The sequence below is a fragment of the Eschscholzia californica genome, unplaced genomic scaffold (assembly GCF_041429995.1).
Source record: "Eschscholzia californica isolate CP2 unplaced genomic scaffold, dmEscCali1.0.p SCAF_4, whole genome shotgun sequence".
NCBI classification, from domain to species: Eukaryota; Viridiplantae; Streptophyta; class Magnoliopsida; order Ranunculales; family Papaveraceae; genus Eschscholzia; species Eschscholzia californica.
Window position 1 is genome coordinate 47,899,051 of NW_028238461.1, and position 58,538 is coordinate 47,957,588.

General features: G+C 35.6%; 5 protein-coding genes across 9 annotated transcripts; 2 read left to right on the forward strand and 3 right to left on the reverse strand.

Annotated features, from left to right (window-relative positions):
• The first annotated feature begins 9,944 nt into the window (after positions 1-9,944).
• Positions 9,945-14,421, forward strand: LOC147545458 (Zinc finger (CCCH-type) family protein / RNA recognition motif (RRM)-containing protein). The gene is made up of 9 exons (XM_086673793.1): positions 9,945-11,412; positions 11,501-11,692; positions 11,818-11,997; positions 12,082-12,170; positions 12,256-12,525; positions 12,613-12,772; positions 12,961-13,173; positions 13,286-13,361; positions 13,442-14,421. Exons 1-8 carry the CDS (start codon positions 10,340-10,342, stop codon positions 13,317-13,319), a joined length of 2,211 nt encoding a protein of 736 aa, XP_086529919.1. The 5' UTR covers positions 9,945-10,339; the 3' UTR covers positions 13,320-13,361; positions 13,442-14,421.
• A 1,388-nt stretch (positions 14,422-15,809) lies between these two features.
• LOC147545459 (purple acid phosphatase-like) lies at positions 15,810-18,468 on the reverse strand. Its single transcript, XM_086673794.1, has 8 exons — positions 18,090-18,468; positions 17,576-17,782; positions 17,373-17,484; positions 17,077-17,303; positions 16,869-17,007; positions 16,544-16,764; positions 16,326-16,447; positions 15,810-16,154 (listed from the first exon to the last, which is right to left on the reverse strand). Exons 1-8 carry the CDS (start codon positions 18,261-18,263, stop codon positions 15,968-15,970), a joined length of 1,389 nt encoding a protein of 462 aa, XP_086529920.1. The 5' UTR covers positions 18,264-18,468; the 3' UTR covers positions 15,810-15,967.
• A 13,970-nt stretch (positions 18,469-32,438) lies between these two features.
• LOC147545460 (ETHYLENE INSENSITIVE 3-like 1 protein) lies at positions 32,439-36,386 on the forward strand. 2 transcript variants are annotated; one of them, XM_086638566.1, is made up of 2 exons: positions 32,439-33,247; positions 34,136-36,386. In XM_086638566.1, exon 2 carries the CDS (start codon positions 34,216-34,218, stop codon positions 36,043-36,045), a length of 1,830 nt encoding a protein of 609 aa, XP_086494692.1. In that variant the 5' UTR covers positions 32,439-33,247; positions 34,136-34,215; the 3' UTR covers positions 36,046-36,386. The 2 variants fall into 2 exon arrangements, with proteins under 2 accessions (XP_086494692.1, XP_086494693.1); XM_086638567.1 differs by having other exon boundaries at positions 32,680-33,247; positions 34,158-36,386.
• A 3,505-nt stretch (positions 36,387-39,891) lies between these two features.
• Positions 39,892-45,487, reverse strand: LOC147545461 (type I inositol polyphosphate 5-phosphatase 10-like). Of its 4 annotated transcripts, XM_086638572.1 has the most exons (14): positions 44,750-45,010; positions 44,382-44,474; positions 44,093-44,168; positions 43,485-43,784; positions 43,137-43,199; positions 42,942-43,023; positions 42,733-42,837; positions 41,951-42,551; positions 41,499-41,692; positions 41,289-41,397; positions 41,050-41,198; positions 40,623-40,841; positions 40,414-40,518; positions 39,892-40,320 (listed from the first exon to the last, which is right to left on the reverse strand). In XM_086638572.1, the coding sequence occupies exons 6-13, from the start codon at positions 42,998-43,000 to the stop codon at positions 40,512-40,514; spliced, it is 1,443 nt and encodes a 480-aa protein (XP_086494698.1). In that variant the 5' UTR covers positions 43,001-43,023; positions 43,137-43,199; positions 43,485-43,784; positions 44,093-44,168; positions 44,382-44,474; positions 44,750-45,010; the 3' UTR covers positions 39,892-40,320; positions 40,414-40,511. The 4 variants fall into 4 exon arrangements, with proteins under 4 accessions (XP_086494698.1, XP_086494697.1, XP_086494694.1 ...); XM_086638571.1 differs by lacking the exon at positions 43,485-43,784 and having other exon boundaries at positions 44,750-45,487; XM_086638568.1 differs by lacking the exon at positions 43,485-43,784 and having other exon boundaries at positions 43,137-43,202; positions 44,750-45,332.
• A 1,598-nt stretch (positions 45,488-47,085) lies between these two features.
• Positions 47,086-49,292, reverse strand: PKS4 (phytochrome kinase substrate 4). The gene has a single exon (XM_086637856.1). The coding sequence runs from the start codon at positions 49,074-49,076 to the stop codon at positions 47,247-47,249; it is 1,830 nt and encodes a 609-aa protein (XP_086493982.1). The 5' UTR covers positions 49,077-49,292; the 3' UTR covers positions 47,086-47,246.
• Positions 49,293-58,538: the final 9,246 nt, after the last annotated feature.

Below are 58,538 nucleotides of genomic sequence, written 5' to 3' on the forward strand. Positions count from 1 at the left end.
AGAAATAGATGATAGGTCTTCTTTTAATGAGAAATAATTCTCTCTTTTTCCTTCTTTCTACTGAGAAAGCAAATATTAAATTACTAAAATATTTTGAGTTATTTCTCAAATGACTCCCAACTTTGTGACCAGATTCCTGCCTGGCCCCTTAAATTAGCAAAAAATACTCATATGACCCTCTTTTTCCGTTATCTTTAACTGTCCGTTACTCTCACTCCTCCACCTCATTTCCTCTCTTTGTCAAGTCACCTAAAACGCCACATCATCATCTTCTTCGGCAGGGGTCGCCAGCCGGCCAATTTTTCGGCCGACGACCTTTAAACATAAAAAAAAAATTAAAATTAAAATTTTTTTCTCTCCTCTCACTCTCTAAATTTTTTTTTCTTTCCTCTCTCTCTCTCGGATAGAGAGAGGTTTCACGAACAGATCTGGTCTGTTCTCCTCTCTCTAGATCTGTTCTAGAGAGAGAGAGAGGAAAGAAAAAAAATTAGAGAGAGGAGAGAGAAAAAGAAAATTAATTAATTTTTTTTTTTTTATGTTTGAAGGTGCCGGAGAAGATGATGATGTGACGTTTTAGGTGACTAGGCAGAGAGAGGAAATGAGGTGGAGGAGTGAGAGTAACGGAGAGTTAAAGATAACGGAAAAAGGGGGACCATGTGGATATTTTTGCTAATCTAGGGGGCCAGGCAGGAAGCTGGTCACAAAATTTGGGGCCATTTGAGAAATAACCCATATTTTAAATTTGTTTGACAGTAGGGTTTAATGTTGTGTTATAATTCAAATTTATTTCAAAATTCGGCCTTAAGGTTTTGTATAGATGATTTAAGCCAACGAAGATTCACAAGAATCAAACTGAAAACAAGTTCTCATGTTGAGATAAAAATTTCTAGTTGCAAATACACTTTATAAAAACCAATATGGTAAAAAACGTCTTTGTGTGCAACTTTTTACATCAGAGTTTGCCATGGACTAGAGCCTGGGGCAACTTATAATTTTCTCATGGGAGAGGGTTATATTTGTGGTCATATACACATAGGTTTCATAGCGAGTGCGTATAAGGTAAAATGACTATTGTCGTCAAACCTTCAGTTAATCTTTGGTGGGAGTGATTACCAAGTTAGTTTCTAACCGGTGTGGACCAATTGGAAACACAGTCATACCTTTTGAAGTATGTTGAACTTTAAAACAAATAACCATTGTATCCTCTCCTTTTAATCAATTTTTGTGTGGGGGACTATGAAGTGTGGAGTGCAGAGGAGACAGAGAAGGGCAGGACAATCAGGGAATAGAGTTAGGCACATGGTGTTTGAGTGGAACTCATCATAAATGACAACAACACTTTTGTCATATTGTGAGGACATCATTCACTTTATGGTTTGAAAATTAACTCCTTTTCTCAAAAAAAAAAATATATACAATAAAATTATTTGAGAGGATGGGTCCTAATAATCAAATTCATTTTGGCCTTCTCCTTCCCTCCATGATTATTTGCTTCTCTCTCAATTTCTATGATAACAGTTTTCAATGTATAATAGATGACCTTAATATTCATATTTTACTTATTTCTTCTTTATATGATATTTGTATAAACTTGAGTGCTTGATTCAAAACTACTTTTATGTAGCCAATTTTAATGATCTTCTTGTTCCCTTCATTATACTCCCATATAGTAATGAAACTCAATATATGGTGGCAAAGAGTATGTGTTGAATGAATATTTGATTTTATGAAATAATAAATAGATACTTTGTTATATGACAACATTATTAGTTTATAAGTTATTATTTCGTCAAGAAGAGTTTGTTGATTTTTATTATTTTCTTATGTAATCCTTTCGGATCACCATCCTTTGTTAGCAGGTTTACTTCAATTTGGCGTTTCTTTGTTTTTCTTTGGTCTTGATTTTGCTTCGCTAGTTTGTCTTTCTGAACTATACATGTTGTACTAGCATCATGAAACTTTCGTTTAGTTTATTTCTTTTGAGATATTTTTACTTGTGATAAAACTTTATGCCAAGAATATATAATTTTTCGCTATTACACCCTTTAGATTTTTTATGCACCACATGTGTTTCATCGAACAGTACATTCATGTTCAGCAGGGTCGGCCCCATGCCTATTTCTTTAGGAAGAATGTTAAAGACTTTTTGCTATATTTTTGTTTGCAATCATCCCCCAAGGAATATACCATTTGTTTGATTCACTATTGTGTTTTCTTCAAGTCTAAGAGGAATGTTAACATCTCATATGTGGATTGAGTAATAGCTTACATTATTTTGTTATTTAAATAAAATTAACACTGTTTTCGGTTACTAGCTATGATTAGATAACCTAAGAGCTAATATTCCAATTTATATTTTTCTCCCACCTACTAGATTATACAAATTGATAATTATTTTTATCGAAAATCTAACCTTACCAGCCGACCATGAAAATTAAGTAACATTAAACAAATCAATGTTTACTTTTATTAACAACAAATTGATGGTAAAGCTAAAAACACATTTTGCCTAAAATAAAGATTGTTAATGTCATATAGGTCTCATAGAATAGTAAAATAGAATAATATAGAGAAAAACAGTGTATTTGATCTTTGGGCCATAATAAACTACATGAACTTGAACTTTAGTTTGTCATTTAAAGAGAATCGAGTAGGAACCAAAAATTTGCCATTTCTATCAAAAGATATGCATAAAATTCTAAAGTATAATATCTCCAATTAGGGTTTGGGAACATAATTTCATGTGAGTTGTAGTTGGGTTGTCTATTCCCCCAATTTCAGACTAGCTAATGGATCATAAATTTCTTTCTTTAAATGAAATTTAATCAAGAGAAATAGATGTAGCTGTCAATTTCTTTTCTCCTTTATGTACTATTTTTAGTTTAGATTGGTGGGTAGATCCATATCCTCTCAATCAATAATCATAAATGAAATATGATGTGACCCAATTAAGAAGAGCTGTTTGGGCTAATAAAAAAAAGGCATGAAATAGTCCACACACCCAAATGATGTATACCTTTTTTTAATTAAGGTGTTGAGATGGTGGTTGATTCTTTTAAAATGGCAAGCACATTCTTGAAAAACACAACCCTAGAAACTATAGAGTGAATGAATACCTTTTAATCATTAACTTACTAATGGATTCATCTTTTAAGATGTACAATTAGTATTTTATAATATAGGACTGCAAGTCTTTGTTAAGATTCCTTTATATTAATTTTCATAAATATGATTATAATTCTAGATCAAAGAAGCGAAGTACGATTTCACTCAGTTTCCTACCGTAAAGTACGGGAGCACAAATCCTTCGGTTATATGTTCAAGCGCATGAAAGCTCGGGGCACACCAAACTAGGACTATGTTTTTATAAGCACATGAAGGATCAAATAATTAGAATAGTGTTTTTAACCGAATTTAGCGCCTGTAAATATATTTTTTCAACCTTCTCATTATTTTATAATCTCCCTATATTGTGATTGCATCACAATTTGAATGAACCTTACTTTTCATATATATCTTGTACTAAGAAGAAACAAGATTGTCATTCATATGAATGAATCCCTAGAAGCAACTCCAAATGTGTAATTAATTAGTAGCTAAAGATACATTTGTACTAATTGAGTAATTGTATTGACAATGTTCCAAAAAGTGATGATAATATATACTACTAATTAAGGTTAACAAAACTATGTCACTATTTATATTTTAATATAGGTGAGACCACCCAAAACCAACATGAGAGGGGAAAGAGCTATATATCCTTGTTCCTGTCCTAGTGTGTGTCCATATATATATTTATAGATGTGTGTGTGGGGGATATATACTGATATAAAGGTAAAGTTGTGTCCTTTGGTTTTGGTGAGAGATCATAGTGGGAAAGGAAAGTAAAGGAAAAGATAAAAGGAAAGAGAAGGAAAGCTGAGTCTATCCCAGGGGCGGACCCAGAGAGGGACCCGTGGGGGCACGTGCCCCCACGCGTCCTGTGTCTAAAGTTATATAGTTTTCCCGAATAGAACCATTATAAATACAAATAAACCCTAGAAATTACAATAAGTATGGAATGGTGTAGTGGTAATAGAGTAAGGTGATGGTTTTGGAGACCCGAGTTCGAGTCTAGGAGCCTTTCATTTATTGATTTTTTGGTGGGTAAATTCTTGTATGCCCCCTAGTTTTCAATTAGCTGTCATATTAACCCAATGTTATTCCATTTTGACCCCTTTATTTATAAATCATTTCATCTTTTTGCCTTTATTCTTTGTAAATTCACTATTGACTCCCGTAATGTTGTTAGAGCTAGTTTTCTTCGCACTACCATTTTATGCCTTCTTTTTAATTCATTTTATATATATAATTTTTTTCTCGACTATTTTTCTAAATTGCATGTGTGTTAGTTTCTAACTATTTTCTAAAATGAGTTTACACTCTATGTTTCATTAACTTCTTTATATATTTCAAATTATAAGACTACTTATTTATATTGGTTATAGTCACATAACTCGCAAGTAAATAGTAGTTGAGTTGGCTTAGAACTAACAGTAATGTATAAAATCACTAGTTCGGACACACATCAAGATTTCTAGACAATTTACAACATATTATAACTAAAAGCAAGGTCGACCTAAACATTCCGGAGGCCCCAAGCAAAGTTAAAATTTGTGTCTCTAATATAGTGCAAATTTAAAAAAATAAATAAAATTTCTAACAGTGCTTAGAATAAGAGGAATCGAACCACTGACCTCTTACACAAAACACATGCTCTTATCCATTAAGCTACATGTTAACTCTAGTTTTAAATATATTTGAAATATAAAATCATTTTGAAAATATTATACGAAATTCAAATTTTGAGGCCTTTAACTACGTTGGGGCCCAAAGCGACCGTTTTGGTGGCTTTGGGTCTGTGCCGTCTCTGACTAAAAGTGCCCCCACAAAGAAGATTTTCTGGGTCCGCCACTGGTCTATCCATGTGAGGAAGTTCTGAATCCTACTGACCTCTCTCAATCACCCTATCCACACTTTGATTTGTTTCTCTCTCTCCATCTATATCTTCATTTTAAACTTGGATATAAAGTTCACCCCAAATATATTTCCTAGCTCCCATGAGTTGCCAAGGCCGAACTAGTGGTGGACTGGCTAGGGCTGTTGCTGGGGCCAGCCTATGTGAAATGTGCATGTTTATGAAGGTTCTCAAACTCTACAAATTTCATTGTGGTGGTCTGGATCGAGGTGCGTGTGTTTTGGGTGTTTGCAGAACAGTTTATGTATAGTTTAGAGCTTTATTGACAAATTTATATTCTCGAGCTTTTGCTTTTAGAGCTAAGATTCGTATAGACTTCATTCTCGGTGAATAAAAAGATGGGGCATTTAGGAAGTTGGTCGGGTTAGTGGCACATCAATGGACATGTCAAAGTAATCAACGTGAGTGACATAGTTTTTTTTTTTTGATGAAATGTGAATGACATAGTTGAGTTGAGTGTTTTTGAGCTGAAATTCAAGCCACCAATGAGTATATAAGTAATTTGTATTCTTTGTTATTTGTTTTGAAAGAATTTGTGCTCTATTACTTAAGTATTTAAGTGGCGATCCAACACTGCATATATATACTTCGGAGGGCTTAGAAGATGAGGCATTTAGAAGGTTAGTTGGTTTAGTGGCACATCGATGAACATGTCCTGATCTTTCTTGGCACATGCCTTCTCTCTCGTTCACCTTACATCAAATTTTAACTAATGAGCCTCAACCCATTTTTCTTTCTCGCTTGATCCTGCGAAGGACCACATTAAAATTTGGCATGGACTACCAAATTCTTAACTACGCCTTTGGATTGGCATGGACCACATCAAAATTATGTGTTAAGACATATTTTCTTACTTTCTAAATATAAAACCAGTGTTGGAATTGTTCCTCGCATAATTTATATCAAGGGCTAGCTAGCTCTTCAAATTGGTATGCCATCTGAAATCTATCTCAAGAAGAACTTACATGTTCCCCCAACTTTTAGCTTTCTTTTGAAGATGATAGGTATGAGATTTACTACATGATATATAGCTTTCCTCACTCGATATTCAAGCAATATCACATTATATCTAATTTTATCTTGACTTCAAGCAACAATTTCCTCGATTGTAGTTTTCGTTTGGTGTTACTGGTTGCTAAATCTAGAAAAATTTCACTTATGAATATGTTGTTTAGATGTGGCAGACCCAAATATTGTGTAGATAATTCGAGGGTTTTGCCTTCCTTAGAAAGCGATATGGATGTAAGAAAATTATTTAGCAACTAAAAAGTCAAAACCGATTTCAGAGAGATCCCCAAATGAACGGTCTATATTGATCGGTCAACTTCTCTTGATTTGTCTCTCCAAACACCAGAGAAATCTGGTCGTTGATTTAGGTTTTCCTCTCAAATCCGTCTGGATTTCGGTGGTTGTATCATTTCTCAAATTTCTCTTGGTCTTGCGTCTTGGTTAACAAGACATTACACCCGTTTTTTTTCGAGGCCTTATTGACTCTTTTTTGTATATGTTTCATTAAGATATACTCCTTAATCTTTTTGGAAGTGATCTATGAATGTTTCATCCAAACATATCATTATTGAGGAGGTTGGTTTAGATTTATGGTCAAGGAATCTAAAGATGACAATATGAATAAAATGGTCCAATTTGTATAATCCAATGAAGTATAGTGATGTAAATGATAAATGTCAAGTGGGGCACTCATAATACATCTTATACTAATAATGTATATGTGACCTAGAGTTGTAGTAAGTAGAGAAAATGACTAGTGAGTGAAACAACAATTATCATATTGTACGTACCACCAACTATAAAAAAAGGACTGGAAAGAGAAAGTAAGGAATACTTTACAGGAGAGAATTATAGTGGAGAAGATTAGTATGATCTCACTTAATTTTGACTATTGGTGCTTTGACTCCCAATTAGAGAGAGAGAGAAAGAGAGAGAGAGAGGGAGAGAGGGGTATTTGTTGGCCAGCAAAAATCACAAGATAGAAAACTAAAGCTCATATAGCAACATGAAAATCATGATACCTTAAACTTGTATGATATATTGGTGCAAGATTCATATGCAATATGACAGCTTGAAAAAATAGTTTGGTCCCCGACTCGTAGAACCCGAACAATTTTGATATTAACAAAGATGCTATTTGACTTGAAATATGTGATTGCCCGCAGATCAAAGATTGATGCGGCCGACTACCATTAGGTGGGCCACTTAGAGAGTGGAGTTGTTTGACCAATGAAAGTCAGCTATATCAAGCATTTGGAATATGTCGCTCCCCAGACTTTGGGCGAAATAGTATTTCTCTTGATACACATAATAAAAATCTCACAAGTTTCATATTTTTTTTGCAAGGACAGTATATATTGGTCAATTTTTGTCACCGATCTAATTTATTTTTACAAGTTCTTCAACTGTACATCATGTCTAGTATCGCAGTTGATCGAACACTTGCGTTTTTATAGGGTAGCCCAATCTACTCCACGAGGCGAAGAGAAAGTTTGTGTTAAATATTGTACATATGCCGTCGATTTATTATTGTCTTTTTACTATTTTGATAGATGTCTAACTCGGTTGTTGGGTTGATCTAGAAATTGGCCAAAAGTTATTCCACTCGACTTCTATCTTTATTTTCGTCCGGTTTCTATTAGAGAAAATAAAGCTTAAAGGTGGCGACATCCTGAAGTCCCTATAGCTTATTGCCTTACTAATCGCAAACCCAAAATAAGATGCTCTTGACTCATTTTTCGACCTATCTAGCGAGCAAGTCTATGTTACTATAAATAGTAATTTTTACCGTTAACAAGTTAAAATTCAACCCTCTTGAGTAGTGATTTAAGTGTCGAATTCAAATTAAAAGTAGAAAAGATTGATGTCTTAAGGTGTATCCTATGACAAAGTTAGTAAATCCCTTATTTATATGTAACATTTTAACAACACTTATTAAGTCATAAATTTTCTACTCACTAAAGTCAAATTTGATTCTTTTCCACTTAACTTTTTTTTTGATGAGAAGTGATGTCTTTAACTTACATGTAAGAATAACTTCTTCAAAACCTGTATTTATAACAATATGCGAAAAAAATACTTGTATTTATAACAATATGCAACATGGCATATTGGCATCCTGGGTGTGGGGCTCTATGGTTAATTATATTATTGGAACTCAGCATTGTTAATTTATGAGACAAAACATGTAAGAATAACTTCTTCAAAACCAAGATATATATGAAGATAACTAGAAATAACAAGATTAGATTATTAACATATATCTATTATATATATAGAGAGAGAGGATTTGTGTCAGGTTTTAAGGGTAAGAGTTTGAGAGAACGTGCACTGTTTCAAGGGCAAGAGGAGCAATAGATCTGGATCCATATGCACACTACCCACACTCACCTCTGTTCAATTGGCTAATTAAAAAACACACCATTACAATTGTAAAATATACTGTAGTAGAGATTAATTAAACAAGAGAGAGAGAGTGAAGACCCATGCAAGACCCAAGAAGGTAGGTTAGGTTTGCAGCAGTACTAATAACAACAGATCACAGAAGAGTCATATCTATCTATCTTGTTTATTTTTAACTACCCAAATAAAGATTTGAATATGGAAAAATATACTCCTTATATCAGAAAAAAGCAATTGATGCTGCTGGTTCTTCTGCCTCTGTTACTGGTTTCCACAGTTTGCCTAGAATTCTGTTTTGTGATTGTTTTCTGTGTAGTTCTTGTTATTTTTCTACCTAACTTTTTTTACCCCATATACTAACTTACAATTAATGGACCTCTCTCTCTCTCTCCATTGACTAGTAATTTTTTGTGTTACAGTTGAGTTTATATATACTCCATCTTGGAGAAAAATGGTGGAAACTGTATTAGACCCGCATCGCATGTAAGAGTGTCTGAAAGACTATAGGTGCTCGCTCAAGCTTAATAAGTTGCAAAACTTTATGAGTGGGCTCGTATAACCTTCGTCGACAACGAAACTTCGTACCTGTGGACTTGAAGCATCACAATCCAATTTCATATCTTATTTATCAAAATTAGGAAAAATGGAAAGATTAATTTAGCTTTTGTTTCATTATATTTCTCATTCTAACTTTATCCCACACTTGCTATTTATAAGTACTTGGACACAGAGAAATTTGTAGATTCTTTGGGTCTAGAAAAAATATGTCACTTTTCTTATCATCTTTTTTAATTATAACTTATAATAAATGAGTATGTGTCCCATTTGATAAATCATTAATTATTTCCAATTTTAATAAATCAAAATTTCATTTCATTTTTTACTATATTCCCAATTCTAAAAAGTTTAATTAAAAATAAAATTTTAGTTTTGATCAGGACTCTTAAGACATAGACCTTGAGGTATGTATGAAAATCATTTATGTTATTTTAGGAGCATGAAATCTCATTCGGCCTCTTCGAGAATCGACCATATACACAACCAATTGATCAAATTAGTTGGAGTGGACACATATACTAATACTGTAGGGACGTAGATTGGGCCTCGAGTGCAAAGGCAGAAGGGAGCTTGACTGCAAGACCTACCCGTCGAGCAGGGACGAAAGTCAACCTTAGTGATCCGACACTGCCGAGTGGAAAGGTCATCGCTCAACGGATAAAAGTTACTCTAGGGATAACAAACTTATCTTCCTCGAGTTCACATCGACGGGAAGCTTTGGTACTTCGATGTCGGCTCTTCGCCACCTAGGGTTGTATTATGTTCCAAGGGTTGGGTTGTTCGCCCATTAAAGCGGTACCTGAGCTGGGTTCAGAACATCGAGAGACATTTACCTTTTTTACCCTTAGTATCTCTCACTAGCTCTAGTCTCTACCCTTCTTTTTTTTACTTTGACTATTTCTTGCCCTTTCTACCCTTTTTAAACTTTTTTTTTTTGTTGAAACCCTTTTTAAACTCCCACACGGGATTCTTTCTCACAATTTCTTTTTTCATTTCTCCCCCCTTTTATTTTTCTTGCAGCAGTGGGAAGTAGCAATAGCCACTGAAGTAGTACTACTATTAAGAAGGAGGAGATGGTCAGTGTAACAAGTTCTCATCTTTAGAGTTTAGAGAGAGAAAGTGAAGAAGATGAAGAAGAAATATTAGTATACAGATAGACTACAGATAGATACAATATATAAAGATATATATATATATAGTTACTACTACTACTACTTACTTGACTTATTAGTAGTATTTTCATCTTTCTCTCTCCTCACACACCTTGAGTAGGTGTGTGTGTGGGTTGTGGGGTTCCATTAAAGAGTTGGGTTGAGAAAAGGTGGAAGAAAGAAAGAGAAAGAAAAAAACACCATGGATGCTTATGAAGCAACAAGAATAGTGTTTTCAAGGATTCAAAGTTTAGATCCAGAAAATGCTTCAAAAATTATGGGTTTATTATTAATACAAGATCATGGTGAGAAAGAAATGATCCGTTTAGCTTTTGGTCCTGAAACACTTCTTCAATCTCTTGTTATCAAAGCAAGAAATGATTTAGGACTTTCATCAAACACTCCATCTACACCTTCAACTCCATCTTCACCTTCTCCTTTTTCAAACCCTATTTCTATCTCTAGACAAAATTCTTCATCTTCTTTTCCTCTTCCTCCTTCAAGAATGAATAATAATAATCTTACTTCATCTTCTCTCTCTATCAATTCTTCATCTTGGGCTCCTTCTACTTTCTCTGATGAGTTAATTAGTCCCAATTCAAACTCTTATTCAACAATTAATGGGTTTAGTAACGGCATGATTGTTGGTGGTGGTGCTGGTGGTGGTGGGTCGGTTTCCGATGGCCTTATCGATGAATTTCAACTTCAAGATCAGTTATCTTTTCTCAACGATGGACCTAAAAATAACTCTGACTTCTTCTACCAACCACAACCTGAATCAGTTACAAGTCCAAACAATGGGACCAATCAAGATATGCTTTTTCCATCTTACTCTGCTAATTGGGGGATGAACAACAACAACAACGGTAGCCATCGAAGAAGCATCTCCGTTACGGACGCTTGCTTTAACGGAGGAGGATTATCAGATCCATGGAAACCATGTCTATATTATGCTAGAGGTTACTGTAAGAACGGAACAGCTTGTAGATTCCTTCATGATTTTTCCGGTGTCGATACAGCCGCTTCCGGTGGTCTGGTTATCGGGTCGCCGAATAATAATAACAAACTTGAATCCATGGAACAACAGTGTCAAGAATTTTTACTTAGAACATCAAAGACCCAACAACAACAACAACAGCAAAATCAGTTGAGATTAAGCACAGCTTCACAGCTCATGGCTTCAGCTGCTGCTTTTCCTTATACTGCTTCTGCTTCTACAGCTAGTAAATGCATGAACTTCTTACTTCAACAACAACAACAAAATGAAAATCAGAGGTACCCATGTCATAAAATTAGCTTATTTTTTAATAATTTTGATTTGTTTGTTGATTAGAGTTCATTTTGATGTGGGTTATGATTACAGAGCTGCAGCAGCTGCTGCTGCTTTGATGTTAGGAGAAGATGTTCAAAGCAAGCTAGGTCGAGTTCGAATGGAAAGGAATGATTTTTCTAGTTCATGTGGTGGAGGTATTGTGAATCCAGGATCAAGGCAAATCTACTTGACTTTCCCAGCTGATAGTACTTTTAGAGAAGAAGATGTCTCTAATTACTTCAGGTTTGTGTTATAAGAACATGAATTCAAGTCTTGGGTTTCAATTAACTTTTTGTTTATCTTATTTATAGAATTGATTTGAACAGTGAGTTTGAAGATTTTATGTTGTTTTTGTTGTTTGGGTGAAGTATTTATGGACCAGTTCAAGATGTGAGAATTCCATATCAACAAAAGAGAATGTTTGGGTTTGTGACTTTCGTCTACCCGGAGACCGTTAAGCTAATCTTAGCTAAGGGTAATCCTCATTTCGTTTGTGATGCTCGAGTTCTCGTCAAGCCATACAAGGAGAAGGGCAAGATCACAGACAAGTACTTGTTTTTTCTCTCTTGTCTCTCCTTCTGTAACTTTGATAGCATGTCAAGTTCTAATTTTTCATATCTATATTCATACAGGAAGCAACAACAACTTGAGAGAGGAGAGTTTTCAGCTTGTTCTACTCCAACTGGTCTTGATTCTAGAGACCACTATAACCTCCAACTTGGTATGCTCTAATTACAAGTTCTTTAACTTGAACTTTGAGTTTTCATCTCTCTTACTAATTATTTCTCTCTCTGAACTTTTTTTAGGAGCAAGGATGTTCAACAACACCCAAGATGTGTTGTTAAGAAGGAAACTAGAAGAACAAGCTGATTTGCAGCAAGCTATTGAGCTTCAAGGTAGAAGGTTCATGGGTCTTCAACTTCTTGATGTTAAGAAACATCACCATAGGAATTTATCAGCAGGAGCTGCTCTTAATATCCCTTCACCAACTCAACTTCATTCCCCTTACATGTTCAACCATTCTCTCATTCCTCCATCACCTTTCTCGGATCGGAGTAGTCCCGAGTTTCCCGAAGGTTAATCATCAAATCCCCTTGTTAATTATCAACTTAGGTTTTAATCTTTATTCAAGTTGGTCATGTGTGTTCTTGATCTTATTGCAGAATTCAACTGTGGGAGTCCAGCAACTACTAATGAACAGCAATTCCAGAGACAAGTGAATGCTGCAAATAATAAAGAAGAATATTATGGTGATGATAGTAATGGTAGTGGAAGTGATAGCAAAGAAAGCCCAAAACTTGAGGACTCCAACTTCCATGATAGGTACTAGTTCAAGGGTTTAGTAAAGATCTATATAGGGCTTGAATTCTATATTTGATTTCTTTCATGAATTTGCTGTTTTTGTGTAGTTTTTAGGGTTTAGTGAAGATTAGTTCCAGTCCCTTAAAATAGTTAAGTTTCATTCTACTATAGAATCTAACTTCTATTACTCTTTTGAATGGATTCAATAGTTTGGAGCACAATCTTCCAGATAGTCCTTTTGCATCACCAATAAAATCTGGTGGAAACCCATCTTCCTTCTTCACCACCTCTTCGGCCGAGGCCGCTCTGCCAGTTGGTTCTTCATCATCATCTTCTTCTATAATCGCTTCATCGACGATCTTGCCAGCAACTTCTACCCTAGATATGGCTTCTCTAAAATCATGTTTCTTCCAAATCCCAAGGTACTAACTAAAATTTGATTTACTCATTGTGTTCAAAATTAGATCCCATATTAATCAAAAAGTTTTATAGTTGATTGATAAATTCAACTTGGGTTTAACTTTTTTTTTTTAGGTTTTCTTCTGGTCCTGGAGCAATTGGAATGTAAAAGAAGCTAATGCGGGGAACTAGACCTTCTTAGTTTTCACAGGTAATGAAGTTTGCAGTTAATTGAGATCCTTGTTAAAAAGCCATTTTACTTTGGATTCTCAAGTACTTTTTTTTTTGCAGATTAAAGCTTCATTTGGGAGTAAATTATTACATGCAAAGGATATATAATATTTATATATATAAGATACATATATTAACAGTAGAAGGAAGAAGAAATCATCATCAATATCATCACCTACATTACTATCTACTTAACCACAATACAAAGGCATACAAATAGAGACAACCCATGGACTGGTTTTGGAATCAACATAATGTCATCATCCATTGTTGGACATCTCTCTTTCTCTCTCTATCTCTTAAAAACTTCACAGAGAGAAACAACAACAACCATGCAGACATTGAAGGTGATGGATGGACCACAGGAAGCACAGAAAGAGTGGTAAATTTTCTTGTAACTATTCAAGTCTCTCACTCTCTCCTTTCACTTTCAAAACAGCTATTTTAGCTTTATTAGTTGGAAGAGTAATGTAGTAGACAAAAATAACAAAGACCCAAATTTAGCTAAGTAATCATGAGAGTTTAGTAGCAAAATACTATTAGTAGTATTACTAGTAGTAATAATAATAAAAATAATAATAGTAATAGTTTTAAGTAATATTCATAAGTGAAAAAAAAAGGAAGAATCTTTATCAATCCAAATGAAGTGTTAATACAAGCATCAACATCACAAGAGTGAATGAATGAATTGAAGAAAGAGTAGTGAAAACAAAAAGGCAAAGCAAAAGAAGTTTGAAGCTGGAACGGTGGTGATCAGAGTTCGAATCTTACTGTATCAGAAAATCAGAATGAACGATGATGGATTCGACTCAAGCTTTTTCAGACCATGTACAATGATCATGATGATAAAAAAATCTCCGCACCCACTTTTACTTGTTGTATTTTGTTGTTATTGTAATAGAGAGAGAAAGAAAGAGTAGTACCATTATGAAGATGAGATGATAAAAGAAAGAAGAAAGAAAAGAGAAACAGTGAAAATTTTATAAAAGTAAAAATGCCAAAGATAATTTATAAAAAGTAGAGTTTCTTTTCTTTTTAAATTTATTATCAACATAGATATGTGATTGATTCCTTTTCTCTCTCTCTCTCTCTATTCTATACTACTACTTTGTTGTGTTGTTGGTTCTTTTAAGAGAGGACTTTGTTGTCTTTATAATAGTTATAGTTTCTCTCTCTAGTCTAGTGTACATACAATATTTTAAGTTGGGTTTGTGGGGAGAAAGGGTGTCTTTTAGAAGGGAGTCACATGGGTGCTGACACAGAGTGGTCCCTATATCTTTCAATTTGGGTTGCATCACAAGACAATTTAATAACTTGGTTTTTATCTTCTTTTTCTTTCTTGAGACCTTCCAACACTAAATTTTAATTTTCTCTCTAAAACTCTCTCTCATCTGTCATGGGTGGGTCTGGTCTGTCCATTCTGACTTTGTCTCCCTATGGATTCTCTCTCTCTCTTAGATCTATATAGATAGATGCCATTCACGTTCCTAACTTCCTATCTGTTATTAGATAATAGAGCCTCATCTTTGTCTCTTTCTTTCTTTCTTGGATCATGGGTACTTCACATGACATACAACTACAACTCTTAATCATGTTTCAAAATGATACCCTCTATGATTATTATCTATTATAAACTAACTTTGTTGGAATTAGTAATGATGTTTCAAATTGGAATTTCACATATTTGGTAAAATTGGAATTTCACATAAACATTATGGTCACAAAATAAACCAATACATTTTCATATTACACCTTTTGGGTATATTAGATTACTACTCTAAATTGAATAACAAATAAAAAATGAGTCATATAATACAAAGAGGAGGATATCTTGTGATGTTTCAAAGTAACCACAAAACTAAGTACAGAGAGTAGGAAGTTCCCATGGGTGCTCTAGTTTAACAACACCTTTTATGCTTCTCTCTAAGTTGTACACGCGAGATGTTTTTTTTTACAGTATTTTTATGAACTACCGGCACGAATAGATAAATTAGGTGGTGAGAACTACACCTACGGGCACATATATGTTGTGCACTTAAAAATGAGATAAGGATCCGGATATGGCCGACCAAGCTGTGAATACCTAGGCTGATGACACATGATATTTTAGATAAAGAACCGGCTAAATCATTTGCAAACACGCTTGTTAAAAGAAAGATTTGCCCTTTCTCTAGCATGAGTTTGTAATTTAGAAGTACTTCATAAGCTTGAAGACTTGGTATTAGTGAAAGAATTTCACTTGGTAGGCCTATTGCAAGTCCCAACTTAGAAAGGCCACCATATATGGGCCTAACTTTGGTACCATATGAAATTTGTGAGGTACTAAATTAAACCAATGCTTTCATTTAGTAGCCTCTCATCGTTTTGTATTTGGTTTCGATACGAAGGCAGTGTCGTATTTCAAACAGAAATGAAATAGAATCTAACATAATAGAAGAACTTAGTTAACGAAGCATTTGTTGACCTTGACGGAGTGATTTCTACCTATGGAAAAATGAAACATACGGAAATACATTGCTCTTGTCTTAAATCTTGTCAAAAGAGAAAAATAGATGATTATTTCGTATCGAACCATATATTTGTAGCTCAACTACTATCCTCATATGGATGCCAATATCTGTTGTAAATCCAAAGAGAATCTGCCTCGACAGCTTCACCATCTTGGTTCCGGTGCCACGAATAATGAGCATGGGTCCTATTCTTAATATCAAAAAGAGCATGCCCGAAGCTTGCTTCCCTGAAAGCCGAGTAACTCGGCTGTGGTTCCTTGTAACTGCACACAGTATACAACATTCTATTTAGTCGTCCATGAGAACTATTTATACCATTAGGTGTTGTAAAAATATCAAAACTAGAAGTTGTAAAGGCGCCCTTTTTTTGCTAAAGGCTTAGGGGTGCTATAGCAATTAGTGGGGTTTTAAAGCATTTCCCTATAAAAGTTTACCTATTAGCAACGCCTTCTATGTTGCCTCCATCGCCGATAGTGATGTAGATTGGAGCAGATGGGTCTAGAACGGGTGAACAACGCCCTTCCGTTATATTGTATGCTATGTTCGATACTCGTTTCTGTGACATGTATCAGACATTTCATATGTATATCTTTATAACCACAAAGACAGAGTATTCTTTAAGTTTTTTTTCTTTTCTTTAAAGAAGACTTACCGATCGCTCATAAGAATGAACATGACCAGCCAAAACTAGGTCAACTTTATGTTCGACGAACCATGATTCAAACATCACTCTCATACTTTCTCCTTCCATAAAATGGTAGTTCAAACTATGGTACCAAGGACTGTGAACAAGAACTATCAACCATGGAGTTTCTTTTCTATTCACTTTTGGAAACTCTGCTTCAAGCCATTGATATTGTGGGGTATATTTTCCTAAACAAGTACAAGGAAAAGAAGAAAACATTAACATACAAGTTCATGGTAAGATACTAATCTTTCAATAAATAGCAATTCATGAAGGGTGTAACAATAGTTACCATATGCTGAATACGACGAAAGTACTATAATGTATGCCGAAGCTCGCTTAATAGAATACCAAAGTGGAGATGTACTCTTCGATGCTTCGTATGGAACATGATATCGATTCATATAAGGCTTGAATGGAATTGGTTCACCCTATATAAAACTATATTAGAGAACAAGCAAAATTACCTATTCATACATATCATTCTCGAGTCGACTTACATGTTCGGGAAGGAAGTCGATTTCATGATTTCCTGCTGTCCAAATCCAAGGTTGATAAGCGACGTTCTTCTCTACTAATCTGCCCCAAGTATCCCATCTCCTATTATCATTAAAATCATAATCATCTGCATAAGAAAGATCACCAACATACAAAACTGCCTGTCCTTTCTTGTTCGAATTGTAATGCTCCAAAGTCGTATTCGAATCAGCAGTTTGTCCTAAATCTCCTGCATTTATAGTATAAAAATAAAACACAACCATAACAAACTCTAGTTTGAAGATGATCAAGAACTTACCTATTATTCCAAAGGTGTATGGAACATCTGGTCCTACTTGAGGAGGAGTTATAAAGGAGAACCGACGAACCACCCGACCACTACTAACCTCGTAAAAGTACTTAGTGTCATACTGAAAAAGAAATCGTATTAATCAAATCTAAGTTAACACATGAAATGTTTTCATATAAATGTATAACGAATCAATGATGGTTAGTTTCTACCTCTAAGTTTGGAATAGTAGCGTGGTGAATGTAACCAGAAGTATAATTACAGAACTTATAAGTATTGATAGTGGCTTGAGCTCGATTCCTATTCTTCGTTTCGCCTTTAGCTTTCCAATATGTTACAAAATTAGATCCTGGCTTTAAAGGGGTAACCCATGATACAATTATAGCCTTCCCACCATGATCTCCTTGAGTTATATGAACCTGAAACCAAACAAACATGTTAAAAGGAAGAACTTCTATTGACATTGAACACTAAGGCGGAGGGAGGGTTCATAACAACCCAAGCCTTAGCAGTCTTCGATATTTTCTCGGCCATTGACACCAAGGCCCAACCCAACGGGTAGAGGTCTTATTTTTGGTGAAGACTCTAGGAGCTCACCTAAAGACCTAGACACGTTTAAGCTTGTCCGAGAGCTCACACATATAGCCCAGACTCCAGACGCTCTTCCGCAAATGTAGGACCAGTACAAGATAAAAGAGTAGAAAGAGATAGAGTAAGAGAGATTACTTGTTCAGGTGCATTATAACCAGGTGGTGAATGAAAAACATCCAAGGGAAGATCATAAGAGTAACCAGGCTCTCTATAATAAGAACTAGTAACACTTCCTTCGCATAAACAAGCAAAAATGCTCCAAATTGAAATAACACCACTCACTATCACATAGTACTTACTAGAAGCCATAATGTAATTTGTTTGCTTGTTTTGGTTTTCTTGGTTAAGGAGAGTTATGTATTTATAAGCTCAAAAAGTATGAATACTTGATTTGGTTAGTTCACTAAATCAATGAATCTGTTTTTTCAAAATACCAAAAGTCATCTACTTGAGTAGTAAAGCTAGGATTTTTCTTTAGAACATATTTTCTAATATCATAATGATCAACTTAAACTAAGAGATGGTAGAAGTGGGAGCTAAAAGACTTTTAAATACACTAGTACTCCATTAGCAATGAGGGGTTGAATGAGATATTGCAGATTTCCAGGACTGAATTTGAAGAAAAAAAAATTACTTATTAAGTAGTATATGTTTCTATTAGCATTATCTCGCCGTCGCCTAGGCATTAGAATTTGTTAAGTAGACAGGTCCCATACAATGATTTCCTTTAATTAGTTTTCAAGGAGTTTTAGGGTCTAAAGAACTTTGATATGATATCATAACTAGAGTTTCAGAAATAAATCGGGCTTTCAAAATATTTCCCTTGTGTGTGGGATCAGTGTCGAGTTCCTTCGACTTTGGTGGCATTGGGGGTGGTATTAGTATTGCATATTTCTTTTCACTCGAAATATATATATTTTTTGGATTGGAATCCCTCTAGCACAATGGCAAATTCATAATGCACATTTATAGTCAAATCAAATTTATAATGCACATTGCTTCTGCCTAAATCAAGAGAAAATTTTACTTTCAATTTGCAATAATAGATCTCAACCCCCACTTTCTTCCTTTTTGATGTTCTTGAGACAGAATCCAAAAAGATTTGGAGAAAAAGAAAGAGAATGTGAGTAAGTGTATGTGGAAATTAAATTGTGTGGAAGAGAGAAGAGTCAACTTTCTTTTGTGTTAAGTGAAGGCCTCTACTTTTTAAGATTTTGCTTTTTACCCTTTTGGCATATGTAAAAATCTAGTTTTCTTGTGAGCCAACAAAAATGGTGGTCCTCTTTACATAAAAAGAAACACAATAAAGAAGTAAAGGTACGATTATTCGAACATACAATCAAAGGAAGACCTAAGTAAATTATAAATTAGTAAGGTTGTCATGAGAATTGTAGTCTTGGTCCCATGACCCCGGGCATCTGAAGCGGCTCCTTTTCGTGTTTGGTAGGATGAATTTTGTAAGCGGAAAAAGCAGTATTACCCCTACACCCATTTATAAATGGGTACTGGCGGAATCGTTTCTTATTTTGTAAGCGGAAAAAGCAGTATTACCCCTACACCCATTTATAAATGGGTACTGGCGGAAACATTTCGTTGGAGCTGATGGAAATAGAAACGATTCAAAAGTGTCTTACATAGGCCAAGAGTTTGGCCCAACACGTTCACACAATGTTGTTGTATTGTCTTGTTCTTCATACCTAGCGAACTCTTGTTGTCATTGTTTGTTGTTTACACCAGTGCGGATAAAGCACGCGATATCAACATGTTCACTTGGCCCATTGTGCCCCACGAGCACTCTACGCCTAAAGACGTATAAGGTCGGTAAACGGTAGCTTATCATATCGGATATAGGCATATTCGTATCCGATAATTATCCGACGCATATTATAAATCAATATCCGAATCCGATAATATTAACGAATATTGAATAATAACTGATATTCAAAACGAATACAAATTTTTTTTAAGTTTAAATTTTTAACCATTAGATCTAAATAACAAAATCTCAACCATACATTTTATATATTTTTATTATTATTAATAAAAAATAATAATTTTTTTACTGTACTTATCGGATACGGATATTTATCGGATCAGATATTGGTGCATCCGTATCCGATATCCGATAAGGAATATCCAAATCTGTATTCGATATCCGTAATTTCGGATATTTTCTTTAAATTCGAATACGGATACGACGGGACGTCGAATATTCAAATATCCATTGACAGGCTTACTTCACACGTATTGTGTTCGCCCGCCAGATGAACTCGGTTTTTCAGTTTGGGTGGGCCCATCCAGGCCCCAATCAGAGGAGTTAAGAGCCTGTTAAAATGCACCCCTTAAGCCTGGATATTTTGAGTGAGTAGTCCTTGCCTGCTGGACCTGCCCTCAAATTAGTGCTGCGCTAGGGTTTTTAAGGCTACTCAAGGTACTTCCAAATACAAGCCCAAGGTGTTTACAGCCTCTTTGCCCGCACAGCTAAAGTAGGCCGTCAAATCAGGGGTACTCTATCTAGATCCAACTCACATGTAGCTGAAACTATCTACAACTTGATACTACCAGAAAGAAAGTTCTTCATCGATCGCTTAATACATTTCTAGTAGAACGGCCGGATGGATATGCCCTTCTGGGGGGTTCGCGTAGCTGAGGGCCTTACCAGATTCAGAGTTCTTGGACTGGCCTTCAGTATCGAGTCGTATCTGAACCTATTAAAGTCCCCTAAAACCATGCGGGTACAATACGCCTGTGAGGCAAAAATTGCGTCGCTCCTGATTAGGCTAACCAAGAGATTGGGGTTAGGTAGAGTGAATTTGGTAAAGTAGAGGGCTTTAGCAAGTTAGAGATGGATTTCATATCTGTTTTTTTAGCTGGATAAATGGTTTGCATCTTTGCTTGCTTTGCTTATACCATATCAGTATATAATCAAGAGTAAATATCAGATGACTATAGGTTCCCTGGATGATTGAATTGCGAGAAACACATCCTATAATGTGGTATACAATTTTCTTACATTTGCTTCAACTACGAAGACGAAGAGACACCTGATCAAAATATTGTGGAATCCTTGTGTTTTATTATGAAATTTAGTCAACATAACATCATGGTATAACTTAATAGCATTATTGCCTGACAGTACAGTACGAAATTAAGTCAATAAAGCAGAAGACCAATTCGGATTGTGCCATTTGGCTCTCGCATTCATTTTCGATAAAGAATGAAGAATTTACTCACTAACAATATCGTAAAGCTATTCCAAGAGTATGAAAACATATCCCATTTATTCAAATTTTTATCTTATAAGAACCAAGTTGCATGAGAAGGAATGCAAACATAAGTTAAAAAGAAAGCAAATAAAGTACCAAGTTACATGAAAAGAAATGCAAAAATAATTTAAAAAGGAAGACATAAAGTTTCTAGATAGAGTGAAGTTGATTCGTCTGTTAGGTGGCGTCAAAGAGCACTGTGATTGTTAAGAGACAAAAGACTTTTGGAGATGGTAGTAGAAAAGCTACTAGGGCATAGTTGTGGAATTGAGGATGCGATTCCACTTGCATCAACCTCTGTCCAAGTATCCTTCTTCCAATTGTAACAATAAATAGATAGACATTTCTTGTTCTCCTGCATATCCAGTCTCCTCAGATCCCAATAAGATGGTGTTATTTCCAGATTCCAAATAGACGATGTTACGAGAATCTTGTCGCTAGACCCTATGAAAGTATGAAACTTGACCCAATGACTGTTCCTCAAATAAAAAGGCAAGGTGATACAAGTTACTTTTGTCCATCTTCCGTTCTGAAGAGAAGAAGTAGTAGAATTTCCATTGATCTTCTCATCCTTGTCCTTGTAATCACCATCTTCGTATGTATACATGTTGAACATACAATTGTTCAGTTTAACTATCATAGCTAAATTCCCATCCACTTCAAATAACTGGGCAATGTCTTTGAAAAGTAAATGGTCAACGACGAGAACCCGAGGATGATCAGGGATGAAATCAGGAATTATGATTGTTCTAAACTTTTCATTTCCTACATCAAATGCCACCAAGTACACAGGACGGAGAACACTTATATTTGCCCAAAGATCGAGAGAATTATTGGACCAGTAAATAACCCCATTCACATAAACATAATCATCATTCAACGAATCTGGTGGGACCTCTTCGATCCTTCTCCATCTATAATTATTACATTGGTGTCCAATAGTCAAAACCCACAGAAAAAATATTTGAAGTTGCAATTATCTGACAGTATGGTCAAGACACATACCAATTTGTGTTCATTAGTGGCAGGATCAAAACCAAATGCATAACGGTTTGGGATACCGACACGTTCTTCTCCCACGACTATCGAGGATGTTTGAAACCAAGGGGATACTTGTCCGGTACAAATACTGCATATACCAGCAACATCTTCCCTATACGAGTCAATGTGGCAGATTAAGCCGTTTACAGGTTTTGAAATGAGATTGTAAGATGACGAATCTACCTCCCTTACTGTGTCGACAACTAGTTTCAGCTTTGTATTGTCTTCTTCAAACAAGAAGTCAGCTGTAATGTGAAACTCCTTATGTGGCCAACCGGAGAAGTATTCGACCTCATGTGCAGGTGGGTGAGGAACAACCATAAATAGACGAGAGGGGAGGCGTGTTTTAAACATGGAGGAAGCATTCTTCTGGTTTGGCCGGCTCTGTTAATTTTAATGTTATTTTATTTAAACTCAAAATTGATTTAATAATTAAGTTATTAGTGAGTTAAGTTAGTGGGTAGTTATTTTCTTTAGTTGATTAAGTTAGTGGGTTAATGGATGAATTAGTGGAATCATGTTACTAGTGGTCTTAGTTAGTGGGTAGAATTTGGGTCTATAAATAGACCAGTCTTTGTAGTTTATTTTCATAAAATCAAATCAAATCAAGTCAAGTATTCAATTCAAGTTAATATCTTCTTTATTCTTCTTTGTTTGTGCAAGTATTTTTAATTTCCAACATTTGGTATCCGAGCTAGAATTATTTTGTGATTACTAACCGAATTACAAAATGAATGGATCAATCCAACCTCAGCTTCCGCGATTTTGTGGGAAAAATTTTGATCAATGGTGTATCCAAATGAAAGCATTGTTTGGCTTCCAGGAAATTTGGGAGGTTGTCGAATTTGGGTATGTAGAACCAGTTGATCAGGTAGCACATGAAGCTCTCTCTCAGGTCCAAAAGGATAGTTTGAGAGAGAACAGAAAGAAGGATAAGAAGGCATTGTTCTTTCTCTATCAAGCTGTTGATGAGATTGTCTTCGAGAAAATCTCAAGAGCTGAAACAGCTAAAGAAGTGTGGGATTTGTTGCAAAGATCCTACAAGGGTGATGAGAAGGTAAAAAATGTAAGGTTGCAGACTTTACGAGGTGAATTCGAATCTCTTAATATGATTAACTCTGAAAATATTTCTGATTATTTTTCTAGAGTTCAGTCTATTGTTAATCAATTGCGGGTTAATGGTGAAAAGTTAACTGATCTACGTGTTATTGAGAAAATCATGAGATCATTGACAGGTCGTTTTGACTATGTTGTCGCTGCAATTGAGGAAGGAAAAGACCTCTCAACTATGTCAGTTGAAGGTTTGATGAGTTCATTATGTTCTCATGAACATAGGATGAACCAGAGAGCTGCTGCAGGGTCTATTGAACAAGCTTTTCAAAGCAAAGTGACTCTGCTTGAAAAAGGTGGTTTTAATGGTGAAGAGAGTCATGGTAAAGGACCAAAAAAATTTGGAAGGTATGACAAATCTAAAGTTAGATGTTTTCGTTGCAAAAAATTAGGTCATTATAAGTCAGAATGTAGAGTTTCCAAGAAATATTCAGAGCATGCTAACTTTGTTGAAGATGATGTAGAAGAGGGAGAAATTCTTTTATTGGCTTGCAGAATGGATGACGATTCGGATGAAGATTCTGATGAAATTTTAGACGAAGATTTAGATGATTATTCGGTAGAAAGTGATGAAGATGGAGTTTGGGACGGTCCGGTTAAAGAAGATCATCAAATAAAAATTGATACGGATGATGAGACAGTAGCTTCAGAATCTCAAGTAATTGAGATTACACCTATTTCTCTGAATATTGATGATAATTCAAATTTAGAATTATGTCCCAGTTCAACTTACATTCAAGTTTTGTCAAGGTTTGATGACTACGTTGTAAGCAATGATAATAATGGGTCTAACGAATATTTTTCAAGTGTTATATCTTTTGCAGATTGTAATCACACCAAACCTATCACTGTTAAAGAAGCAGTAAAAAATGTGGGGTGTATTTCTGCTATGGACGACGAAATTTATCCAATTGAGAAAAGTGATACTTGGGAGCTAAATTCTTTTCCTGCAGAAAAGAAGTCAATTGGATTGAAATGGTCATTCAAAACCAAGTACAAACCAGATGATGAAGTAGACAAATTAGTTGTTAAAGGGTATGATGAAAAGCCAGATTGATATGAAGTTTTTAAGTTGATGATTAAATGACTAATATTTTTTATTAAGTCATTGAAGGTCCATTGATTTTTCAAGTCGAAGATCATGATGGGTGTTATAATGTTTGAGTTTAAGGGAGGGTGTTAATTTTAATGTTATTTTATTTAAACTCAAAATTGATTTAATAATTAAGTTATTAGTGAGTTAAGTTAGTGGGTAGTTATTTTCTTTAGTTGATTAAGTTAGTGGGTTAATGGATGAATTAGTGGAATCATGTTACTAGTGGTCTTAGTTAGTGGGTAGAATTTGGGTCTATAAATAGACCAGTCTTTGTAGTTTATTTTCATAAAATCAAATCAAATCAAGTCAAGTATTCAATTCAAGTTAATATCTTCTTTATTCTTCTTTGTTTGTGCAAGTATTTTTAATTTCCAACAGGCTCCTCCCATGTTTAGATTTTTTTTTTTTAACATGGAGGTGTCCGTATTTTCCTTTTCCTACTTGGCACCCCAAGTACATCTGAATTTTTTCTTCTTCCATTTTCATTTCGATTTTTTTGTTTCAAAACTTTCATCAAAGCTATTAGGTTTTTATGGGTATCACCTATAGTTTGTTCGTTCGTTGGAGAAAGAGATTACAAATAGGTTTTAAAAAGATCTCTATTTTTATTAGAAAACGGTATTTAAAATCATATATTTTTTTTGATGATTTTATACTCAATCCATTGTTTCAATTGATTTTGAGTAATTTACAAATTGTAATTGCCTCCCTCAAATCTGAAAAATTCGAGAGCTCTCAGATTCAAACCAATCCGAGACCTTATGCATGTTCTTGATTTGTCAAGTCAGAGAACCAAATGCAGCTCTCAGACTCTCCACTAGGCAAAAAGTGTGTCTATAGATGTTTTCAGTTAAACTTAAATCAGTGACTCTAGCATATTGCCAATAGCTAAAAGGCTGGGCGCCTATAGAGGCTCCCAAGTGTTTGTACTAGTGGGAAGCTGCAACTACCTTCATCAAAGGCGGGTGATCTGGATAAAAAATTAAAGGAAATGCTAAAATGGCAAAGAATTTTGACAAAAGAAGTCACCCAACTGATGTAGCTGTTGTGGTTTGAAAGTCTGACTAAATCTAGGCCGTTAAAAGATGAATATCACAACCGTCACATCAGCCGGGTAACTTCTTTTGTCAAAATCTTTTGTGATTATAGCACTTCCGAAAAATTAAACATTGTCTTCAGTTTTCATGTTTCTCTTATCCACATTATACAGCAAATTTTAGGTGTCTTTGACTTTGTTTGGTGGTTATGGAAACTATGCCTCTGCTTTGTACATCTCGACAACTGAGGCCACTCTACTCTTAATGTTTTTGTGAAGGAAACTCCATATTTCTATATAAGTTTTTATACAATTCAGAGTCGAACTATTATGTAAAATTTAATAACGAAGAACTCATACATTCGTTAACATCACAACTGACATAGATAGGTTATTGTAATGATATGCAAAGTGAAATCCACTTAGGAGTACATTTTTTTCACAGTTCCTGTGGTTTTTCTTACTTCAAGTAGATAGAGTGCACATACCTAACATAATAAAAATTCACAAGTAAAGCCATATGCTAGAGAAGAAAAGCAATATAGTAAATAAAACTTCAAAGCAAATAATAACCTTCTCATGCACATTCACTGATAGCTCAGTTGATTGGGTACCCCTCTAAAAGGCCAAAACATCATGGGTTTCATCCTCGGGGGCGGTAGTTTACCCTCTTGAATTATCCACGCGATTTAACGTGTAAACAATGTAAAGTAAAGGTAGTGCTAGGTGGTCCTTAGGGTCTGTTATGTAGTAGCTGGATGACCTTTCTATGGCCTTTACGAGCCCTAGTGTCAAGATATGACAAATCAAGGGCGACAAAATTATTCCATCTCGAAAAACAGTATAATTCATTCATGGTTTGCTTTAAGCAACTCATTGAACAAGAAAACAAATAGCGAGAACAAGAAAAAGAAAAACCGATGAGTACTTTTTTTTAAATTATTAACACTGAACTCATTCTCACATCCTATATTAGTTATCTTTGAATATCTACTATCTTCACCTATTAAGGTACATTGAGTTCGTCTAGGCCAAAGTAGTTTATCCTTAAGGGAATATGGAAGTACAATTGTAAAGGTAATGGACGACCTAATAACAAATACAATTAAACACCTCCGTTGTCCTAGTTTCTATCAATGCCCATGCATCATAGAATACTATGACATTGTGACGATTTCTTATTGTTAAAGGCGCCTCCATTTCCCCACCTGCAGAAATATAGCCTCTAGACCCAATAGTTGGCCCGTGCATTCCAGTCCGTTAGAGCCTAGTGACTTGAGAGGACTACTTTAATGAGTTGGACGCGGGGGTACTGAAGCCTATTCATGGACAGTCCTGAGCTCGAAAAAGAGACCAGTAAAACCGTTGGGCGAGTTTGACATATGTAACCTATGAAATTATTGGCAAATAACATAAAAGAAATGATGTAGAAACGCAGCGGAATTAAAGATATGAAATAACTAAATAAGAACAATGAAATTAAAGATCAAATAACTCTAAATAATAAACTTTATTAAAACTTCAATGAGGTTTTTTCTCAAATCTGAAAATAATAGACAAACTAGATATCCCTCTTATAGGGTTTTGGACTTTCCTAGATAGACTTGAATTAGAATTCCTAAATAATTAAATACTGCAACTTGCCTAAATAACTGGACTAACTCTGGACCTTTCCAATTATTGGAAATATTAAAATAGCATAATTCCTAAACCAAAATTAATTAATAAACATACTAAAATAAGAACTTTCTAAGTCCTCTCTCCTTGGCCGGTTGGACCATGACCGGGTCCGGTCATGGAATTAGTCTCCATGCCGGGTGCCCCTGCATCAAGAAAGTATCGTTACAAGCAACGGGATAACTGTAATTGACATACTTCACGCACAAGATAGTTCCTAATTAGTTAGGGAACAAAATAAAGTATGTAATTTGTTTAGAATAGATTATCTTTTCTTCATTCTATATATTCTTTTAGATACTTCATTCAGAAATCTTTCGCCTAGCAAATAAAAATAAAAAAATAGTTTGAGTGACTATTTTCATTGTATAGCCAATTAAGTTTATTTATTGCCTTTTCATTATCATTCAACTGACTATTAATAGTCTTTTTATTTCTTTTTGTTGCAGAAATCAGTATTAACAGTCAGCAATTAATAGTCAATTCTTTTTCATTTTTTTATTGCCTCTTTAAAATATGACTAATTTCTCAATTGGCCTCGTAAGCTCATCTCCAGTGCATAACTCAAAAAAGTCTCTATTCATCTTATGTGTCAAGTTCCAATTGAGATTCTCACTCATAGGTGGCGATAATAGAGATCCTCAATTTTTTGTGTCTCCAATGCAAAACTCTAAACTAGTCTTATTTACATATGTGGCATAATTATTTTTGTAAATAAATAATTAGTTATTTAGAAAATATAGAAGACTCGATTTCTATTGGTTGAAAATCAAATATTGATGAGTTGGACAATTAAAGATATCTCAAGAGGGCACTCTATTTCTAAAGTGTCCTCTTGAGATATCTCTATTTCACCCTCGACACATCATCTTAGAGATCCAAATAGAGTGTTGCGTTGGAGAGAGTTTTTAAGAAAAAACTCTAAAAATCATATGTGGCACTCAGAGTTTCTAAGATTGAGTGTTGCATTGGAGATGCTCTAAAGCTGGAGAAATACTCAGATGGTGTCATTTTGATGTTTTCTGGCTAATTGACTGTTATTTCAAAGAGTAAGATTTGACCTTCTTTTCTTTTTCTTATTTCTCCCACGTTTCTCCCAACAATTTCTCTATTTTGTTCTTCATCTTCATCCCCTTCTTCCTCTTCCTCCTCCACCAGCACCATCACTTGATAAGGGTATATTAAAATATCAATTTATCAATTAGTGTTGAGGGGTGAAGTTAAAATCATAATCTTCAGTCATATTGGTGTGTAAAAGAATGTCTTGATCATGCTCATAGATTTAAGCCTACTGTTAATTTTAATGGTGACATCTTTGAGAGCCCTAATTTTTGTACTACTTTTCATTTTTCAGTTTCTAGAGTGGATTTAAGGTTCCGCTATTTACTCATTCTGTTTTTGTTTCCCTTCGTAATCGTAAAGGATTGATTGTACATAATTTTAACTGATGATGGTGATTGTGGTGGTGTAAGTGGTGGTTATGGTGGTGGTGGTGGTGGTGGAGGATGAAGAACATGAGAGAGACGCGTGAGAGAAGAAATAAGAAAAAGGAAAAAAATGTCAAATTTGATTAACTCTGACTCACAGTCAATTGGATGAAAAAAATCAAAAGGGAGTCATCTCGGTATTATCCAACTTTAGGAGGCCACTTGGAAAAATGGTCGTACTTTAGGGGGTCAATCAGCAAATAACCCAAAAAACAAAATAAAAAAACAAACTATTTTTTTAAATATTGACTACAACGGTCATTACAAAGGCATTGTTACATCAATACGAAGTGGTAAACACGATAGCTGTCGAATTACTACTAGCTAAGTCCAACGAAAGTAATAACTTAAAATCCGACGAAATCAATGACCTAAAGCCCGACGAAATCAATGTCCTAAAGCCTAAAGACAAGCTTCCTGCCTGGCCCCCAACTTTACATCCAAACAAGCTTCCTGCCTGGCCCCCAACATTACTATCATTGTAAAACAGTAGGACAAAAATGACAAGCTTTACATCCAAACAATTTCCAAGGTTAAAAAAAATATTAAAGAACAATATCTTATGTTTGAATAATGAAATAAAAAAGGGTTATTTCCCAAATGGCCCCCAACTTCGTGACCAGCTTCCTGCCTGACCCCCAACTTCGTGACCAGCTTCCTGCCTGGCCCCTACTTTAACAAATATTCCCGTATGACCCCCTTTTTCCGTTATCTTTAACTATCCGTTTCCATCTCATTTTCTCTCTCTGCCAAGTCACCTATCTCAACACATCATCATCTTCTCCGGTAGGGGTCGCCGACCAGCCAAATTTCCGGCCGACGACCTTCAAATATTAAATTTATTTTATTTTCTCTCTCCTCTCTCTCTAGAAATTTTTTTTCCCTCGCCCCTCTCTCTCTCTCTCTAAAACTCTGGCGAAGGGGTTTTCCTTCGCTGGAGCTAGGTCTGTTCGTTGCAAGGTCTGTTCGTGAACAGAACAGCAAGGTCTGTTCTGCTCACGAACATACCTACTCGGGCGAAGGGAAACCAATTCGCCGGAGTTTTAGAGAGAGATAGAGGGTGAGGGAAAAAAAATTTATAGAGAGAGAGAGAGGAAAGAGAAAATAAAAAAAAATTAATATTTGAAGGTCGCGGCCGGAAATTTGGCCGGCCGGCGACCCCTGCCGGAGAAGATGATGATGTGGCGTGATAGGTGACTTGGCAGAGAGAGAAAATGAGATGGAGGAGGGAGAGTAACAGATAGTTAAAGATAACGGAAAAAGGGGGTCATACGGAAATATTTGCTAAAGTAGGAGGCCAGGCAGGAAGCTGGTCACAAAGTTGGGGGCCATTTGGGAAATAACCCAATAAAAAAAAGGGTTAATTTCATTATGATCCTTCAAAGATGATCAACTCACCAAAATAGCACCCTGAAAATGATTAACTTCTATTCTTGTCTTCTTTTTATTTTGTATAAGTCAAGTTAAATGTTTACTTTTCATTTTTCTTTTTTACCTCTCTCCTCAAAACTCTTACTCTCTCAATCGTTTGTTACTTTGTTCTTGTTTGTTGTCGAATGTGATGCCCAAACCTTAGAAGTTGTCAATATTGTCCCCACTTTTACCACCTCACACAGGTACGAGGTTTTATTCTCGACCAACACTCCACAAGGCCCCCCAACAAAAGTATTGATATTTACTAAGCTTTAAACATACACGTATAGCCTAGTCTCTGGACACTCTCGCGAGCGATGTAAGACTATCACAATCTCCCCACGCTCTGTACACCCATAACTCATGCTCTGATACCAAGTGTGACACCCCAAGCCTTATTAGTTGCCGATATTGTCTCTGCTTTAACACCACACGTAAGTACGAAGTTTTGTTCTCAGTGGAGGCTCCACGAACACCCCCAAAATGTCGCGATACTTGCTAAACTTGAGCGTACACGTATATCTTAGGGTTTTGACACTGTCATGAGCGATGTGGGACTATCACAATAAAAGTTGTTACCAGAGTCGGGGACGACTCTTGGTTGAGGATGGGGCGATTATAATAGTCTCACATCGCTCACAAGAGTGTCCAGAGCTTGGGATATAGGTGTACATTCAAAGCTTAGTAAGTACCGAAGTCTTTTACGTGGGTCTGGAGCCTTCACCGAAAACAAAACTCCGTACCTGTAGGCTCGTGACTGGGGTGGTAAAAGCGAGAACAATATCGACAACTGCTAAGGCTCGAGGCATCACATCCAAGGTCGATCCTTCACCGGTTGCCGAAGGTCGGTTCGTTATCGATTACTGAAGGTTGGTCTATCACTTGTCATCGACCGTTGGTCAATCACTGGCCATTGGAGGTTGCCCGATCATTGCCCTATAATAATCATAAAAAATTAAATTGTTTCTTATTGGGTTTTTTAGGCCAAAACCCCCATTTATTTATTTAGCTATATCAGGGGGACACCCCAAAAACATTTTCGTTTAGGCGTTAACCCCCAAAGCTCATTTTCCGTTCAAATAGCCGTGAAGTAGTGGTTGTGTGAATCACATGCTCGCCTACTGACCAAAATACCTCCGTTCTAATTTTTAGTATATTGCCCCCATTTATTTAGCTATATTAGTACTACACCCCCAACCAAAATACCACTTGGAGCTTCACAACCACCTATTTCTCAAGTATCTTCTTCCTCTCAACCGTCAACTTCACTACCTGTAGTATCTTCTTCTTCTTTTGGAATAAGTGATGCTTGCAATATTAAAATTTTCACTGTAAAATCTAGATTTCTCTTCAGTTTGTGGATTTGTTGAACCTAAGAAAATGGGTTTTGGTTTCAATCTGGAGTTCACCAATTTCTTGTTTTTGCTCTTCTTCATTGTCAACCTGGGTTCTGTTTATTGCTCTGAATCTTGGTTAGTTGTTGAAGAACAATCTGAAAACCGATTTAACATGGATGAATTTCTTCCTCGATTTCTTTTTCTTTGCTTGCTTCTTCTTCAATTTCTTCTACTTCTATTCTAGATTTCAATTTTTCTCTAGCAAAATCTTCTAAGATTTCATCTTTTCTTCGAAACCCATGTCTAAAAATGGATACCAACTCCTTAAAACATGACTAAAAGATTCAAGATCAGATTTTTGTGAGAAATAATTATAAAACAGAGACTTTTGAAACCAATTACACCATTTTTGGGTACAACTATTACTAGTTGTTCTTCTATTCTTTTTTGGGTTTTGTTTGGCGGATATTATAACTTGAACTTGACCCATACAAGTAATTTTTGGGTACAACTACCTCGGACTGGTAAAGACACGATCCATCCTATCATTGGAGTACAAGTGACACCTCGACCAGAGTCACTCGCTAATTGGCTCTAGCTCGGGGGAGAGTATGACCCAATCTATAGCCGAACCTCAGACTTATGAGAGAGAACGTAACAAGAGTGAACCAACCGGAGTCACTCGTGGATTGGATCTAGCTCTGGCCTCTGGCTCGGGGTGAGCATGACCCAGTCTATGGGCGAACTTCGGAGTTAGTGGTTTGACATGTAACTACGGTCATTCAACCGATCGTGAGATGGGAAGGTATTGGCTCGGGATAAACTATTCGAATGGACAAAGTATTTTGGTTGGGGGTGTAGTCCTAATATAATTAACTAAATAAATAGGGGTCATATACTAAAGATTAGGACGAAGGTATTTTGATCAGAGATCGAACATGTGATTCGCATGACCACTACTTCACGGCTATTAGAAAATGAGCTTTGGGGGTTAACTAACGCCTAAACGAAAATGTTTTTAGGGGTGCCCCCCTAATATAACTAAATAAATGGGGGTCATTCTCTTAAAGAAACCGTTCTTATTCCTCCCCCTCTTCCCACCACCATCATCGTCCACCCACCAACCATCTCTCCCCCCTTTCTTTTCCTCAATCTCTCTCTCTTTTTTTTTTCTTTTTTTTTTGAATGGTTCAAATTGTACCTCGAACCCTTGACCTCTAGGTGGAAGATTATACCTCTTACCCCTCCAACCAAGGATTCTTGACCATTCTCTCTTCTTTTCCCTTTCCTAGTTTTCTCTTTATACACTCTTTTCTCTCTCTCCACTTCTCTCAAGTCTCAACACAGTGTAAAGAAGAAGAAACCCTCAAACGAGTGACAGTTTGTTCTTGTGTGCCATTTGCCAAATATCCCAAAACATTGTTAAACCTCGACCAATCCCGTAGAAAAGAAAAGCTAATAGGGGTATTTTGGTAACTTAGCAGATAGATAACACGCAGCCGCAGTTAAAAAAACTGACGCGGTCCCACAAATACCCTTCGGTTAATTAATTGTCTACTCCTATTTGGCTGTAGTGTACCACCACCTTTTTACTCCATCCACTACTTTAACCATGGTAAAACTTTATACCCAACTAAAGTTAACATTATTTTAGAGAGAGAGAAAGATCAAACCCTCATGTTAGAAGCGTTTCAGAAGAGGATCGATCATCCCTCTCTCCCTTCTCTCTCTCTCTCTCTCCTTTCTCTCTCTTATATCTCTTCGGAGCTTGACGATTAAAGTAGTAGTAGCAGCTCTATCTTCGGAGACGAAATCCGTACAAAAAGTCTGGTAATAATATCTCCCTCTCTGAAGTTATTCTTTATAAATTATCTGTTCAAGTTTTCATTTCTGGGGTTTTATCTCATCTTCTGCTTTCATTCAGAATTTCTATTAGTATATATTTGATACTCTAAACCATAATTTTTCATTCTTCTTCTTCTAACTTTGACTGGAAATTGATCTTTCTCTGATGTTTTTGACTAGTTTAATTTCTTACTTGACTTTCACAAAATGGGTTTTATTTTTTATTTTAATTTTGTTCTCTTAAACTTGATTTCTTGATTTATCAGTAGATTGGTGTTGGGAACTTCAGATCTATGAAAAATTTATATTTTTTATGATGTTGTTGGGTGTATGGGTTTATTTGTTAGGTTTCAGAAACTGGGTTTTGATTGTGTTCATTTCGGAAACTTAATTTCTTGATCTTCATTCAAATTGATGTAGGAAACAGTAAATCAGGGGGGGGGGGGGGGGGGGGGGGGGAAAGGATAAATTTCTTTTGGAAGTCTTTCTATTTGGGTTACCTTTTTAGGGTTTTTTAGAAGTTCCTATATTAATGACTATGTATCTGTTATTTCTTCAAGTTTTGACCTAATCAGATGACTCTGACCCGACGATTCGCCCGATTCTTCAGTTTCCTGTGTAAAATTGATAGTTTAAGACTCCAGTATCTAGCTCAGATGCCTCTTTTAGGAAAACTTAGATTTGCATTTAGGGCAACTTTTTTTAACTCATTTTTTCTCAAGGAAAACTGGGATTTTGTTCATTTAGGAAACTCTTTTTAGCTCAGTCGGTTCATCTCTTTAACTCGCTTTCTTTCTGTTTTAACCGTAATTCGAAACTGTTTCTGGAAATAGTTTCTAACTTGGGAACTACTGTGGGTTGTGGTACTAACAGATTAATATTTTTGGAGATCTAGAGGGGGTTTATCTCGCCAACATCCAAAATAAGACTTTGATGCTAGTCGTATTTTTGGAATGATGATGATGTTTGAAGATATGGTATTTGGTGGGAATCTTGATTGTATTTCTGTTTTACCAACTATGGAGAGAAATTTGGCACCAGAAACTGAACAAGACGCAATGGTTGAGGAGGATTATTCTGATGAAGAGTTGGATGTTGACGAGCTTGAGAAGAGAATGTGGAGAGATAGGATGCTTCTGAAGAAACTTAAGGAACAAAATAAGGGTAAGGAGGGTGTTGATTCTGCCAAGCAGCGACAGTCTCAAGAACAAGCTCGAAGGAAAAAGATGTCTCGTGCGCAAGATGGTATCTTGAAATACATGTTGAAGATGATGGAAGTTTGTAAGGCTCAGGGGTTTGTCTATGGAATCATCCCTGAGAAGGGGAAGCCAGTAAGTGGAGCCTCTGACAATCTTCGCGCTTGGTGGAAGGAGAAAGTCAGGTTCGACCGAAACGGGCCTGCTGCAATTGCCAAGTATCGAGCCGATCATGCCATACCAGGGAAGAATGAAAATTTAGATTTGGATGCAGCCAACCCTCATACCTTACATGAGCTTCAAGATACTACACTTGGTTCACTTCTATCAGCTTTGATGCAACACTGTGATCCACCACAAAGGCGATTTCCATTAGAGAAAGGAGTCGCCCCACCATGGTGGCCTACTGGTACTGAAGAATGGTGGGCTCAGTTGGGATTGCCGACGGATCAAGGCCCACCACCATATAAGAAACCTCATGATCTAAAGAAGGCATGGAAGGTTAGCGTGCTCACTTCTGTGATCAAACACATGTCTCCTGATATCACCAAAATTCGCAAGCTTGTGAGGCAGTCTAAGTGTTTGCAGGACAAAATGACAGCCAAGGAAAGTGCGACTTGGTTAGCCATCATTAACCAGGAAGAGGCCTCATATCGAAAGCTCCACCCAGATAGTTGTCCACCATTGTCCTCGGCTGGTGGGAGTGGATCTTTCTCTATCACTGACAGTAGCGATTATGATGTTGAAGGGGTCGAAGGCAACTTTGACTTCGAGGTCCAGGAGTTTAAGCACCAGGACATGACTCTGCTCAATGTGGAAATAGGGGAGTCAAAGGAAAGACCGGCTCCAGTCAAGGAAGAAATCGTTGATATGGATTACAGTAAGAAAAGGCAGGCCTCTACGGATCTAGAGATGATGATGAAAAACAAGATCTTTACCTGTGAATACACTCAATGCCCATACAACAACTATCGACTTGGATTTCTCGATATGACTTCAAGGAACAACCACCAGGCAACTTGTCAATATCGAACCATTTCTCCAGGATTCGGTATCTCAACTACCTTCCAGATGGATAAAGAAAAAACCGCAGGTTTCTCTATTCCATTTGCACAGCCCAAGCCTTTCAGCATTCAACAGAACCCAAGTCCACCAGCATTCGATATAGCTGGACTTGAACTTCCAGAAGACGGGCAAAAGATGATTAGTGAGTTACTGTCCTTCTACGATACTAATCTAAACTGCAACAGTAACCCAGATGCTGGTAAAGTTGGGGTTATTGGAGACCAATATCCACAACAGGCGAAAATTCAAGATGGAAATTTTTGTGGGCAAGGAGATTTTTTGGCAGGTAACTTTTTCGAGGACACCAATATACCATTCACCCAAACTATGTTCCCGGGAGAGGAAACTCGTTTTGATGCATCAAAGGTATTTGATCCACCATTTGGGACAAATCAGAACGAAATTACTGCAGATTTCAGGTATGAAAGTCCCCTCAACTTCGGTTCGGATTATACCGATATCTTAGGTAGAGGAACTGTGGAATCTCTATCGAAGCAGGACAATTCGATCTGGTATCTGTGAAGAGTAATGAAATTACTCTTCAATTATTATCTATACTTGCTTTGGTTGTGAGTGGTAGTGCTGTACATTCTCGAGCGAAGGTTGCCTCTTTCGTTTCTCTTGCGCAATAAGGTAAAACTTCTGCCCTCTGCCTGATACTAGTTATTAAGTTCAAATCAAACTTTAAACTTGTTACTTTGTTTGTAAGATTTTATATTCCTATATTAGATTATCAGATCCAGGTTTCTACTTTCTACTAATAATCCTGATTCTAAGATGTTTGTTGATCTTTATTGTTGTGTGACCTGATGATGTATGTCTTAGAGTTAATAATAATTAATAATAGTTGTTTGATTGAGGTAGTGTTTTTTCCCATTGTTTGTGTGAGTTTGACTCGTCTGCCTGAAACGGATCCAAAACAATCCCAATTTAGCCACTTGAACGAGTAAGAACCTTCAGATGAAAATATTCTGAACTCTGACTCAAGTTAATCACCAATGTTATATTCAAGGACAGGAAGGGAAGGTTTGTGTCTCTTTTTGAAACGTATCCAAAACAATCCCAATTTAGCCACTTGAACGAGTAAGAATCTTAAGATGAAAATATTCTGAAATCTGATTCGAGTTAATCACCAATATTATATTCGAGGACAGGAAGGGAAGGTTTGTGTCTCTTTTTGAAACGTATCCAAAACAATCCCAATTCAGCCACTTCAACAAGTAAGAATCTTCGGATGAAAATATTCGGACTCAGAGTTAATCACTAATATTATATTGGAGGACAGGAAGGGAAGGGTTGTGTCACTTTTTGCCCATAGTTTGAGGGGTCATTTGTGGGTTATAACTTATAAGTTATGGGTTGGATGACCTATGGGAGAATGAGATTTTGAGGATAAGGTTGACATAATAAAGAGACAATAGGACAAACAGGTAGAAAAGGACAAGTTAAAGTTCAATAAATCTCCAACTTACTCTGATGACAAAGAAGGGAAAATTTTGTCTATTACTCTTTATTCTTGGCCTACCTCTCCACGTGCATTTCATGTGTTATTTTGTCTCTTACACTGTGGCTTGTGACCCTTCACTTTCATTGGTCGTCAGCTAAGTAGTTGTTTCCACCTCTTTTCATGGAATTGGGTTGAAAAATGCAAGTTTCTGTTAGCCTTATTAGTTAAAAAGATATTTCAATGATTCAACTTTTTGTTGAATTACTTGTGCTACATACAACTTTGAGCCTTTCTTTTTTAGGGCAACAAGCCACCTCTTACACTGTGGCTTGTTACCCTTCACCAGTCCCAGCAGAATCCGCTGACGTGTTGGGCCATGTCTTAGAGAGAGAAAGTGAAAAATTCTCTTTCTAGATCCTGGCCCGACACGTCAGTTCGCCGGGACTAACACCGGATATAGCATTACGGCTGAAGCATTACGGCTGATATTGAAAAGGGTAGTGGCGAAGATGAAAATGGTGACCCTAGTTCTAGGTTAGAAGTTTGACTTACTTGGCTCTTAAAAGAAGTTTAGCCCTAGTTTCAAGAACTTCACGCAGCAAAATGCTATACAACAACGTGAAAAATAATTTGGGAACTGTAAAGACAGAGCTCAAAGTCAGGAACTCCTCCCAAGTTCTCAGAACTTGACCAAGGATGATAGTTGCTCATTAGCTCAATAATGGGACCACTGTCTCAATGGTACAACCAGGGAAGTAGAAGAGCCTAAGGAACCCAAAGTTAAGGTGAAGGTTTTTTTGGCATGTGAGGGATGATTTCTCTCTCATTATGGGAAGTACAACTCTAAACCCTAAATTCTGAACCTCAAAATTGGGTAGAAGGACTATACAATGAAATTTGTTAAGTTAAAATTTTGAAAGAGAGTAAATTTAAAATCATCTGGTGAGACAAATGTGTGAATTTTTTTGGGAATTGGGGTTTAGTGAAAAACTGAAATTAAGAATCTCGATTGAATTTATAATTGAAGTGCAAAACAACAACGTCATAATTCAAGGAAAATATTCATATTCCTACTCCAATGACATTTTCCTAGAATTTTTTTTCCTATCTTGTAAGAAACTAATGAATTCACCACCAAAGATGGGGAGTTGAAGAAAAGGAATGATATGGATGAAAGACAATATAGAAAGAGAAGGAGTGGTCGATTATTGACCGCCCGCCATAAGGTTTGTGGCAATTTGGGTTGGGTCGATGATGGCTGTTCTTACGCCTAGGCGCCCCAACTACTTTTGTCTTATACTTTCAAATCAAGAGGTTTTCTGTAAGACTAAAACTACTATTGCGGTCCAGGTGCTTCTAAAGGCACCGGGCTAAAAGACCGATTGCATCCGAAAATTTTATTGACTGGGATCAATGGCCATCGACCCGAATTCTCTATAAACACCGATTTTTAATGTGGGTGATGTTCACCTTCGTTAGCTCTTTTTCCTTCTTCTGTTGTTCAAATTGGGAACTATCTAGGTCATCTTTATTCTCGGAATTCACCTCTGATACAGTACTACTACTACTACTACCTATAGCTCCAGAAGATGAAGTTAAACGGGTTTTCACAAGAGTTCTTATCTATAATCTCCCTCCCTCTCTAAACCTTTCATTCCCACTTGAATGGCTGCTGCCAAAACCCAATACTTCAATCTCTTCCAAAACTTTAGTAAATAACTCAAAAACTCTGATTATTTCTTCCTTCCATATTTCATCGAACTCATCCCACTTTTTGTATAACTAACTGATAAACCCTCAAATATTAAAGAGGTAATTTTTCAGTTGTGATTTCTTGATGTTGAATCTATCTCGAGTAAATAATTTTCATTTTTATTGATCTTAAATGGGTTTTTTGATAGTGGGTTTTTGTTTTCATATTTGAATATAATCTCAAAATGCAATCTGGAAGTGTCTTGCCTGCTACATGTGACTCTTTTACAGTGACCCACTTAAAGCTTAACCTAGGTATTTCGAGAACAAGGAGTAAATTTAGTTGTAGTAGTAGTTCAAAATTTGATTCAAAATATGGGTTTTTCTTAGAGTACCCAAAATTGAAATGTGTTCTTACTTGTGATCCTAAGAGAGATTCTTCTCGTTCATCTATTCCCTTGGCTTTGGCATTGGAAGAAGAAGCGATAGGAAATAGAATTGTCGAGGAAGATTCAATTTTGAGAGAGGGGATGTCTGGGAAATATGATGGTGGGGAAGTTGGTTCAGATTTTGTGAGAGATGGATGAAGGGATTAGGGCTAAGTTGGCTTTGACCGGTGCTTACATAGTTGTACGGTGCTAACAGAGAAAGAAGCAGTTGGGCCCGGTGTTAATAGAGATGGATGCTAACAGCCTTTTGGTCCGGTGTCTTTAGAAGCACCCTTAGGGTCCAAATTTAGGACTAGGAACCTAAAAGTTGAGGCTTCTACTACTAGGGTTCAACAGAAAAATAAATAAATGAAATTCCTTTAATGGGCAGTGTCCAAGTCCAAACTAGTTTGTATCAAAAGTTTAGGTGGGAGACTAGGTTGAAAGTCCCATAGTCTAACAAATCTCTAAAACCAATATTTCCTACTTGTTCTTTTCATCCCAAAAAACATAAACATATTATCAAAGATGGGATGATTACATTGAAAACATAGTATAATAGAAAAACTATTCATACAATTGAATTACTACAATTGAATGCGGCGATCTTTTTTTATGGACACAATAATTTTCTCTATTTGTATTTATTGTTGTTATATAATTCAGAATCTTATTAAAAAACAATCTGCACCGTACAAAAACAAATTATTGTACAAGTCCTGTGTAACTATAATAGTATAGTATCAATAAGAACACTCACATATACTATTAAAGTAACATAACCAAACCAACTAATCCAACTTTTATGTCTTCTCCAAATGATTGTTAAAATTTTTATTCATTTTTTATTTACAAAGAGAAGTAGATATTGGAATAAAATGAAGTCTCAATCTTGTCATAACTATCAAAAGATTAGATCTCCTTGTTAATTTGAAATCAAACCTTTACCTCAAACACCTACACAACTCAATGTAAATTTTCATCATCATTGATTTTCAAAGAAATAAAATTACAATACTAATTAACAAATTCCTCCAATTTATGCATAACTAGAATCAATAAGCGTCTTCGAGAAACTTCGATTTGTATAATAGCCTCTCTCGAGAAAGATTTATGCTTGAACAATGAAAATCGAAATTAGTATGGTTTTCGGTTAGTCATCTAGTCCTCCACCGATTCATATGAATTTATCTCCAAAGTAATCAAAGAATATTTGCTTGCTCAATCTTGCTGCAGAAAAGAATGTAAAACAAAATGTCGTATTACTTGTTTCATATGTTTGAAATCGTAATATATTTGAAATCATATTATAGAAAAGCTTACCTTCATGTATGATAAAGATTGATCAAAATGAATTCCAAAAATTCTTTATGTTTTCTTTCTTTAGGCAAGAAATCTTCGTACTTTGCTTCACGAATGGTTTAGTACCTGAAAATGGTTGAGAGAAATTACATTATACTTCGAACTAGAGTTTCGATAGCTGCTGTTTAGGAATAACATGACGAAAAACTTTGGGTTTATAGATAGCTTACATGTTATTTAACATCATATATCTACGAGTTGGAGTCAAGAGTTCTTCGACTTCAACTTTTAAGTTAGAGTTAGGTATTGCTTTCTTCGATCGTCCTTCAGGAATCTCAACCTCCATAAGGAAAGCAGAACAAACTGGTCGATGGTCAGAAAACCTCGATTCTCCACGTATATATGATAGTTGCTCTATCCCATTTCCACGCCATAGTATTCGGTCACACCTGTGTTATAGTAAATACTCATTTGTGGGTGCATAAAAAGAATCAATTCACAAGAAAAGTAAAGGCAAAACAAAAATCAACCAAATCTGACTAGTCTGAATATGGACCAAGAATCGAACAATATCATCTATTCAGACGAGTCAATTCAGGCCTGAAATCAGATTTCAGATCTGACTTAGAAAAGAAAAACACAAACACTAATGCGTACCAAGCAGGAGTTCTCCTTTTCTTTTTCGATGTTATGTTTTCTCCAGCATAAACATCTGAATTATTCGAATACTTGTAAGTGGGAGCAAAGTATATCTTTCCCTCTTTCCATTCTCTAAATACCCGTCCCGCTTCTCTTTCAATTTTCAGCTGCCAAATGTAATACAGGAAGGTGATATTTAAGACTTGACAAGCTTATTCTTCAACTAGTCGAAAGTGGGATTTGATATGAATATATACCTGATCCTTCTCGAAAAGGGCATCCCAGTCATTTTCCTGCAGAAGCTTTCGGGTGTCTGAGTAACTCAAGGCAATCCGATAATTCAAGTCCCCTAACCATATGACCCGACTAGTACAATTTACAGAAAAGAACACAAAAGCAATTCAGAACATGAGATCTAAAAGATCTAGTTAAGTTGTTCAACTATAGGTAGTAAAAGAAATGCTTACTCGTGGTCAACAATTTTTTCGGGGATTTTGCGACCAGGCAATTTGCAGATTTTTGGGAATTGAGTGTTCCTTAATATTTCGATCACATCAGAATTTCTTCTAAGCTCGTCTCCTTCTTTCTCGCCAGAAGCTAAGTGACTACAAACAAAGCAGAGATTTGTCTGGTAGAAAGACATGCTTACAGAAATGCAACCCTGAAAAAGAAAACCAGCATTTTGTCACATCAAGAAAACGTCGGTTCAAATTTTCTTTTATTATTTGAATCTGACTCGCCTGAGTCACTTGTTTCGGTCAGGGGCGTGATAGTCATTTGAGGCTATTTCAAGCGACATACTCGTAATAGAAAAGCTAATGAAATTCAAGTATGTGCACTTTATAACAGAGTCAAGCCTATCACGACATGTTGATGAGTTTTTTTAGACGACCTAAACAAGAACCAAATCGATGCTTACCTTGTTTCCTAGGTAACCCATGATTCCTCGGCCCATACAAGAAGCTCTCAAGTGACTTATGTGTTGAACAAGCTCTTTCTTGACCCAAATAGTAAGAAAAATACCAACCATTTGCTTGCATACAATTAAGCTATACTTCAAGTGGTTATTACTAGAGGCAGTCACCGTGTCCGTCACCATAAAACCACCCGAATTCTCTTCGTCATCTGAAGAAGAGATATCTTCAGTAACCTCAGGTTGTTGACATTTAAAGCATGATTCTTTACTATACTTCCTTTCCAACTCGGCCGTGCAGTTACAAGTTTTTAGTTTTCTTCCTTTCTCTGTCCTAAAATTCTTGCTAAATGCCTTAAGAGAACGCTTCGAGAAGAACGGTAACCCACTAGTCGACCTTGAGTCCCTAGGAGTCGATGATTTTGTGCTGGAAGCTTGTGACGAAAATGAAGTACTAAAACTAGAAGAGGTTCTTGGGCTGTTTAAGTTGTTGATCCCTGGAGCTTTGTTTAATGCTTGGTTTATTAGAGCTAGCCATTTAGCTGCAGGCTCGTTATCTTCTATAACTAGCACATTTCCCGCATTCAAAGGGACTATTTCCTGAAAACTGAAAGCTTTTAAAGTAAATAGGATGAACTCATCTTCAAGTTTCAACTCGCTATATCATGAATAAACATGAAAATATACCTTCCTATTGAAGCCGTTTTCTACAAAACCCATATCGATACTAACGAGTTCATGTCAAAACTTAACATGATTTGACAGGAAAGATGAAATAAGATGCGTACCCCAAAACGTAAATGTCGGATTGGTATTCAACTTGAAGAAAATCGTCAAGGTTGAGTCCACTATGAGGAGTCTTTCCACCAACGTTCCATGTTGCTACAAATACCCTAGAAGATAAAGCGGAAACAAGAGAAACAAACCTATATCATTTAGGAGGAAAACTAGTTGGTGGAAATAGGAAGTAAAGGGGAAATCTAAGTGATAATCGTACCTTAAGGATTGAACGTCTGAAACATTTGTCATTGGAGGTATTAGGTGATTGAAACTCATACTCCTTGATCTAGAATGTATTTCTGAAGACCAGAAAGGAAACGACTTAATAAAGAAAAGAGAAAATCGAAAGAAGAAAAAGGAAGATCAAGATCAAAGAGACGACTGGTTAAGAGGATGTTTCATCGAATTTTACCTGACAAGCTTCTGCTAAAGATCGAAGAGTTGGCTGGGAATGTCTGGCATCTTTCATACTCCACTGCTTTTCAGATCAGATTTAGACATTAAATCACAAGTAGATACACGAAATGGTATGAACAAACAAACACAGGATTACTGCATGTGATATTAGATTCTATTCTTGTATTAAAAGTCATACTTTACAAACTAATAGAGTAAGCATAAAATTCCTCCTCTTCTCCACCCCTCAATAAGATATAAAACTTTTGCAGTTTATTTTCTCTTTTTAGTCAATGGTTATATAAACTTAGCATCCTTTTTCATTAAATTCGTTCGGATTTCCTTTAAGAATCAAGTCACATACCATTAAACCTTGTTTAACCATGAATCGTCGAAGAAATACCTTACGTTTTCATCATTAAACTCTATCAAGAGTTAACTCCTCTATCTAAAAGCAAGAAAAGTGAAAAGAAAAGGAAACTTAAAATTCAAAGAGAAACTTCAAAAATTTATTTCGGAAAAGAAATCCGAGGACTAGGGACAAATATATCTAAACTTTTCTTGGCTGAAAATTTCAAATGGGTTTGTTGGTAGAAGGTGTACATCAAGCTTTGTTTTGTATCAGCCAAGTCCACGCAATTTGCTCGAAAACCTCTGATCTTGTCTGTGATTGAATAAGGACATTATTTCTCACCACAAAAAATATATTTCATGGACAATTGAAGGGAATTACATACATATAGAAACAAAATTTGTTTTCTATTTCTCATAAAGTTCAAAGAGATTTCTATAACAATAACAAAATATATAGTAAGATTTGCGCGATTGATTGCTTTTGAATCAATCAAATTCGGTAGGGATATCGGAAACAAAAGGAAAGAAGAAAAACAACCCCTTTTTCCTCTTTTCTAATGGATTTGACATGAAACTATATCGAAAAAAGTAGTAATACATAGGTTCTGCAAAACTTACATGAGGATTCATAAGAATTTTCGTTCGATGTTCTTTCTTTCTTCTCTCTTGTAGAAAAGAATCTTGGAATGAAGAACTACAATCACCACCACCACCACCACAAACACCAAATAACAAATAACAAAGAAGAAGAGATGATTAAAAACAGATTAACCATCTAGGAGTTAATTATATGGACCCCTCTTCATTAAAAACAGAAAAAACAAAATGTCTATAAATGGAACAAGAAAAAAAGTTGAAGAACAAGGATCCAATTAGAGTTATAAAGAAACCCCAAAACCCAACTTACCTTCTTCTTTTTGTCTTGCCCTCCTCTTAGAGTCATCTCACCAATAATTTACCAACTTGGGCGTTTACTTTTCACACCCAAAAACCAATTTCCCTGTGAACACAATTAATAACAAGCTAGATTGTGAAAAATAGAGTTGACTAATCTAATTTGGGATTCAATTAGACAAACATTATCAATCCAAATTTATCAAAATCAGCTATTAGAACAGAGTACATTCATGAAATTGAATCAATAAGATAACAAATCATGAAATGAAGAACTACCCATTAATCAAAACAACATAAAATGACAAAGTCAATGGTTTTTTTTTTAAGATTAGAAATAAACATTTCATCCAAATCCTAAAGAGAGTAAGAAAAACTTACCTTGAAGATTAAGAACTCTGTTGTTGTTGTTCTTCTTCTTCTAATCAATATTCTCTATCTAATCTTATGCCATTTAAATGTAATTGAGTATTAATAAGGAGTGGATTTGAATAGGAAACTTGGGTTTTTGTTAAATCCCATATTTAGAGACGTTTTGAACATCTAAATCAACAGTGAAAAATGTAACCTTTTTGGTATTCAAAAATACTTGGGAAACGTCAAAACTCGTCTCCTTCTTATTGTTTTCTCTTTCAAGAATACACAATTCTTCTCTCTCTCTCTCTCTCTCTAATCTATGGAAGAAGACTTCCAACTGTCCTCACGAACTAGCTTGGAAAAAACAAAAAAGCCCATGAGGGAAGGGAAGTCTTCAAAAAAGAAAAGAGAAAAAAAAAGACCTTTTCTTGTGACCAAAGAGACAGTTCTATTGAGATCTTAATACAGTTTTTTGGGGTTTTGGTCTTTCGAATTTGAAACAATTACCCATATCTCAATGAACCATGTCTTCTGAGTCAAATCCTTAATTCTTCATAATGGGGTAAAGCTCCTTATTTAAATTTCCCATGTTTACTCCATATCTATCAATCTTCTTTTTATTTTCATTATTTTTTAGGACTTTGACTTTAAGCACTTGGGAGCAAATAGATGCTTTAATTTTGGTCATATGGTTCCTTTTTCCATGATATTTGGAATCCTTGCTTTTTGGGGATTTGATTTGTGCTCCCCTAAAGTTGGTTCAATTTCTTTGTAGACTTTACACAATCAAATAAGAGATAGAAATTAGAGAGAGAGAGAAAAAATATCCGATAAGAGATTCTTTTTAATTACGGGTCATTTTCATTACAAAGTAGCAAGTTATTTATAAGTCGGATTTTTGAGAATTAGAAATTTGAAACTAATGCGGCTTTTTCGAGTATTGTCTACTTGTTGACCCATTTAATCTTTGTGTTTATCTTTTTATGACTCCTACAATAAAACTAGTGTGTGAAATGGACTTTTCTATAAAGCATGGTTATTAGTATATAGAAAGGGTCATAAGCTTTGGGAATAGTAGTTGCATATCCAATGAATTGTTTCAGTTGATTCTTTCATTTCTTCTTTGAGAGGTTTGAATGACATTGACTTTGTTTCAGCAACAAAAACGATACTATTAAGTTTCATTCTACTCGGACCATGTAGCGAATAATGCACTCTAGACATGACCTAAACAATGAGATCAAGTATAAGGGTCTTACTTCGGACAATATAACGTACGATGGAGCTTAAAGGCATGATCTACAAAAGAGTGGGTCTGATCAAGAGACCCATGGTCCACATATGTCAATGGTTGCTTTTGTGGGTGGTGTGTATGGAAAAGAGTAGTCTTAGGCTCTTAGCAATAATAGGGGCGCCTATAAACTTCCATTCTTAAAGTCTTGGTGATGGATAGCCCAAGTGTGGTGAGGGCAAGGGGAAGACTTCGTTCTAATAGGCACAGACAGGGAAATTGATGGGTAATATTTCTCAAAATCTAGTTCTCAATTTTTCTGCCAAGTGATTGACTCCTATAAGAAATTTTCATGGTCGATAGGTTTTAAATCTATCCAAACTCCAGTCCTTGAAAAATATAGATTGGCATATGGTAATATGTGTGGTTCTCTGACAATCTCTATTAAAAACTAGGGTTCGATACGTTTTATCTACTGAAGTTTTTGATGTTCTTTGAGAGTGTATTTGGGAAAAATCAACTATTTCATTCTAAATGTGGGGGAATATTGCGGTTGTACTAAAAAGGAGACCAATTATCTCGAAAGGGAAGAAAAAAGAGTTTGAAACATACGGACATGATAATTACTTCTCTCTTCCTTGTTGGTGGTGAATGCATATATCGATTCTATTTGGACATATACCGCGCCCACCATGAATTGTTATCGTGCATTCCAGTTTAAGGGATGCTAAAAAATGTGTAAGGATTGCCAACAACTGGTAGCCCAATTGCTAAATGCATCTACACCGCCCACCATGAATTTTTGTCATGCGTTCCAGTTTAAGGGATGCCAAAAATGTGTAAGGACTGCCAACAATTGGTAACCCAGTTGCTAAATGCATCTACTCCGCAATGCGGCGGTCTCAGGTTCGATTATGGGGAAGCGCAAATCCAGGAATATCAAACTGAGGTATAAATAAAGTAGTTTCTGTATGTTTTAAACCATTAATTTCGTTAGACTTTAGGCCAATAATTTTATCGGGCTTTAGGCCAGTAATAATTATAGCCGATATTCAAAAAAAATGTATAAGGATTTTTTTGGCTCAACAATGCATAACGGAACGGAGAACTATAATACTGGCTCAACAAATGAGCAACCGATGAGTTGATTAACAATAAAACTCAATTATTCCGAACTTATCAATGAAATTTGAAAGATAAAAACCCTAATTGAAACAATGATTTCACACAAACAAATCACAAACATGAAGTACAACTTCAAATCACAAACACAACTTTGGTCTACTCACATCAACGACTTGCCAGTGTCTGTCTAGACATTCTAGCAGAGAGTGACCTTGTTATTGATACCTTGCCGGATGCTCTACTTACATGCATTGAACTCAAATCAGATAACCTCGACATTGCTGGATTAGGCCGACCTGATTCCGCCCCATTAATATGATGTCGTTGTGGCAGATTAGCCCGACCCAATTCCGACCCGTTAATATGATGTCGTTGCTCCATCGAGACGGATTTTACTATTGGGTTTGGCCCAACACTGACCGCTTTCTCGCACCTACAACTCAACAAACCGTTCCCCTTCCGCTTACTAATTGTGCCTGGACCACTAACACTATTTGCTGACACCTTGTTCATTTGGTTATTTAAGAATCGCGATTCGTCGTAATCTGATGCGCCTGCAATTGAGAAATTTGATATGCTACCTCCTTCTGCAGTAGTCACGCTCCAATCGATACTAACCTCACTTGGTTCATAACATTCTGTTGGCGCTATTGATGGTGCGGTTGTTTCATCTAAACTACGACGAAAATGTGGAAATCCACTTCCACTACCCCCATATCTTCTACCTTCAAAACTTGAAATTTCATCAAGTGAATCCCTTCGGCGATACATTGGGTACATTGTTGATTGAGTTGAAAAACTCTCGATCTCAAACAAGTCCGAACTCGCATCACTTACGACATCATCTTCAATCGGGGTTGGTCGAATTTTTGGACTTGCCGGAAAAGTGAAACCCCGTCGATCGCTCTCTGACATTGACAATCGACGTAAATCTGTTGACTTTCTCACAGTTGACTCCTCTGTCGGCCGAAAAACTTCTAATGATTCCCGAGGTGGATCTTCGAGTTGACTCAGTACCGGTTTTCCACCATTTAGAATCATTTTAGTTGCAGCAGGAGGATGACTAAGAATAGGAAATGAAAAAGCAGCAGTACCATTGTCAGTGAAAGGTCTGCCGGAGGGAATTACGCGCCTACTCTTTTCGATCGGAAAACCATTTTCCGGCGATAAACCTCCCTGATCCAGGACTGCAACTACTTCTTTCTCTTTCACCCAATTGCCAGCTGCAACTGATTTCATCAATTTAGGTCTTTCATCAAGAACAACAATACCTTCCCCTTCACCAGAACTCTGTTTTGTGGGATTGAAAGATGAAATATTTGAAACAGAGTTGTTTTGATGAACATTTGGGGTTTTGGGTTCTGAAAATTTCTCCTCAATTTGAACTGATTTCTTACCAGAGCAAGGGCATTTTCTATTAAAAAACCAATTATTAGAAGAAGAAGAAGACCCAGACCCAGACCCTTTCTTCTTCTCATTATCGACTCGAAGATTTCTCATAGAAACTGAAATTGAACCAGGAGGATGAGATAAAAGACCAGATTGACTGTTCCAACTAGCTTCAGATGAAGCAGTTGGAGTAGCATTAAAAGATCCAGTTCTATAATTTCTTCCATACCCATCAACAGATGAAACTGAAGATAATCTTGGAGCAATAGTTGGGATATCACATCTATCAACAATTCTATCAAGATTTAAACTTAAAGAAGAAACCTTTTTATTTTCTTTCTGATCTTGAATTTCATTGAAATATCTTTCTGCTTCAAAAATACCAATATCAGAATCATCAATTCCTCCTCTGTTGGAAATTCTGTTTGATTTGGGTTCTTGAGGAGGTAGATATGAAGAGAAAGAAGCATCCCCTAATGGTGGTGGTGGTTTTGATGGAAATGAGGTGTAAGTATTATTAAGTCGAGATGATTCATTAGATTTGAATATGGGTCTTTGAGATAAGCTTCCATTTGAGGTTGCAGCTACTGTAACAAATCTTTCCATCTCTCTCTCTAACTGTTTTCTCTCTCTAGAATTTATTTGTGAAGATAAAAGAGAACAGAGTAGTGTCAATCTGAGCAATTCAACTTGAACAGAGGAGGCTTCTGAAATTCCCCAGCTTATGTGGTATATGTAGAAGTAGGTGAAACAATTACCTTATTATTGTATAAGTAGCCAGTATAATGCTAGGGTTGTCATTTTGGTCCTTTTGCCCATACATAGGGGGTTTGTCTACATAAAAATACTACTATTTATAACCATCCATATAGTACTTCTTTTTTGTTGAAGAACCATATAGTACTTGGTAGGCATTCTCCTACAACATATCTATATGACTATATTTACCTATGTGACACACTCATTAGACAATCATTAGTTCAACATGATGTTAGATGAGAGCTAGATGTGATAAGTTTAAAAATAACACGTATTCCGCTTCACCTAAAAATACAAAAAGACATGTATTATGTTCAAAGTGTTATAGGATGGTGCGGACCAGTCTTTCGGACTGCTAGTGATACTGTCCGCTTTGGCACATCTGGATCTCACGGTTTTAAAAGGTCTCACTAGGAAATGGTGTTTAACCTCTTAAGAGGAGCACCACACTCCTGTCTCCCACCAATGTGGATTGCTTTACAACACACCCTCCCAAGACCACATCATAGTAGAGCGAATCATGTTGATAACGTGTCATAAGATGGTGCGGACCAGCCTTCCTGGCTGCTAGTGATACTGTTGACCATCCTTCGGGGCTTTAAAGGATAGGGGATCGTCTAGACTCTCCGGCGGTCTTCGCTTTGGCACACTTGGACCTCACGGTTTTAAAAGGCCTCATTAGGGAAGGGTGCTTAACCTCTTAAGAGGAGCACCACACTCATGTCTCCCACCAATGTGGGATTGCTTTACAACACAAAGAATGACACATGTGAGAGACGTGTGAAACAACATTTTCTACTCATTTTGAACTGGATTATCACTAGTTTAACATGTGTCAATAGTTTTTTCTAGTTGTGCTTTTCAGAATTAGATCAAAACATTAATACCTTTCTCGCATTTATTGCTATTGAACTCCTTGGATAATCTTTAAAGAAAATTAAAAATGTCTAACCGTCATTTATCTCTCTCCATGGTCTGACCAATTAGAACCTATGGCTGTGGCCAACCCTAGTTTTGAGTCATTTGGCATTACTCTAAAGAACTACACTAAGCATGCGAGACAATTTAGAGACAATGATAAACAGAAACTTCTAAGTTAGTCTAATTCATGAATAAGATGGATCTTAAACTTTACTTTAGAATGCTATAACCACTTTGCTCAAAGCAAAGCTCAAACTGTTAGAAAATGTGATTGTGGTAATAAGAAGAGACTTAAAAATACTAATCAAACATCTAATCACATATTAATGAATCTAAAGTGATAAAGACTACTTTGTGGTTACGATTGAAATCACTTCAACACCCACCCACCAAAAACTGTATAGTGGTGTTGTATCACTTCATAGTCATTTAGTGTTGGACCTATCCTTATTTCTTTCTTTGTTAATTTCTTGATGTTAACATCCAACAATTAGTTCTGACAACAAGATAACTTAAAAGAGATGTTCATTTCATCTCCATTCATACGTATAAACTCACTCCCCTCTCGGCTATCCTTCTAATGATGTGGGATTATCTTTTTCTTTTCTTTTTTGAAATATTCAAACGGGTTATAGGGCCCGCCTCATTACAAAGGAGTCACAAAATGGCAACAAAGAATAAACCAAGCAAGCAAACAATGATAAAGAAATAGCAAAATCTAAGTACTATTAATGCCGGATTCTGAGTACGCCTCTCTTGTATTCTTGTAAAATCTTTGTCAATTCTGTCGGAATCGACTTCGGTAGCAATTCCAGATAACCCATACTAGGTTTCAATTTTGGGAGGAAATATGCCGCCTGATTTATCTCGCGATACACATGTATTATTGAGCACACTTCAAATCTCATTAACTATTCTTATAACCTGCCACGGTAGTTTCGCACTTGTATTGGTCAAAATCGTGACTGTGAGAGAAGAGTTTGTTGCAGTTTGTACTCGTTTAATATCATATAGATCGCTAACTGTATACCCAATCGTACTCCTTGCAATTCGTGCATGATTACCGAGTCCCAATCTGCTATAGATGCCGCTGCTACTAGTGCGTCTCCGTTAGAATCTCTTAGGATTGCACCAAACCCTCCGTAAGTGTTGTCGTAGGACCCATCGGTATTAATAAGTCCCCATAGCTGGGCCTATCCACTTACATGTCTTGGCTACCTTAAACTTCAACGGTGTAGTTAGGTTCCATATATTCAGAATCTGTTGGGTCTCTCCCGTTGCAATGGGTAGTGATTTCCAGGCCATCGCTTTGATCCTAATTTCGCTAATCATCCGTTGTTGTACTATTTGCTTCGATCTTGCTTCTCCCCTAAATATTCTATTGTTCCTTTTAGACCAAATGTGGTAAAAGTAGGTTGTAAAAATCATAATATCCAATCTGCCAAGAATCGATGATCCTTGCAAATTCGTCACACACCATTCTATTTCCTCCTCCCAATTACCAGAATAGTTTTTGTTGATCCCCAACTTGAGTAATAGTTCTGACCATATAAACAGTGAATAAGTACATCGAAAAAATAAGTGCTCATCTGTTTCTACTGCCATCTGACATAAGGGACAAGTCTCATCTATCCCCATGCCCATATGATCTCAATTTTGTTCTAGTCTTCAGTCCACGTTTCATTGCTATCCACGTAATGAAAGAGTTCTTTGGAATTCCATCTGTACACCAAACGAGTTTGGATCAAGGTGTGTGATCCCCTTTTCGTCGTATGTGATTATAGGTGTCTTTGACCGTGTATTCGCTGGATGTAGAAATTTTCCAGACCATCGTATCTCTCTCTAATCCTCCAACTGCAACCTGTGGCAGTGAATCTACAACTTCACCTAATGCTCTTCGAATCTGATTTGGAAAGATCCACCTTCCCTCTTCCAGGAAATCCGATACCAACACTTCCTCTCTTAGGCTTGATGCATATCGTCTATAATTAGTAACATATTCTGCTAGGGAGCCAACCGGATGCCAGATATCCCTCCAAAGACTATCAGATCTAGACTTGTAAGTATATCGAGTTCTGATACTAGTGGTGGTTGATCTTGAATTTATCTCACCCTAAAAGCTAGCTCAATCACAACCAATATGAGATTATCGGATTTAACAGTCTTCTACATTTACTTAGCCTAAGCATATATACTTATAAGCTATAACAATATAATCTAGACTTCAGATGCTCACTCAAGTTATGTGAGACTCACAACATTTTTGAAGGAGTCGCCCTCTCCTTCTCTTCTTCCCACCAAAATTTTAAAGTAAGACGGGATGTCAACTGAGTGAAAGACGTTTAAATTCAAAATTAGAAACTTCGAACGAAAACCCAAACGAATTTAGAAATTAAAAAAGTATAAGACATAACTACAGGGGCACTATCAAATTCACCCTAAACTATATTAAAATAGTTTCCAATTTAAAAATTTCTATATTAAAATGGATTGTCCTCATTTTTAGGTAATCATTGAAAGGTAGAGTTGGTGAGTTATTTGTAAATTGGTGATTAATGAGCTTTTAATAAGAGAAATTAGTAAACAGTCAGAATCTCAAACAAATTAAAGAAAAATGATAAGCCTATGAGACCAAGGATCTAATGAATCCTAATGCTAGCAATTTGAGAAGGTGCACGTATTACATACCTAACAACACTGACTAAACAATTACACGTCCCATTTTTAAGTACAATTAATAATTCGTTTCCACGGCCATTTACTCCCACGAATGACAATGATTGGTAATAACCTATAACTAAACCCTAATCACTTTATAATTAATTGACATGATATGTACACCCAACTATAATTCAGCCCTAGTCACTTCAGCCATTGCTTAGGCCTTTGGTACAGGAAGAACAATTTTAGCAAAGGCAGCGCGTTAGATAGGGAGACCATTCTTTTTAGAATAGGGAGAGAAAAACACTATTTTTTAAAATATCTCAATTTTAAACTTTGGTCCCTCCCCTGAAACTATTTTCGATCAAAAAATGTAGAAGAAAGAAAAATCATGTTCGACCAAAAATCTGTCTGTCGATCAAAGGGAGAGAAGAGAGATAAACACCCTTAAAACCTATTTCAACCAAAAGAGAGAAAAGCCCCTAAATCTGTTCCTTTCGATCAAAGAGAGAGAAAGATAAAGCTGGATACCTAAACCCTAGATGACTAACACAACACTCATGTTCATAGAGGGGTTTGTAATTCTTGTTATTGCTTGATTTCTTCATAGATTTTTAGGGTTTTAACACTGATTAAAGTAATTTTCGAAGATTCATGAAAGAAATTTCGCTTAGCATAAATAAAAATTCATGAATGAAAATGGTGAAAATTTTCATCCAGAACAAATGAAAATTTAAAAAAGTTTCGTCCAGAGCGGATGAAAAAACAGAACAATTTCAGCCGGCTCGGCTAAAATTTATTGTTTTTTTTTTCAGCGTACCCGACCGAAATTTGTTGTCCTTTTCAGTCATTCCGATTGAAATTTGTTGTCTTTTTCAGTCGACCCAACCGAAAATCCTTTACGAAACAAAACGACCTAAAACCCTAAAACGTTTGTTCAACCATAGAGGAAAACAAGAAAATGATTTTTCTTTACCTGAGACATATTATCTTCATTATATATGTCTTTGTTTAAGTCGATATTTTTGTATAAGTCGATGTCCTCGTTTAAGTCGATGGTTTCGTTTAAGTCGATGTCTTCGTTTAAGTCAAATGACTCTTCTCTCGTGATGTACGTTGCCTCCTTCATTAATGGTGGTTCTTCATCCATGAGATCTTGAGGCATCATTAAAAGTTTGAAACTAAAAGACTATAGTGATGGTAAACTTTGGAAGTTTTTTTAATACTAATGGTGATGTTGATAGTAGTGACGATATTAGGGTTGGTTATTTGTGTGAGAGAAAACTACAAGTGACTAGAATATTAAGTTTATAATTATTTTTTTTTATCAAACTCCTTATATTTTAGCAATATTTATTAAATAATCCTTATAACGCCCTCCTTAAACTAATTTGGTAAAGGAAGAGCAAATCATAAATTGAGCTTTCTAACGCACTGCCTTTACGAAACATTGCTCTTCTTATACCAAAGGTCATTGTTTATGGTCTTTTTCTTGACAAGAACCAAAATAAGGTCGATAAAATTGATACCGAGACTTTTTTACTTCATTTACAAAGACGTATTTTCCTACTAATGGTGTGTTTGTATGATATAATCATGAATTTGGGGACTCATGAATCCTTCGAATCCATGATTCCAACTAATTCTGTTTGTTTGTTTAGTAACTAATAAGAATCCAAAGATTTATTATTATTTGAGTATTCTTAAGCATCTCTTAAAAGAAAATATTAAAGAAATTGTGTTCTTCAAACTCGTTTTTTCAAAACTTTTTTTTTCTCAAATATCGTTTCATTCGAGGACTCTCCGTTTTCTTCATAACTTTTTTTTTTCGAGAACCGTTTTTCCAATTTTTCATAAGCATTTTTTTCAAAATAATTTTCCTGGAAGTCGTTTTTTTTCTCTAAAACCCTTTTTCTCCGAAAAAAACAAATTTTTTTTCTCGAATTTTTTTTTCGTAAACCTTTTTTTCCTGAAACCTTTTTTTCACGAAAATCATTTTCGGTAAAAAATGGGGTTGGAGAAAAAACAGTTTTCAAGAAAAGAATCAGTTTTCGGAAGAAAGTGATTTTGGGAATGCTGGAAAAATTGTTTTTTTTTGCGAACAATGATTTTCGGAAAAAAAAATATTACTTTGTAGAAGAAAATACTTTTTCGTTGATTTTATGTTTGAAATCTATGTTTATTAATCCAAAATCTTAGGGAGCAGGATGTAATTTTGGTCCACTACAAATTGTGGATTTAGGAATCCTTAGGATTCAAGAGTCTCATGATTCTTGGTAACCAAATAGACTAAAAATTATTGATTCCTACCAAATTCCACTTTTGATAGGAATCCTACTTAAAAACCCTACAACCAAACACATCATAAGTTTTTTTTGTTGAGAGTTTTTCAAGTAAGCTAGTATGCTTCTTCTTCAATGTATCCTTGCTATCGATTTGTTTAACTATTATATACGATTAGATGCCCCAATCTAGACAAGAAATGTAAACACATTAATATGTACATATGTGGGCTTGCCATAGGGTAACATTATCTTTTTTTTTTTGATGAAAGGGGTAACATTATCTTGTGCACTTTCTTTGTCGATGTATCAATTAAATATATGTTTATAAATGTATAGTACTGTATGATAAGAATATTCCTTCCTTTTATTGGAATATTTTAGTAAAAATGTTTTTTTTTTTTATGAAAGATTTTAGTAAAAATGTTAACTATATATTGTGAAATTATCAAGAGACGCGTCCACCCGGGATGCCCAAATATTTTTTTTCTTAAAAAAGTAGCTACCACGATATTCATGAATCATGAGTTGTGGCTTGTGGGGTGTAATCAATAATCAGACAGACTCCAGAATTATTGTACAAGAAACCAATTCAATTTAGAAGCTTCATGTCTTCATCAAAATAATTGGTTTTGTCTTCTCCATCCATTTCACCTTAAATATTTGCTTTTATATATGCATGTCATCTCTTCTTCTATAGTAAATATGTATTTTAATTTTTTTTAAATTAAAAATGAAAAGCAAATACTCAAACCAAAGCTAAGTAAGGATATACATAGTAAATATTGTTTTCTATTGGAAAAACGATTTCAAAGAGTAGCTTGATTAGTACCACATTAGCCATATATATATATCAAGAAGCAACTACAAGAGTAGCTTTTCAACAAAAAAAAAAAAACTAAAAGAGTAGCTTTACTATTGATTTTGAAATTGAAACCATTCTGATAAGTTCATGGATATTGTTCTGAATTTATTAGAAAGAACTAAAGAAATTGTATTGGGGATGGAATCATTAACTTGGTACTACCCTATTTGGTCTAATGACATTTTGGGCCCTTACCCTCGACACTTTTTCAAAAAAAAGATGAGTTAATTCCTATATGGCCCCCTACTTTGTGACCAACTTCTTTTATGACCCCCAAATTTCTGTAAATTCAAATATGACCCTCTATTTTCATGGAAACGTCATAACTACCCTTCCCATTAATATATTTTCAAAATAAAATTAAAACCAAAAACCTAAATTCCACCTCACTTCCCTCTCCACCACTCATCTCTCTCCACGTCACCTCTTTCTCCAACTCACCTCTCTCTTTCTCTCTCCAAGTCAGCACTCTCTTCTCCGATGAAGGTTGCCGGCCGGAAAATTTTCCGGTCGGCGACCTTCAAACTTAATTTTTTTTTTTCACTCATCTCTCTCTCTCTCAAAATTCGTTGAAAAACGATGAAATTTCCGCAACTCGGAACTCAGATCACTTGAAAAACAAACCTTGCCCTAAAACCCAAATTTCATTTCCGCAAAGCCCTAATTTTTCCCTTGATCTTCTTCATAATCCTCAAATCAAGAATCTCAATTCAATTATTCCTCCCGAGATTGTAATCAGGTATTCTCTCTTAATTTATTCATCTTTGTTTTACTTTTCTGATTTGATTTTTGAAGGATCAAGCCAAAAACTGTTCAACAATAAACAACAATTTTAAGTTTAGGTTAGTAGCGAGAGTAAATACTCTTACTTGGAAGTATGTATTCCTTTAAATTTGTGAGAACTTCTTGAAGATCCAAATTGAAGTGAGACATTTGGAAATTGTTCTCCGAGTAAGTTGTAATTCTGAGAAATTTTGAACTTGAATTCTGGCTCTTGACCAGATAAGTTTGTTTACATTTTACAGGATAGAAAGGTTTACCATTTCTTAATTTTCTTTAGTTACTAAAGTTTGTGATATTATATGATTAGTTAATAACAAGATCAAATCTTGTTATGAAGTTAGTTCTTCTTAGTGTGTTTCTCAATATTTATGAACTTATAAATCCCACAATGGTGAATGAATGATGATGAAATTATGATGATGAGTTATATTAAAGCTAAAATTGCTTCTCACCCTCGTTATCCTACCTTACTTGATGCTTATATTGACTGTCAAAAGGTAAACAACTTCAAATTTCCTCTCTCTAGATTTTCTCTCTCTAAGTTTCTCACCCTCTCTCTCTCTGTTTCTTATTGTTAATTGTGAAGGTAGGAGCACCAATGGAGGTAGCTTGTTTATTAGATGAAATTCGTCAAGAAAATGATACAAGTAAAAGAAATGTTGTTTCTACTACTTGTCTTGGTGATGATCCTGAGCTTGATAATTTCATGGTCTATCTCTCTCTCTTTCTTTCTATAATAATTTCTCTCTCTAGAGAGAGAAGTGAGAGAAATTTTTTATTTTTTATTTAAGTTTGAAGGTCGCCGGCCGGAAAATTTTCCGGCCGGCGACCTTCATCGGAGAAGAAAGAGAGAGGTGACGTGGAGAGAGATGAGTGGTGGAGAGGGAAGTGAGGTGGAATTTAGGTTTTTGTTTTTAATTTTATTTTGAAAATATATTAATGGGAAGGGTAGTTATGGCATTTCCATGAAAATAGGGGGCCATATTTGAATTTACAGAAATTTGGGGGCCATAAAGGAAGCTGGTCACAAAGTAGGGGGCCATATAGGAATTAACTCAAAAATAGATATTGAAATTTATTTTCTTTTCCTTGTTATTCCATGTAATATCTATACAACTTGTTTGTCCTTAAAAAGATAATGTTTTTGTATGAGGGGACAAGGGGATTATGATGAAGCTGCAAGTCTAAGATAAGGGGGAATGATTACTGAATGATTTAAATTGTTTATATCTACAAAACAAATCACAGAAGGCGAATATTTCTACATTTAAAATGTGTAGTTCCATTTGTACAACAATCATACAACAAATTATGTTTTGAATGATTTGATTATTTGTAGTAAATTTGAAATGTTGAAAAACAAAGAAAATAAAAAATTTAATTGGTAAACCTTTGTTCATAAAAAATCTTATTTTTGCATATAACATATATTTTCTTTTTTTAAATCATAATTGGGACAATCAAAGAGGAAAGTGAACGAGAAATTTAGTGAAATCCCCTGTAAATTTTTTGTTTTGGCAAAAAAAATTACTCAACTCTTTCTAATTTCAGCTTTCTTGGTATTTTCGTAATTTGCTATTGTTTGCAAGAGGGGTTGCAACAGATTGCAGTACAATTGCTACAGCTTGTAAAGCGGTTGTAAAAAATTGAAAAACGATTGGAAAAAAAAGTTGGGTTTTTACCCAAGCAAAATCTAAATATTTATATTTTGAATAAATAAAATATGACATGTCTTTTTAACTTAAAAAAGTTATAATTGGACCTTCGACCCAACTTCGTAAAATAATCTTGGTTAAC

Coding starts and splice junctions, on each gene's coding strand:
- LOC147545458 (XM_086673793.1), top strand. CDS start 10,340: ATGGATGCTTATGAAGCAACAAGAATAGTGTTTTCAAGGATTCAAAGT. Junction 11,693..11,817: donor GATGTCTCTAATTACTTCAG/GTTTGTGTTATA, acceptor GTTTGGGTGAAG/TATTTATGGACCAGTTCAAG. Junction 12,773..12,960: donor GACTCCAACTTCCATGATAG/GTACTAGTTCAA, acceptor TGGATTCAATAG/TTTGGAGCACAATCTTCCAG.
- LOC147545459 (XM_086673794.1), bottom strand. CDS start 18,263: ATGGCTTCTAGTAAGTACTATGTGATAGTGAGTGGTGTTATTTCAATT. Junction 16,765..16,868: donor TTCGTCGTATTCAGCATATG/GTAACTATTGTT, acceptor GTACTTGTTTAG/GAAAATATACCCCACAATAT. Junction 16,155..16,325: donor ATAGAAGGCGTTGCTAATAG/GTAAACTTTTAT, acceptor TACTGTGTGCAG/TTACAAGGAACCACAGCCGA.
- LOC147545460 (XM_086638566.1), top strand. CDS start 34,216: ATGATGATGATGTTTGAAGATATGGTATTTGGTGGGAATCTTGATTGT.
- LOC147545461 (XM_086638568.1), bottom strand. CDS start 44,417: ATGACTCTAAGAGGAGGGCAAGACAAAAAGAAGAAG. Junction 43,024..43,136: donor CTTTAGCAGAAGCTTGTCAG/GTAAAATTCGAT, acceptor TCTGGTCTTCAG/AAATACATTCTAGATCAAGG. Junction 40,842..41,049: donor AAAAGGAGAACTCCTGCTTG/GTACGCATTAGT, acceptor ACTATAACACAG/GTGTGACCGAATACTATGGC.
- PKS4 (XM_086637856.1), bottom strand. CDS start 49,076: ATGGAAAGATTTGTTACAGTAGCTGCAACCTCAAATGGAAGCTTATCT.